Below are 60859 nucleotides of genomic sequence, written 5' to 3'. Positions count from 1 at the left end.
TACTGACAAGTGCAGGGTGCTGCACTTAGGCATTAGAAATCAGCAGCACCTTTATAGAATGGGAAACACCCTTCTTGAGAGCACGGAGGCGGAAAGGGATCTTGGAGTCATTATTGACTCCAAGATGAACATGGGCTGACAATGCGAGGTCACAGTTGGCAGGGCTAACCAGACCTTGTTGTGCATCCACAGATGCATCTCAAGTAGAGCCAAGGAGGTGATCCTCCCCCTCTATGCAACGCTGGTCAGACCACAGCTGGAGTACTGCGTCCAGTTCTGTGCACCCCATTTCAGGAGGGATGTGGACAACATTGAAAGGGTCCAGAGGAGGGCCACTCGCATGATCCAGGGACAACAGGTCAGACCCTACAATGAAAGACTGTGGGACCTAAACCTGTTCAGCTTTCACAAGAGAAGGCTGAGGGGGGACCTGGTGACTGTCTATAAACTCACTAGGGGAGGCCAGAAGGGTTTGGGGGAGACACTGTTTCCCCTAGCACCCCTGGCATAACAAGGAATAATGGACACAAATTTTTGGAGAGTAGATTTAGATTAGAAATCCACAAGAACTACTTCACAGTTAGGGCAGATAGGAGCTGGAACCAACTTCCAAGGGAAGTGGTGCTGGGTCCTACCCTGAGGGTCTTTAAGAAGAGGATTGATGCCTACCTGGCTGGACTCATTTGAGTCCAGTTTTTCTCCCGCCCAGGTGGTGAGTCAGACTTGAAGATCTACAAGGTCCCTTCAGACCCTACTTCTATGATTCTATGAATAGGATGCCTTCACAGGAAAGGATCACAATGGGCCTGTCTATACATGTATTGACGTATGCCTAAACATAACGCACCCTTACTTAAGGCACATTAAGGCAATTTAAGCGTGAGTCTGTGTGTCTACACATGGGCATACTAATGCTTATTAAGGCACATTAAATTTAGATTCAAATAGCTAAGTCTCATTAGAACATGTGCAGATGCACTAATACACATGAACGCAGTGTGTATCCATTGACACACACCGTGCTAATGTGCATTAGCATGTCTACACATGTGCTAATGTGACTTAGCTATACATTTGATACCTGCTTTATGCAGGTATAAAATTTAGGCTTACATAGACACATGCCTTTAATTCACCTTAAAATGATGATTTTAAGCTAAGCCCACTTAAAAGAGGCATGTGTAGACATGCCCAATAATATTTTCCTGAAAAATCTTGCAGAAGGTGCAGATGGTTCTAGCTTTATTGCAACCTTCACAGTGAATATTGCTCAAGGGTTGTATTGAACTTGATAGCATTTTTGTTTGATGTTCTGTTTCCACCCAATTTGTTGGCTGCACTGACCATCAAAGAGCCTTACAAAAGAGGAGATATTGTAGATGGCTTCTGCTGCTTTTGTCACATACCTCAATCTTTCCCAAAACATGTAGCCTCAATTGTTCCAGTGGGATACAGAGTGAATTGAATATATCTATTAGATATAATTTGTTCTTTCTTTAGTGCCGTTTATATCTTTGCATGCAATTTTTGACTGACAGTATGCTCAGATGACTAGTTGTTGTAGACATGGTTTTTTCTTCCTGGAACTGAAATAAGTTCTCTGAAACTATTGTCAGCAAGAGAGTATGGCAATGAATCCAATCCAATTATCTGTGAATAATTAGGGCAGTCATCCCCTGTAGCCTGATGAAAGCTTGCATAGTAACTTCTCCTCTGTAATTCTCTTAGTAGTGGCAATTCAAAAATTACCAGTGTTTTTTGTCTAAAAACAGTACATTCACTGGCAAAAGACAAAGATATACACTATATGTGTGTGTGTGTTTAACAAAAAACAGTGCTTGAATAACTAAAAGAAAAAAATGTCCTTTCCCTGCCAAGCAATTGCTCTTTGATGGGTTAGATGATATTAAATTACTAGGAGTTTATGTATTTGTTTTTGGTAATTGAATGACTGCATGTGTTCACCATACTGTTCAAATGTTCAGACAGTATAAAATAACCAGAAACCTCTTGCTGAAATAGATATTTCCTTTACAAAATTCTAGCTGGATTATATTTGAGTTATTCTTCCTTGATAACATTATAAGGGCCAGTGATTTATAAGGTACATGTTCATTTGTTCTCTGGAATACAGGAATGGCTGTAGCCAGTAGCAAAATTATCTCTCTGGCTTCATAACTTAACAACAAGAAAATTGTTTCACACATATTAAAGTCTAATTACAAATGTTAAAGAAACAACACTAAAAACAATAGAGAAAACACAGTCTTAAAAATATTGTTAGTATGGGGAATGAAATCTGTGTAATTTAATATATGAAATAATACAAAAACTGAACCATACTATAATATTCTATTATGAAGAGCGTAATAAAGTAGATAAGGTGGTAAGTTGTATGAGGAGAGGAAAGACAAATGAAATAATTTATATATTTAAAAAACTTAATACCATCATGCTAGAGGCTAAAAAGGAGATTAAGAAAGAATTGATTTCCCATTTCAAATCATTATATAGCTCCCAGCATCTTAATAACAGCCAAGCACAGGAGCAGCTTAAAATCAAAAATTACCTAAATTGCCTCAGAACAATGCAATGATTTCAATAGCAGCATAATAACAGTAGTAGAAATAATTAATGGTATAAAATATATACTAGTGGGTAAAGCTCCTATTCCGGATGGATTCATGGAAGCAACCAAACAGTCATTAACTTCCAAATTGTCCATTTTTCTAGAGATGGTACTTAATGGTATTTGGAAGTACATTCTTCCATTTGTGATGTTGATGTGACTTGCTCATGAAAAGGGTTATGTAACTGATGAACAGGCCACCTAAATCTTATGATTTGATTTTTGTATAGAATCTTTCCTAAAATTTTGGCACTTGGATCAAAAGGGTTATTTTCTATCCCTACATACAGTCACAAATCCACTCAGTGGATATTGTAGACAACAGGGAGGACATGATCTGTTTGGGATGGTCCTCTGTTAGTCATTGTAAAATTGTCTCAGTTGATACAGAGAAAAGCATTTGACTGAATGGAGTGAAACAATTTATTACAGGTACTATTAGCTATGAATTTTGACAAATTATTTAAAGTAGATTTGAGTCCTGTTCTGTCTCAAAGAAAGGAATTAATGGAGATAAAACACCTACCAAATTTTTCTGATTATAAGTCAAGCTCCAATATTAGATGAGGCCATATTTTCAGTTTTACTTTTAGGAAAATGGCTTTTTTTCCCCCTGAATGTAAGTCAATAACTAGACATAAAGTCCTCAATCTGCTATTGCCCTTACAAAATTATACAGGAGAGTCAAATAAACTGGGAAAGAACTCAAAGTGTTAAATTCATTAAAATACTAAAATGAGAACTATGCTGAAGAAAAAAATTCTGAAATGACATTTTCACTACAAGCATAAAAATGTTACAACAAGTAAAAAAGTCAAGGTTGTAGGGGGCCCAATTACAGACTGACCTCATGTAGAAGCTGAGTGCAGTTGGTATGGTTCTTGAAAAAAAAAATTTTATAATCAGAATGCAGTTGTTTATGTCACATCATGACATTAGAACAAGAGCCAGGCAAGTCAGTCCCTTGAGATAAGGATAGAAGTCTTCCATTAAACACGGAAACCATCAGTGATTCCATAGATGGCTGAGGATGGCAGTTCTGGAGCAAATCCTGGTGATGTTGGGTCACAGGTCTTTCTCTTTGTCGGTCTCATCTGTATGGCTCCGTAGTGAGGCAAGTTTGCTTAAAATGACTGATGCCTTGTTGTACATAATAGTGCCACTAGTGCTTGAGTCTCTCAGATATTGATATTTTTTAAAGGTGTTCTTTAATCTTTTATTTTGCCTACCCTTATAACAGTAGCTGTTGGTGTATTGAGAGTATAAGGTATGTTTTGTGAGCCAATTGTCAGGCATCTTTTATGACATGTCCTGTCCAACCGACCTGTACCATATGGCTTCAATGCTGGTGGTTTTGTTTGAGGTAGAATGTTGGCATTCGTTCTTCTGCCCTTCTAAATGCTATGGAGCCTTTTGTGAAGACTTTGCTGATGGTAACGTTCGAAAGCTTTCAGGTATTTCTGATATGTCATTCAGGTTTAACACCCATATAACAGGGTGGGAATGACAACAGCTTCACAGGTAAGAAGTTTGGTTTGGGTCCTGATGTCATGATCATCGAAGATGCAATTTCAGAGATGTCCAAAGACACCACTGACAGGTTTTATTTGGTATTGAATATAGTTATGTGTTTACTTGATTTTGGGTGGGTTGGTAAAGGATCTTGGTTTTCGTTAAGATGACACTGAGTCCAAGCACCACAAATGCTTCACCATTGAGAAAGTGGAATTTGGAATATAACTGCTTGATGTTAAAGAAAGTCCCGCCCATGCACTGCTAGATCCTGACTCTATATGGAAGTCTGTCATGAATGAAATGAGGAATAGGTGTGATATAAATGGAAAAAAGTGTTGCTTATAATTTGATTTTGATGTATAGACTCTTTCCTAAAATTTTGGGACCTAGAGGATTTTAGGCCTGGGTTTTAACCTTTCCGCTTAGCTTAAGTTTTATGTTTAGTGTGAATTGTGCCAGTTTATGTAAGTTATGTAAGGTTAAAGGTGCCATTTATTTGGTAAATGGCATTTACAGGGTGTGAGTGTGTGTATTCCATAAACTTGGTGAATTTTTTTGTATATTTTTCTTACTTTCCAGAAAATCCCATTAGTATTTAAATGTAACATATAATGGTACTTTGCCGGGTTGTGTTTGGAAAACCTCATTAACTAAATGGTCTGAAAAAAATAAAGAAGCTGAGGGTTGGATCCCATCTGGAATCCATCCAAACAACACTTCAGGTTAAAATCAGGCTAATTATGAACCCAGAATGTAGTGCTGTGTGGACAGCAGTATCATATTGAAAACCAAATTAGCCTCTTATGAGTGAAGTGACTAAATAATTTACTAGATACAATGTGGCTAAATACTGGAGGGAAACCCCACTGTTTTGTCATAATCCATCTGGAAAGGTACATAAATTCTATGGCAAGCATCAAAGAAAAAAAATAGTGGTATAATTGTTCATTTGGGGACAGGACCACAATGAACATTTTTATTTAATGTTTTTCTTTATAATCAATGTGTCTTGTAACATTTTATAGAATACTATTTTGTGCTAAACAACCCAGGGCTCATCTACACATGCTTTTACTCTGGCCTAAATTTACTCTGGTGTAAACTAATCTGGTGTAAACCCTTTCAGGCAGGCATCTACATATGCTGGGATTAGAGAGCAGATTTTCACCCACCATCCTGCAGCCCTACAATGGATCCCTGCCACCACTGAGGGGAGCTCCAAGCTCTCCTGGGTGTTCACCCAGGGGCTAGCAGGAAGCATTGGTCCAGGAGACAGGTTTCTCTTGGCCCTGGGGGGCTGCCTGATGCTGGGGTGGGGACAATGCCCTCCTGCCCCAGGCAGTGGGGAGCTCCTGGCCCTGGCTTCTTCATCAGGGGCACAGCACTTGGGAAGAGTTGCAGGGGAGAGGCAGGTTTCAGACCCCTGTCCCAAGCCACTGGTGGGGAGGCTAGCAGTGAGCTGCCCCACTGGTGGATTGAGCAGAGGGCTGGGGCCTACCCCACCTCTGTAGTTCTTTCCAATCCCCATCAATCACCAAATTGGGACATGGGGCTGGGACCTGCCTCTGACTGGGACAGTTCCTGGCCAATCCCAGCTCCATGATTGCAGAGCAGAGGCTGGAAACAAGCTCCCAGCCCTTGCCATTCAATTTTGATTGCCAAATGGGAGCTGGAAACTCCCTGCTGCTGGACCAGGGGAACACTGTCCCCACCAGGGCATTTAGTGTGGGGACCAACCAGGGTCAGGATGGATGAACAGATTTAGGGGTAGACCCAGATCAGGAAGCCTGGGTTTCCATCTGAAAGTAGGGTCTAGGAAGAGCTGAGTAAGGAAGCCACCAGATTAAACTGAGAATGAAGTCCAGAAATAAGGTGGTTTAAGAAGTTAGGAAATCAAACAGAGAGGAGCTGAGTAGCTAGCCAAAGTGATATTGGATTAGGTTGACCCTTGACCAGGCTGGGTGACTAACCACAGGTCAGAAGGACTGAATGGGTAGCAATGCTGAAGAAAAGACCACAGGTTTTAGGCCTGACAACCCATCCTGACATTTCTTTGTGGAGAACTCTAGATATTCTTCCCACACCATGTGGAGGCTCTCATGGTGGTCCATGGTGTCACGATCATCTGGGATGACAGAGGTTCTCACTGAGGCACTGCTGGAGATGGTCACTTTTAGCAGGGTCTTTCAAGCACTCAATAGTGAACTTCTTCCTTGCTTGCTTCTTTTGTTATATAAATTTGGCATAATAAAAATGGACATGATGAAACATATCAAGCAATGATCCATCCAGCAGTCATCTGTGCTGAACATAGTTCTGGTGATAGAGATGTTGTCATGGTTCTGAGCACATACAATATGACATAGTCAGTTGCTAGTGTTTTAAGCAGGGCTACATCTATTTATTGCTTGATAGAATGAGGAGTTCATGATGAGATTAAGTTATGAACACTTGCTCTGGAGAAAAATTCCATTTAAATTGCATTTCTCTACCCTATCTTTTTCAAGTGTTTCTTTCCATAGCTGGGAATCCTTATTCACTTGAGTACTGAAATCACCAGGAAAAATTATCTTATCTTCTTTGGAAACAAATGGCAGGACAATTTTGGCTGAGTTTTGAATATAATTATTCTTTTGTTTCTTCATTTGTATCAAGGGTCAAGGAACATACACTGATGAATTGCATGTTGTTTATTGGTCATTGATGCCAAACAGACATTCTTGTACCTCAGTTACAATCTTGATAGCAAAATCAATATCACAGAAGTATCTTTTTTTTCAGATTTCCCTTTCCAAAAAAAGGTGTAGTCCTCACTATGTTCTGTGAACTGCCCCTTTTCTATGCTTCTGGTTTCACTACATGCAGCAATGTCAATATCAAATCATGCAAGTTATCTGCTCTGGCCGTGAATGCTGACCTTTACTCAGGTCAGTCGCTATTAAGGTTCACTGTTAGGCTCCATCAGGGTTCAGATGGACCAGGTTACAAACTTCATTACTTGATTTGGATCACGCATAGAGTGATCCCACTAGACATAGTTTTCCAGTCCGGTGAAATGAAACAGACTATGTTTAGGGCACCTTTTCTATCCCCTTCCCCATATGGGGTGAGCAGAATGGATCCTAAATAGGCCTTCTTAGTAATGACTGAAGTTGCCAAATTGCAAACCTGTCTCAGTTCCAAGTAAGAAAGAACCAATCAGTGCCCCTATGTAGGTCTGTAACTAGGATCTTCTGGTAATCACAAGCACCTGCCCTTGTTACCACTCATCCATCACCATAGGATTTGCTGTTAAAGGAAGACAACTTCATGTGCCTCTAGTAATGTGGGGAGGACATTGTGCAAGGAAATATATCTGGTGGGGAAAATATATCTGGTTTCTCTATCCACTTGTTTTGATTTTGGCTTCTACAAAAAATTGTGGTCTATGTTTGTACATTCCATTAATAAAAATAAATGGAACAGCTTCTGCTACCCAGTTTTTTTTTTTTCATTTTTCTTCTATGACTGCATTGAAATACCTCCTTGAACTTTTACAAAAATATCTGTAATCATTTGATTTTCATGATTTAAAATTTTAATTGGAAGAGAGAAATACTGATTGTTATTTTGATACATTTATTTCAGTACTTGCCCAAAAAATATCAGTGCTATAACCCCAATACCCAAAGCCCACAAGAACATGCTTGCACTGAAAATGGATAAGACACATAGGTGAGAAGGCCTCTTCTTATACATTATTTAGAAAAGGGGCTTCCCAAAGAAATAAGATGTAAAGACATAGACCCATATTAAAAACCTAAATAGATAAGTAGTGGATGTGTTCAGCAACTCTAAAAAAGAAAAAAAACACATTAAAATTGTCAGGATAATTTTTTTCCCTAACTTTAGCTTTAAGTTTTTTCTAACTCTAGTATGAACAATTTGTTTCATTTGTTTCATTTCTTTTATTTTCAGAAGGTCTTGTTCCTAAACTACTTGTGAGACAGGCACGCATGCATATTGCCGAGTAAGACTTATTAATACTCTGTAAAGGAAGGTGTTTTTATTTGAATAACTTTACAACTGATGTAATATAAAATTTACCCAGATATACTGATAATTTTCTCTTTTATTGTTTTCTTAAATTTAAACTAGTTAACAAAATGTCCCAATGCTGTTTTGCTGAATCATTTCTGGAAGGTGATAGTTGGCATTTGTCAACAGTCTCATATGTATTTTTATAAATTGAAAATAAAAAGAAACCCAGAAGTCTATCCCAGAAGACATGTATTTCCTCAATGCAACCTCAAAGGTAGAAGCAAAATGCTTGTACTTTCCACAACACAAATACACAAATCTGAGGTGGAGATATGTGTCACCGGGCACTAAGGTGCCCTGCTCCTAGAAGAGCAGGAACTGCCTGGGGAGAGCCCAAAGAGCCAGGCAGGAGCCCAGGTGGAGGTTGCCTTGATGACCGGCTAAGGAGGAAATTAGTCAGCACCTGTACCTGGTCAGCTGGCAGGAAGGGGCAGGGCTTTGGGCCCATATAAACCCCCAGCTGAAACTAAGGGAGGCAGTTCTCTGCTGGCGGCTGAAGGGAAAGGAGCCCTCTGAGAATGAAAAGGGAAAGAGGCCCGACTAACCTCTGTTCTGAGTAAGGGTAAACAGAGCACACCTTTGCTAGCTTGTGTTAAGGTATAGTGCAGGGGAATTATGTTTTGTTTCTAATTTTATAACACCGGTGGTTTGGGTGAGGCTACTTGGGGAAGAAGGAGGCCTCATTGGGGGCCCACTGAAGTGTGGGGACCATGGTGCCAGAGAGGGTGCAGCTTTTCAGGGCACAGAGACCCCAGCACCAGAGAGGGTGCGGCATTTGGGGTGCAGAGACCCCAGCACCAGAGCAGGTGCATTATTTGGTGGAGTCCAGACCCTGGTGCCAGAGAGGTCATGGCATTTGGGGTGCAGAGACCCTGGCATCACAGAGGGCACAGGGACAGGGCTGCGGAGAGCCCAGTGAGGACAAGGGGCTGAATTACAATGAAGCCAAGGTAAGATGATCCCAGTACCATCTGCAAGGCTTGGGGCATGCTAAGCCATAAGGCTAGGGTGCCCCTGAAAAACTCATTGCAAAGCAAGACCTACAAGGCATCCAGGTATCCCACAGGGTTCAGTAAGTCCATCAAACCATGTCCAAGAGGACTTAAAGGCAGCATCCCTATTTTCATATTTGTCATCAAAGACATGGTGGGTGAGAACTGAGCGTGCTCATCAGGCCCAAATTGGCATGGTCAAGGGGCCTTAGGAGAACACAGCCAGCCTTAAGGACCCCATCCCATGACAATATTGATGACATTTAATATTGGCCTTCCTTCCTAGTAGGTCAGTTCTTTGTACAGCCAGTGTTCAGAACATTCATGTAAGCGCACAGTTCAAAGAATTGTAGGTACATGATCAGGATGCATTGATCCCTCCTTGTTTCAAGGTAAAATAAACATACCTGATTCCCTGTATCTGTACACTTCCTACTTTTTAAGAATGCAGGACTTGTTTCTTGCTTATGATACATTATGCTGTACTAGTGATACGAGTTGTGATACCACTATTTAAAAAAAAAAAAAAAGCTCAAGAAAAAAACAAATGGGGATATATTCTTTTTGCAGGGAATCAGCTGGGGACATTCATTGTCTGTATAATTCAAAATATTCAAGAAGGAATATATCTATTTCAGCCCGGTCTCTTAAGTGTCTTGTTTTATTTTGTATTATCTTTACCTTATTTTGTTTTCCTTTCTTGTCAGCTGAAATGTACCTTGAAGTACAGTAGACTAGACTAATAGATTTTCCTTCCCTGCATTGTCAGTTTTTGTGTTACATTAGTGAGACGGAGATAAGCGACTTAGTGACGCTGACAGGAGCAAACACCACTTGTGTGTGGGTATGCTGTCTGATTATTTTAAAAAAATGTTTTGCCAACTTCTTGTGAGAGTTCTAAAACACAGAGAAAGACGTAGAGAAAGGGATTAAAACTCAAGTGTTGATAGTAAAGAGTGAAACCAATCACTTAGTGTGTGCGTATTCATATGTTTTCTTTTATATGCTTTAGAGTACAGCTACTTGATGAGCAGGAATCCTGGTTTTCTCAATTTTAAAAAATCTTAAATTATCTAATTAAAAAACCCCATATCCATGTTTTCCCATGATGAAAATGAAGCATCACTACCACTCTCCATATAGGTATCAGTTGAACATAAATGTTATTGATTTATTTACAGTATTAAAGCAATTTGGAGGCCTACAAGTGCTTCAATCAATATAATAAATTCTAAATACCTATACATTTTGGCTTTTTTTTTAATTATTACTGAAAATTAGAGCTCCCCCTGACTCATCTCCTCATAGGACATGGGTCCAGTTGTAGCTTTCCCCCTTACTGCTTTGTAGTGATGAGCAGCCCATGCTGTTGCCCCTCACTCCCAACCCACAGCCCCCTGGCATGCCAGTGCCCTTTATTCCTGACTCACAGCCTGGCAACCCCTCAGGTGCCACTCACTCCTGACTCACAGCCCCTGGTCCTTGCCAGTGCCCCTGACTCCTGACCCACATTCCCCAACTTCCCCAGCACTCCTGGTGCAATGCACTCCCAACCTGGAGGCCCCTGCACATGAACTTTCCTGTAGGGGTGGCCCAGCTGCCAGAGCTATGGGACCAGGGACAGAGCCCACATCCCCCTGCCTCCCAACAGTGCCTGAGCCTTGGCAGCCAGAGCAGAGTGTGGAGCCCAGCCTCCTCCCCCAACATACACACACACCCTGCAGGGAGTGGAGCCAGCTGGAGGTCATGGGGCAAGGGGGAAGATGTGGTTTGCTTGCTGAAGACTCAGGGCCCCCCACCCTGATGCCCTCCCACTAGGGGCCACCATGGCCCAGCGTGGCCCTTCATGGTCTAGTGTAGGAGGGTGGGGAGGCTTGGTGCTGCCACTGTCATTGCCACCACCAAGAGCCCCACCCCACCTGCACCACCATAGTGTGACATTCTCTGCCCACCCAGCAACATAAGGAGGAACAATCCTGCACCACCACCACTGCTGGTGCTGGATGGGCAAGGAGAACCTCACCATGGTGGTGCAGCAAGCACAGGATTCCCAGTAGCAGCAGCACTGAGCCTCCCCACTCTTCTACCCCTGCTTCTGCCTGCTGGGTCATGGAGGCCTCAGGGGGAGAACAGCAGGGGGGAGAATCCCCATGACCACAATGGGAAGCCCACATCCTCTCCTGCCCCATGCACAAATCTGGGGTGGGAGGTGGAACACATACACTCCCATGTCCTCCTCCCCAGGAATGCACATGGTGTTGGGGAGCCAGCCAAGGATGAGTCCACTGGCCTTGAAGCCTGGCCCTGGCCATCAGGCACCATCCTGGCTGGGCAAACCCTGACACACTTCTCTCATCATCGAGGCCTCAATCTGACCCACCATAGATTTACCTGCAGGCATCTGCAAGAGCTGCTTTCCAAGATGCCTAGGTGCATTCCTAGCCATGTGTATGTGTGCATCTGCATAAATGCACATGGTACCCCCTGCATCCCCCCACCCCAGCCTCAACTAGTCCCTTCCAGGCTTGAACTCCACCAGCCTGCAATAGGAAACCTGCTGTTTTCTGTGTTTTTCTCCTTCAAAGGAGAAAATTTGTGATTTTCTCCTTTAAAAGAGAGAAGCTGTGTTTTTCTACTTTAAAGGAGAAAATCTGCATTTTTCTGTGGTGAATGGAAAACCCATATCCCTGTTGATGTGTTACCCCAGGTAAGGTGGGAATGTCTGTGAAATTCACCAGAGACTGTGTGTGAGAGAGGCTCATAACTGTTCAGCACTGCAAGGATTTAGGCAGTTTTGTGCATGTCCAGTAACAGAATGTTAAGCTTTTCAGGCAACCAATGGCTAGAAAGCAGAAAGTTTACAAAGAAAATGTTTGGATTGCTTAACTGTTGGATTTATACTACTGAAGAGTTTTTAGCTACTGGAGTCCTTTATGTGACTGTCTCTACAAGCATAATGAAAATACTCTGCCATGGCCCTGGCCCTTTGGGTTTGCGGTCCATTTTGCTCAGTTGCAAAAGGAGGTAAGGACAATTCATTAGGTTTCCAATCAAATGGGGCACAGCTTGATTATCTGGTGACCAATCTGGCTAGCAGAATCGCTTTTGAATAGAAGAGGGAGAAACATGAAATGAAGGAAAGTAGGAAATACTGCAGATAAGGAGAGATGGAAGCTACATAAATATTTTTTTCTAGTTCTTCCGTACTAATGAATTGTAAATATTATTTCTGATATATTCCCCCCCCCTTTTTTGTTTTTGTTTTTAGCCTGAACTTTTAGATTGAACTTTAGTATGAGTTTTTAATTTTCAAGCTCTGGACTCAAATAATGTTTTCATTAGGATGTATTGTAATTAAATCAGAATCCATGAATCTAGCTCTCAAAGGAATCACACTCTTTGACTTTTGCAAATTGGTAATTATATCTTGACTGTCAGGTTTATCCTATAGTCAAAATGATGCTATAAAAACACAAAAAGAATATTTCTGGGATATCCAGGCATTAAAGCTTACAACTCTGAAATGATCTAAAACTGCATTTGATCTGAATGAGACAACAGAAAATTAGAAAAATTAAAGGTTTTTTAAAATACCTTAAACTCCACCATTACTCAGTAGGTATGCAATGCAGATCCCAAAATGTGACCCATAAATACTCCATTAAACACGTGAGCTTGTCAGTTTGTAGTAATTTTCGCTTCTAAATTGATTTTAGCATGCAGAAATTATTGTACTGACCCACTGATGGATAATCTCTTATAAGACCTCTGATAAATTCAATCCTGCTACCAGGTTTATCTGGTTTAATAAACTTGAATTTTGGCCACCATGCTCTCAATCTGCTTTTGCCACAACCTGGAGATTTAGCCTTTTTTCTTAACAAGAAAAATCAAAGAGGTAATGAGCAGTGATCTCAAGTAAGGATAAAATAATATTTAAATACCTTGCCCTTCCCTCAGGAAATTCTACTGGAGTCTGGATCTATGATGTAACAAAATGAATGGATTGTTCACTCATTTACCCTAGACCATGGGTGTCAAACTCAGGTGCCAAATCCAGACATAATGGCAATGTTTGGGTGAGAGGTGGGACAGGGGTTAATGCAGCCATTGCTTACCCTCCTATTGCTGACATAAATCCCCAATAGGGTTCTATAGCTGGGAATTTGGCACTAGACTCCATCCCCGCTTGGCTTGGCCTTGAATTTCTAGCCCCTTTGGGTGAAATGGCTTGACATCTCTGCCCTAGACAATTATAACTAAATGTGTGCACTTGCTATTTTACCCTAATATTACACTGCATCCCTGGAGAGGTTGAAGTGGAATGGAATGTTTATCAGAACATGGATTGTTTTTTGCTGACCAAACTAATGTACAAATAGACACTTCATTAGGTAAGGTATCATTCTACAGAAAAAGTTGAGAAAGAAAATAAATAATTTGTACAGTAGTTATTTTAGTAGTTGGCACATTATGTCATGCAAAAAATAGACAGTGCTAGTCATTCTCTTTTATGTACTAAATTTAGAGCATTCACCTGAGATTAGGAAATCTGTTTCAAAAACCCTACTGTCTCAGGGGACTTGAACCCACATCTTCAGCCCAGCAGTTGAATGTTCTGACCAACAAGCAAATAGCTATTCAGGTAGATAAAAGGTTTCTCTAGCCCCTCCATTTACTCTGTTCTAGTTTATATAAAATATTCATTGCAGCAAGGTATGGAATCACTTCTCCCAAGTGAGTAACTTTATTAAGCTCTATTATCAGATTAACCTTCACTCTTTTTCTGGATCAATGGGGATTCAATTATTCCACACAAAATGGAGCAGTATCATTAGAAGGACTTGAGATAAGCCCCGTACCAGAATACCATATATCCTGGTAGCTTGGGAATCCATATGATAAATATGAGTTCAGATCTTCTAAGGTAGAGAACTTCAAAGGTTTCACCTACATCTCAGGTGAGCACTATAAGGCTATTGAGTAAAAGAGACATTACAGCTTTCTACTTCCCATCTTATAATATATGCTCCTTGGTTTGCCAAAGATGTTAAGCTCCATGTTTAAGTTAGGGTTCATAGCTGCAAATCCCATATGGAGATAGTGGCTCATTCCATCCTGGTGTTAGGTTCCAAAATCAGTGAGAGAAAATTTAAATCATCACTGGCTGATTCTGCTTCTCCCCTCTGGTACTTATGGGTGTTTATAGATATCCTCTGGGAGTGTGTGTGGGAGGGGGCGGGTGTTGATTGGAATGGTTCTGAAAGTGTGCAGTGTCATGCTTATCAGTATCCTCATACTAAAAAACGGCAGTGGAGGAACTTTAACTAAACCTCACTGAACACTGAATGAGCTTTAGTCAAAACGCCCCTGCCACCATTTTGCAGCACAGGGACACAGGTACATGTGACGCTGGCTGCTCGGGCATGGTAGTTGCCATACTCCAGCAGACTTGATTAATTACAGTGCATTGGAGAAGCCTCGTGGCCTATCTATTAAGTGCCCTATATGTCTATGTGGTGGTATGTGTCATTGTGCTGTGATGACAAAGGGAAAATTTTCCCAGGTTTTAAACTGTGTATGGTCAAAATAAAGAGTTTATGATATTCCCAGGCTCCATAAATCCTAGTCTATAAGAATCAGAGGCAAGAAGGGTATATATCACATTACTGTGCTGACGGTTAACCCAGGAGTACTTTAACTTCTGGTAGAGACAGTTCAGTGTGTACAGTAGTTCAGAATCCAAGGGCAGAAAAGCCACTTTAGTTCTTCATTCATCCTTGGATTGCATGCATTGATATACCTTCAAAAGGTATAGCACAGAATCCCAGTCATAGTATCTGTGACATTTCTAATCTGGTTATTATATTTTGTATCTTAGAAGAGGTAGTATTGATAAAATATTGATAACTTTTTTTCTGCGAAGTAGTACTAAAACTATTGAACCATCAAAGACAGATAGGATGGACTGTGGTCTAATGCCTCTGGCTGAGAAGTAAGAATTATATCAAATGCATTATAGTAACCATTTATACCTGTGCCTTCTATTATGTGAATTTTAAATAGCAAACCAGAAGAGTTTAGAGAAATAGAATTTATCTCAAGTGTATAGACAACCCTTCCTCACCCCCTCTCAAACTTGTTATCTTAAATACCAGGTGCTTGTAAGAGTTGTGTTCCCATTTGTCCGACTGCACGGATCCTGTAGTTGTGTTATAACAGCTATTTCCAAAAACGTTTCTATGCCAGTCTGATGGAAGGACGTATTTATTTTTTTTTATAATGGAAATAACTCCTTATTAGTTTTATGGCATAAAAGTTTGTCATAGGTCAACATCACTCATGGGAGCAGTTTCATGTCATTTTTCTATTTGCATATGTTTGCAGCATTCCAGTGTTTTATTATGATTTTGTTCTTTACTGTTATCTAATCCATTGCTGGAAAGTCCAGTGGGTCAATGATTTCTTACTTTTGCATTAATTTTATAGACAGGAGGTGTCTTTTCTTTAATTAATTATGCAAATCCTACTCTTGATTATTCAATTTCAAGTAATATACTCTGAAGTAACTTTGAAATGCTACATTTTATGTGACATTAAGTCACTAATATTCCTAGAGGAATGAAAATATTGATGGAAAGATGTCTTCTATTCTCAGGAATATTTAATATCCAAAATGAATTTACTATTATGAAATAGTGAAATAATGGGTCAGATTTCCAGCAGGATATTATTTGTTACCTGCAAAAGTGGTTTGAAATAGGCCTTATGACTAAGTGCCTGATCTACTCTGATTTAATCAATTTAAATTCCTATAGCTATCAGTGAGTATAGGACTGGGCCCTAAAAGTATGAATTATCTTAGCATCTGATAATATTTACTTGTATGGTTAAATATCACAGTTATAGGTTTGATATTGAGACAATGGAACTGTAGCTGCCCATGCTTATATATAGGCTAAAGAAAACCAAATCAGACAAAAGAGCAAACTTTACCTGTTTATTTCAACATAGTTTCCATTTTGCTTGGAAACTAGTGATAGTAAGTAAAATTTTGTAATGCAAAAAAAATACAGATGTGCTTATTCTGCAACATTTCAAATTTTCCCCTGTTGTTCATCATTGGTCGCAGTAAGTGGAAGAAGTACATTAATGGGGATATTTTCAAAGACACAAATGGCAGATATGTGATTTCTCATTGATTCTAGGCCCTTGACAATCTCCACTTCACTATAATTTTAAACTTCATTTTTTTATAGGTGTAGACATATTTATAAAATAACCTAAAGAAATGTGGCTGTCAGAACAGGTGCCACTCTGCTGTTTCTTCCTGGCTTGGAGCTCGAAGTTCTTGCACAAAGTTCACCTCTGTTCTAATGCCAGCCACATGTTTTAATTCCTAGTAGATGATAATTTGAGAGAGGAGGCTGCTTACAGTTCACAAGGTTGTTAATATGGAGTTCAGTTGTCTCTCAAATCTTTGTTTTCTTATCTTCCAATCTGGACAACAGAACTTAGGCTTCTCTGTCTCCTGTGCTCTTGGTTGTTTTACCAGGACCTTGGTGCATGCTGCATCTCCCAGGGCTCAATCTAGCTCAATTGCCCACTGGGCTTTTTCAGGCCCTTTTACTCTATGTTACTCTACTTTCTGTCCTTCATGTTCTGTCACTTCCTTACTTTGCATTTGAGCCCTCCTGGACTCTTATGGGGTACTCCTCTTCACCCCTTTTCTAGTGCCCCCTTCCAGTTGTCTGGACTAACTAGACAAAATCAAGCCACATCGGTACTCACAACCAATTAAAATACATTCCCCTTCCCCCGGGTAACTGACATGCTGTATCTTTAAGCCCTGTGCTAGGTTTTGGTGTCCACCTCTTTAAGACTTCCCTACCTTTCATGGATCCTCCAGCTTTAGGGTAACACCTTAAGCCTCTTCCTGCTAGAATCCTAGCTGCTCCCTCACCACAGGAGGGACACCCCTTTTCTGACAGTAATCTTCTCCACACTCCAGAGCTTTCCCCCTCCCTACTTCTGAGTTCTGGTGTCTGCCTTTTTTGGCCTGGCACAGGCTGCTAATTACTCTGCCCACCTTGGGTAGGTCCTCCCTCCAGCCTGTTAGTTCCCATAGCAACTGGGCAAGTGGACTTGCTTTCAGGGCTATGTTTCAGGGCTCTGTCCTGCATTCCCTGCCCCCAGCCAGAGTGGCTTATAGTGAATACAAAAACATCACATAAATTGGGCATAATGAAAGTCACCTCCATGGAAATAGATAAGAGACGCCCTACAAAGAGTGCTTAAGCTATACGTCAGTTACTACACATCACGGCAAGGTCCTGATCCTACAGACAATAGTAAATTGGATTACTCATATCTTAAGTTTGAACCACAGTCATAAGTCTTTGTAGGATGCAGGACTGATAAGCTATAACCCATCCAATTACAGAAATTTGTAGCACTTTATAATCAGCATGTTCTATAGCAGCAAAAAGAATTAACTTTTATTTCTATTCCTAAAAATATTAGATACATTTAACACACTGAGCTTTGAGAAAATTTACAGAACTCTGAGGCTGGATCCACATGAGCAGGGACATGCATTTGCAGCAGTACAAATAGTAGTGGTACAAATTTGTCCTGTTACTTTGTGCCTTAGCACATTCCCCTGCCCACCCAATCTCCTCCCCTCCAACCCCCCAGACATGGAGGGAAACAGCCCCCGCACAACTCAGGCAGGCTCCAGAGTGGGGGGAAAAAAAAAGTTCAGGGTCTCCACTTTTTTTTCCCTTCAGTACAGCCCGCCTGCACAGGCTCCTGCTGGGTCCCATAGCCCCTGAATTGCACAAGGCCCACCAAGCCCCGAGCATGTCAGCTTCCAGCATCCCATGCACTGTTGCACTTTGTTAGATAGCAAACTAAAATACCTCAGAGGTGTTTTATCTTGCTCTGTACCAAAGTCATTTAAAGTAGAATATTCTGCAAAGCATGCAAACAGAAATTCCATTAAAATGGAATACGCTGCTGAGCATGCAGACAGCAATGCCATTAAAGCGGTGCAAAAGGACATTTAAGCTGCTTTAAAGGCCAATTTTGTGGTGTTTACAAAGGCCCAGTAACAGGAAATGGAAGAGTGGGAGTGGCAGAAATAAAGTGTTGTGGACCAAATAAAGAATCCAGAGTCCTCCACCCCATGTCTGAGCTGTAGTAGAGTTTGTTGATACTTGATAGGCCTCATCTTGGACACACAGGGAGTATCTATATATGTGCATTTTCTGCATAGTAGCTGAAATTACTGTGCAGTACATTAACACATATACACATGGATGCCTATACCATGCAGTAAATATGGTGTCTTACACTGACGTGAGCAATAAATTTGATACCTTGCATTATGCAGGTATCAGATTTATGCCTGATTAGTTACTGCACAGTAACACACATATAAGTGCCTTACTGCACAGTAATACTGTGTGTGTGAACTGACTTGGGACTAAGTTTAATGTTAATGCACTTTAACACTTGCATGTGTAGACACCAGCCTATTCCCATTTACTGCGCAGTAAATTTAAGCCAGCATAAATGCATGTGTAGACACACTAACAGATAAGAATCATGGAAGACATCATCCTTGACTCTGAGGGATTGCTGTAGAAGAGAAGGCCTCTCAATACTAATATTGCTATTTTCTCACAATTGTGCTGTCATCATTAGGAAGATCTTCACAGTTGGTTAACTTAACATAAGGAATCCTATTTAGTTCAGTATGTCTACTTACATATATAAAGTTAAGCCTGCATTCAAGTCTGAAAACCAGGGCTTTTGTAATTATAAATAAGTGTTGATAATGTGATGAAAAGACAGGATAAGATGTTCTATTTCAATGTTATTGCTCTGGGAATGAAATGTAGTATTTATTGTATTTTCCAACATAATGCCTGTTACATTAAAAAAAAAAGACAAAAAAAGCAAGATTGGATAAGCAACTGCTGATCTCTGGTTATCAAGCACCATGGTTTTCTCACTGACAGTCAATTCAGTTTTATCTGCTTGTAGGTTGGCTGGATCAGTAATCTATACATTAGTAAAGTGATGAATCAGATTGCTAGACAGATCAATTTGTTGTCCTTGCTATTTGATCCATCTCAATTACTGATGAACAAGCTTCACTCTGTGTTGTGGAGGACAAATTAGTGAGTTACAACATAAATTGCTAAAGGAACACAGCCACAATACATCCCACTTGGTGTTTCCCCCCACATTAAAGTTTGGAGAAGGGTGAGTCAGAGGAGATTGAAACAGATACCAAAAGAATTAACTGGAAGGAAGTAATCCAAAATATAATATTAGTTTTGGGGTTCTAGACCTGAAATATAACTAGGTGTGGTTTATCTTAATTCTGTCAGGCTCTACACATTGCAGAATCAAAGCCATTGTCAGCAGCCTTCTATTATGGAATATTATAATATTGTTCCTATTTTACTTAAATATTTAGGGAGTTTCCTACAACTGCGTTTAATGCAGTATATGTCTATACTTAGAATAAGCCACAAAAAATGGCCTATACACACAAAGAAGAGCAGGGAATGAATTAAAATCATACATATGTTTCACAAATACAAAATATGAATAAAATAACACAAATTGTGGTTATTAATAACTGTATTGCTATAAAAAGGGGAGAAACTAATAAATGAGTAGCTAAGAAATCAGAACTCAGAAATGTTGTCACTTTCATCATAATTTATTTTGAAGCTGGAAACCAGATAAATTATTAAAATTATAGCACTACTTTTCTTTACTTTTCATCTATAATATTTTCCTTTCCCCTCTCCCACTCATTGTAAAATGCAAGTAATGTATTTATTTTTTGTTAAAATCCTGGACCTTGTCTATGGGTGCATCTGCACATGCATTTACTCCAACATAGATTTACTATGCAGTAAGCTACTGCACACCAAGGGTTTTTAGCTACCTACACATGTGACGATTAGGGAAAATATTTGCTCCCAGTTCCCTGCAACCCTACAGTGTACCCTTGTGGCCACTGAGGGGAACTCCAATCTCCGCAGGTGCTAGCCCAGAGGCTGGCAGGGAGCACTGGCGGGGTGGGGAGTGTGCCTGCTGCTAGAGCAAGAGCAATGTCCCCCTACCCTGGCAGCAGGGAGCTCCTGTCCCAATCTGTTGATGGGGTAGCTAGCAGCCAGCTCCAGGCTGGGCAGGGAACTGTCCCCATGCAGGGAGCTCCCAGCCACTATGGAGTGGGGTCTGGAAATTTGTTTCCCACCCAACTCCAGGAACAGGCTGGGGAGCTTTTTCCCCCTCCAGCTCTGGTGGGTCTATGTGGGGAACAAGCTTCCAAGCCTGTTCCCTCCAGCTTCTCACTGGTGGAGATGGGTGGGGAACAAGCTCCCTAGCCCCTGCCTGCAAGGAGCTCCCAGCACTGGATCTATGACCATAGAGCTTCTGCTGGGTGACACCTATTAAGCCTGTTTGAGGCAGCTATTATTCACTTCAGATTCATATTTGCTGATTTGGAGGGCAGTGATTCGATTCAGTGATTCTAATCACTGTCCCAAATCTGTTTGGCTGAATATGATTCATAGCTTTGGCTGCTGCTGAATTGGCTGAACCTCTGAATAGGCCCTATCCCCTGACCACTCTCAATGGCTGTCCCACATGGCCCCAGCTGCCAGTTCTTTAAAAAAAAAAAAATCCCTAACTCACCGAATGCAGCATCTCAGATCTCAGGTAGCCAAACTGTCAGAGAGCTCTTCTTTCCTTTCAGGTAGGAGCTGGTTCTTCTCTAGCATGTCTGTTAAAGTGTGCTTTCACTGGGCTTTCACTATGTGTGTCTGTGTGTGTGTGTACTTGTGTTCAGGTGCACCCTTATTGACACTGGACCCTCTGCACAACACGGCAGTGTGCCCCAGTGCGGTCTCCTCCTACCCAGCAGCCTTGGGCCAGTCCACCACTGTAAACGATGGCAGGTCAAAATAACTTAGCTGGCTTAACAAGACTAGCATCAGCAGAAGCATCAAAGGTACCCACATGCAACTGTCACAAAGCCTTTCTTTTTTTAAAGGAATTGATGACAAGAAGTAAAAATGTTGTGTTGTGTTGGATATATGATGTTGCTTATGATGTGTGATGGCTTATCTTAAGTTTTTATGTCTATATATTTATTATGAAAAAAAGGAATACTTAAAATATATGGCTTAGGAAGCTTTCAGGTTGAAAATTCCTTTCTCAGGCTGAGGAAGTACCTGCATTTGGTGTGTTTCCTGCTCCTGGATGAAAGGAATAGTAAAGAAGCCAGAGGCTGGCCTGGCACACAATGCGGGCAAGAAAGCCAGTCAGTAAAAATGGAAATGGAGGTGTCGGGAGGGGAGGGACAGGCTGGGGTGGGGAGTGGGGGGGAAGGGGGATGTAGCAGTGCAGGTAAAAGTGCAGAGGTACCTGGGGAGTCAGGTGTCTGGCTGGTTGCAGTGTGTCAGAACTTCACTGTCTAATCTATATTGAGTCTATGAGTTTCTGTACCTACTACCTAGGAGGCTGATGAAGTGCAGTTCATAGGCTCGGCTGTGAAAAGTGATTTGCAATGTAGGATCAGGCCTGAGAGACTGGAGGCAGAGTGCTTTTTTGGTGAGGAATGTACCCCCAGAGGTAGTTAGGTTTTGTTGTCTTTGATAGAGTCTGGTGTGCAGTTTGTGGGGGTACTGGAGATAGTTGGCAGGTTTTGAGCTGTAGGATGTTGGCTTCATTTTTGGTGATAAGGTTAGGTGATTGTTTGAAAGTACAAACCACTTTTCAGAGCTGGGCCTATGAACTGTACTTCATCAGCCTCCTATGTATTGGATAGGGCAGGTGTTGCCGGGCAATTATGGCCAGATCCTGCCACATCTGGATGCAGCTTGCCCAGTAGGCCAAGGGGTTGCAATTCAGTGGCTCCACATCCTCAGTGAGATAGGTTGCCACTGAAGCCTTTGCGCTACCTGCCTGAGGCTGGTGTCTGGTGCATTTGGACCCCAGCATTGAAGCTATGCCCATGGCCCACATTGACAGTAGCTGGCATGGAGGAGACTGTCTGGTGCTGGTGCTGGTGCCCCTCCTCCACATCCCCTCACCTCTGCACTTTGGCCTCCCTGACTTTGTTGAGCAGCACCTGCATCCAGTGATCAAGGGTTTTGGGGCTGCCAGTGCACATGCTTGCCATCACCTTCGGGTCACACATGCCTGCCATCATGTGGACCGTACTGAATTGCAAGGGATCCAGTTGTGTCCTGATGCCCTCCTTCAGCCGCCTCACCAGTGCATGCATGTCTGGTGACAGCAGCTTGCCCTGGCTAGGAACATTGATCCCCTAGAACTTCTCCATTTGGTCCTCAAGTTCCCTCACTATGGAGATCACCTGGCTGAGGAGGGCATCACCAGCACGAAGGGTCTCGGGGGCCTCAAGGAAGGGCTTGAGAACCAGCAAGATGTGGGAGATGGTACCCCACTCAGCTCTCTTCAGGGGGCCACTGATCCTCCCAAGCAAAGCCATCTCACATATGGATTTCTGTTGCTCCACCAGCCTCTCAAGCATCAGGTATGTGGAGTTCCACCGAGTCTACACATCCTGCATGATTTTGTGCTGTGGGGTGCTCAGCTCTGCCTGTTTCTTTCGCAGCATCTTGCCCCCCCTTGATGCTGCGGTGGAAGTTGCTTGCCACCTGTCTGCATTCTGAAATCACCTGGCTTGTAGCAGTAGTGGTGGCATCACTGGCAGCTCTCTCCCTCTCCAAGGCATCCATGACTATGAGATGCAGCCTGTGTGCCACACAGCGGATGCCAACAAAGTTGTCATCACGGACAGCCTTCACCATCTTGGCCCCATTGTCATTGACCATGGGTGAGCTCAACCTGCCCAATGAGTGACCCCCGTGATGGCCCCCATGATCTCCCTTGCCATGTGGGACTTACCTAGCACCTGAGCTTGGAGAAGAGCCCATAAATGGCCTGACTGATCGCACCAGTGTCCAGTGAGGGAGAGGTAGGCATAATCGCCACCCCAACTGCTCCAGATGTCATAGATGAAGTGCAAGGCTACCTGCAACCCTTCCTTGCACAGCTCTTCCATCAAGTACTCCCTGCATGCATCATACAGGGAGGGCACCACTGTCCTGCTAAAGGTGCTGCATCGGGGCATTTTGTAAGATTGGGCAAGAAATGCTACGAGCTGCCTGAACGCTAGCCGCTCAACTAGGGAAAAGGGCTGGCTATCCAGAGCAAGCATCTCCCCAGTGGTCTGAGTGATCTTGCTCTCCTTTGCAACTCACTCCCCTCTGTCTGTAACTTTCCCCCACTGTTACAGGGTGGCCTGCATCTACTTTGGGGAGAAGGGGGCTTTGGAGTGAGTGGGGGACTTCTCCTCGGGCATACTCACACTGGTGCCAGGCTGATAAGAAAGAAGGGCAAGGGGGTTCTGCCTCCTGAGATGCAGCAGCATCGCTGTGGTGGAAAAGTGATTCATGTTTTTGCCTCGGCTGATGTGCCTTTAACAATGCTGGCAGATAGCAAACCTGGGATCATCTGCCAGCTCAAAATGCTCCCACACTATGCTACTCACCTGCTTCTGGATTGAGGGTGAGGATGCTGCCTTATCCCATTCCTCAGCAGGCTGAGGCACAACAGCCAGAGGAGCTGCTCCTGCTGAGCCACTTGTCTCTACAACCTTAACCTCCTCTGAGGTGCTACTTTCCAGAGGAGTGACATGGGTCTAGGGGAAATTTGAGGAGTGTAGAGCACAAACTCTGATTCCCCCTCAGTCCCCAGAATTGCTTGAGCCAGTGTTTTTACTTCCTCTGTGTTGCCTGTGTGCACTGGACTCTTCTTTGATTGATTTAGTAATAAGTATTCAGAACTATGTGAAAAATGTGTGCTGTCTGTGTGTCTGTCGTCTTCTCCACTGTGATGTATTTATTTACTATGAATTATGATTGTGCAGTGTAACTCTGTTGTGTACTCCCTCTGTGTTATTCCCTCTGTGTTGCATGCATGCACCAGACTCTTCTTTGATTATTAATAACTATATATGGTGTCGTCTTCTGTGATGTTCTATTAATGTGAATGTGTGACTAGTACTGTACTACTTATCCTTCTTCTGTGTTGTAATGTGTACCTAAAATAATGTATCTCCTTCTAAGACCCTGAGTTCTGCGTTAGTCCCGATATGAATCTGCCTTCTGTGTTGTCTTTAGTCTCTATGTAAATTAACTATAATAATATTAATAACTAACTACTACTATATATAATCTGGCTCTCTTCTTCTCCTATGAATATCTGATTTTTCTGCTTCTATGTGTGTATATTTTAAGTGTGTGTGTGCAATCCGTGTGCCTTCCTGCACTGTGATGGATCACACTGGCAGGGAAAACACTGAGCTTTCTTTTTTCAAAGTTTGCAACAAAAAGAAAAGAGCAAATATAAATTGAAATAAATAAATTGTATAGTATTAAGTAAAGAAATTCTAAGCTTAGCTAAGCTAAATCCTATCCAATCCTTTCTAAGAACAAAAAGGAGCAGGTAAGTTGCAACTGACTGACTATGAAGCAAGCTAAGCAGCACAGTAACTTTCTGACACTGTTACTCAGACAGAATCAGCTCACAAAAGGTACAGCAAGCCTGCACATAGAGGCTTTTATGTTGTTTCTGTGTTCCATCCCACCAGACACTGTAATTGGAAAAGCAGGCGGAGAGAAATCATGCTCACTGGCCACCTAGACATGTTTGTCTTTCCCTCCCTGCTCCCCCTTCCACTCTCTCTCCCACTTCAAAGTGTCTGTTTCCCCATGCAGACAGCCCTCCGAATCTCTGAACCTTTTCCAAATCTTTTCCAAATTGATTTGGAAGCTCCAAATTGATTTGGAAAGCCAAAAGCAGCTAGCAAATCAGAGATTTGGCCTCTGAAATGTCCGAATCTTTTCTGAATCTGAATCGTGGTCTGAAGCTTTGCACAGCTCTACTGACCAGGAGCAGATTTGACTTCTGGCCATGTGTCTACATGAGTGCTGTGGCACCATTGCTAATGTCAGGTAGATTTGCTACTTGCATTTGTAGGTGGAGAATTTACTTAGCATTAGGGAGGTTTACTGTGAAGTAAGCACCCACATGCTTACTTGCTGGTGAGCAAGAAGGTAATGGATGCCAATTTAATTTATTCATGAAAATTTCAAGAAAACAAAAGTAACCCAAACATAAACTAGCATTGGACAGTTGAGTTTGATGGGATACAGTTTTGCCATTATCTAGGGTTCTTTCAGGTTATAAATTAGGAACACATAGTCCCCAGTCTTGATTATAAATGGCATCTTACCACAATTTAGTAGCCACTGCCATCGTCTTAGGGTTACATCTAAGGCTAAGAAAACTGTGGGTATAAGAAAGAGGCTGCACATATTATAATTTTTGTGATTTATTGAGAAAGAGAATGAGGAGGGTGGATGAGCTGTGTGGGATATTCCCTGAAGCTAAGTTCTTCTTCAAAGATGATCCCTAGCATCTGGCAAATCCATCACTAGGAGCAAATTCCAGCTGGAGCGAGTTAGTAACTCAGTGGATGTTCTAATTTGTGCCACAGGCTGGCACTGGGATGAGACTAGGGGATGTTGAAAACTGGCAGAGAAGAATGTGAGCTTGGAACAGCTGAGAATCAAGTCAATTGGCTTTAAATTTGAATAATCACTTTAGGATTTGTGCAAAGGGCCAAACTTTTAATTGTCCAAATTAGCTGTTATGGATGACCTTCAACCCATTTTTCAAATGCTTTAGAGCAAGTCTTTTAATAAACTAGTTTTAACTACAATATGCTTTTCCCCACCTCTATAAGCCTTACTGGAATGCACAAATTGACCCTGATGTACCTTTGAAAATATATTGAAGTCTGTTAAATTATTTTAGTCAGTATAGTTTTATTAAAATATTACTAATGCACATTTTCATACTACATTAAGTAGAAAAGCACCATTCAAACTGGAAAGAAAAAGGTTCCTTTGACTTTACAGGGGTGAATATAATAAGTAGGTTACTGAGGAACACTATAAAATAAAACAGTACAGGTTCAGGATAAAATGGTAGATAATTCCTGTCAGAAAATCTTAGTGGTTCTAGAAACTTTGGCATTGTGTAGTTCTACAATATTAAATTTGGGTTCCAAAAATATTCCCTTGCAAATAGCAACTTTTATTTTTTCCCAAGATCACTTCGTTTTGAAAGAATACTTAATATGGTTAGAAAATTACTGATCACTATTTGCAGAGGGGAAAGAAATGGTAACTAAGATTGGTCAAAAATATCATACCAGGAACCTCTTAAAATGCCATGTAGGAACATGTCAGTTTCATTTTGTTCCAAAATTAAACTTTTTCTTAAAACCAAAACATTTTTATTTTTATTTTTCCATTAAAGAAAACTTTGAAGTTTTGATATTTCTTTTATAAAAATGTTGACTTGTATATCTCTGTGACATTACAATTTAAAACAAAGTTTTGATTGATCCAAAATGGTGTGTTTCTAAAATTACATTGTGTAGATATTATAATAGAATGGAAATACATTTTGAAATTATGGGATTTTGCACAAAACGGTGATGCCACTTCTTGTATTATTCTATCACTAATATATTTTCAGACTAGACACAGATATGCGGCATAATAGAAGTGACTATCTTTTCTCATTTCTCTCCTGCCTATACTGTGGAATTCTTGGACAGATTTCTTTCAAGGGCCATCAGTCATAGATGCTCTGGCATTCCCTTATGAACAATTAATTTAGAGTTGGTAAAAACCAAACTAAATTAGCCATGCATCATCTAGAACTCTTCTGTCTATGTCAATTTCTGCATAAGTCAGTTAAGCCTTACTTAAAATGTGCATGTAAACATGGTTTGATGGAACCCATAAAAAAGATAATTTCAGCGATACCTCAACTGCAAACATTGTTCAATGCTTATCTATACAACTTCCGCCATGCAATGTTTTATTAATTCATTTTGTCTTATGTGGTATTTATTATGTTTTATTTATTAATTTTGCTTTATTTATTAATGTTGAGAGACTGATATTTTTAATGCCACGAAGCAGGGGTGTCAAATGCTTGTAGTCTGGCCCACGGGGATCCCAAAGTGGCTGGGAATGTGGGGGTGGGGCAAAAGGGAATAGGCCCACTACTAAAACCAAGAGTATGGAGCCCTGTTGGGGATGCATGTTCATGGCAGGGGGCAAGTGATGGATGCACTGACCCTTGCAGCTGCCATCACCATTTGTCCCACTACCGCCAGCTAGAATAATCCTGTGAGCAGCTCTGTGGTCCGGATCCAGTTTGGAGGCCAAAGTAAGTTTGACCTCCCCTGGCATAAAGCACTGGAAAGTCAAAAGTAAAATTGTGGCCTGCGTAGAAGGCAAATATGGGAATTTAGCAATGTACAGACTAGTAAGAATAAAATCTCTTTGTAAAGTTTCGGCTCTAGTTCTGAAGCCTAGTTTTGAGAACATATTTAAGATCTGATCAGAAGTCTGTCTGTCTCTCTCTCTGTCACTCTTTTTTTTTTGTGAATGCACAGCATTCAAATTCAGCAAATGGGTAGCACTCAAAAGAGCTATAAGGAAAAGAAGATAAATACAATGACAAGTCCATCAGCCTGATTTCCAGAAAAAAATTCTCTTGTAAGAAGACAGCTGATATAAAGCTCACCTGGGATAAATGTCAGTGGCAAATCTAAGGCACAAATATTAATTCACCTTTAAAATTGGTAGTTGTAACCCATCCTCTCTTTTTTTTTCATTTTGCCTAGTTGAAATCTAATATTGAGGTTGAACATATTTTCATGTTCTACTTACTCTTACAGGTGGCTGGATTAAATAGCAGTGGAAGACACAAAAAGAGAAGTGGGAGATTACTCCGCAGAGATGAGAGGAGATAATGTGAATAGGTATTGGTAAGAGAGTTAAAAATGGTAATGACGTAATCCTAGTTGCAGTGAAAATGGCAGGTTCATAAGGACAGAACATGAAACCCTCTATAACCTTATGCTGGATTTCCTCCTCTTTTCTGTGAAGCTAGTTTTAAACTGAAACAATGGCAAGGAGAGAAGCCAAAGAAAATTCACCCTCCAGATAGCTTTTCATTCCCTCAGCCAAGATAATATCTCATTAGGTTCTTAACACTACTAAAAAACAAAACAAAACAATGCAGATGAATGTGACATGGAAGAAGGCTTGTCATGGGGAAAAAGTTGTTCAAATCTAAATGTAAAAATATGTAATGCCCAAAGGAAAGCGTTATCTTTTTCAAATTTTCAGTTTTCTTGTATCTTAGTGCTGTGTTGCATTATCAACGGGCTTGAACAATGTTTAAAAATACAGATTCTCTTTTTTTCAAAGAATGCCAACAGCTCAGGAAACATCAGCTGCATTTCATTGTAGAACTAGGGTTGCTGGATGTAAGAGAAGTTTGGTTTTGCTATCACATTGCAGAAACAAAGGATGAAAGGACTGGGAGAATTGTATGAGAGCTATAAGCACCTCTGATTACTGCATTTCTTTATTAAAAAGAAACTCACAGTAATTTAAAATATTGTCACATGAGTACATTATACCCAGGAAAAGAGTCTTTCCAGGACCTGCTTGTGGGGGAAGTGAACTGCTGACAAATCATTTTTATGACTTCCTCCTATAATAACCTCTCATCAGATACCAGTCTGTTTCACTGCACTTTGTTAGGTGATTAACCTAAAAACATGTATTCAATGGGATTATTTTAATTAAAGGAATTACAAATTAACAGGGTAATATACTTTCTCTGGCTTGTCTCTGCTTATTCTGTTCATTTTTCATTCTTTCTTGTATGTCTTTACTAGGGGAGAAGACCAAGCTTTGGTAATAAATAATACACAAATTAATGTGAGGGAAACCTTTAAAAACCTTTAAAAAATTATGGGCACAAAGCAAATGATGTCAACCTACTGTTTACATAAACTCAGTCTCTTAGTAACTGTTCCCTGTTTGGATTACTTTATTTTTTGATGAGCATCAAAGGCATGGAAGGTTTGTATTAGATTTCATTCCTATGCCTAGGTAGTTCAGATACAATAGTTAATTAAACTGATTCAAATCTCCTTTACTACATATTGATGCTTCTATGTTAGCGAGCTCAGTTTGCTTATGAAACCCATTGATGAGTATGTTATACGTCCATCTTTCGTGCTGAACTACAGAGGGTATGTGTAGAGATTCTTTACTCTAGCTCAAATTTTAAAGTGATATTTTTAGCTATGGCAATTCCAAATTCATGTCCTGGTTTGTCTGAGGAGAGGGTGACAATCATATTTGTTCAATTCAGATTCTGTGACAAGCTTGCTTCTAGTCCAGTCCTCTAAAGTTGGACCAGAAACCTATGGCCTGCTGGCCAAATACAGCCTGTGAAAGCACTGGGTGTAGCCCAGGGCAGCTTGTGGAAGTGGTAGCATGCTCCAGCCATGGCAGCAGAGAAGGTGTCCCCAGGGTCCTACCATCTGCTTCATTCTGAATTTCTTCTTCAGCATCTAATCACCAGCGGGTACAGTGATTTGCAGCCTGCAGTAGGAGCTAAATTGCAAACAGCAGCCCATGCTTGAACAACATTGTCAGCCCATGCCCAAAGAATGTGAAGGTGTCCTGACAGGGAGATTAGAAATCCAATGGTCCTGACAGAGAGATTAGAAATTCAAATTCAAAGATTTTAAGTGAAACAGAAAGTTCAGGATTGGGATAGGGAGTGAAAGTCAATTTGATTAAGTCAATCTTGAATGAACAGTTCCTGGTTCTGTTTTGAAATGTGGGCAGTATCTTGAGGGAAAAAAACTGGCTCACACCTCATTGTATTCTTTTTAATTCCTTGCAGAATTCAAATAATGTGTTTGTCTGATCTATATCTTTGAACGTTTTTCTCATGTTAGATTAGAGCTTTGAAAAACCACCTTGCTTTATGAATCCTGTTACAAGGTTAAGCCCTTCTAAATCATTCCCTGTTCTACTTTCTCTCCATTAACACAGCAGCAGTTTTCCTAATGTCACAAGTTGTGCTCTGCTTTTTTTGATTCCTAAATTGAGCAAATCAAATCAAGCCAGTAATTGCTTAGTTAGATTTGTGTTTAATTTATCTAGAAATGCTTATGCATTTTTCTGATTGCCTGTGTGTTCTCAGTATGAATTCCAGCGGGTGGGACTATCTTGGTTTCAATCATTCTTCTGCCATTCTTTCTGATTTGAAAATATGCCCCAGAATTTATTAAGTGTCAATTTCTAATTTATTTTGCGACTGTGTGAATATCTATATGAATATATATTTTTTGTTTTCTCCATCTTATGCTTTATTGTGCTATTTAAAAAAATTGTTCATTTTTCTTCTCAGACACTAACAGGTTGTAAATAGACACATTTCACATACCACAAATATATCCATGATAAATCACAACACAGTAAGAGAAAGGAATGCATTATACCCCTTTGCTCACCTCATCCACTCTCCGTCAATTAATCAATCCCCTCAGATTTATTCTGCCATTTCAAACTTCTGAGCAGTAACACCAATGTCATAAATAAATAAATAAACCTAGGTTCCCTTTTTTTCCCCCAAGGTATACAATTTGTTTCTCTTTCTTTCCCATACCGAAGAGTTTAACTCTGTTTTTCTGCAATGAATGCCATAACTATTTAAATGTTAGGCCTAAGGATGCTCCATAAAGGAACATCTAATAGCCTTTACTAGGATGATAAATGGACAATAGGTTGGGAAAGTCTTAAAAAAGAGAACATTTAGGGAGCTGACACACATACCTTGGCCATGCTTTAATTCATGGCACTTTGTATAAAGTACCATGAGTTAGAGCCCCTCCCCACCTCCAGCCCCGGTGCAACAGACATTTACCTGTTGTTTTGGGGCAGGAGGGCTGGAGCCTGGCTGCACTGGCCCTGGACAGCAGGCGAGGGGACTCCAGAAGCCTTCAGGGTTTTTGCTGCCTAGGGGGGTGTGGGATGGAGACACCCCACTTCATGCCCCCACCAGTTACACTGGCTGGGATACTGGGGGAAGCTGGACAGGACCCACGAGGTGAAGGGGCTCCATTCCACCCTCCAGCTCAGGCCAAGCAAGCCAGAAGCACATGCTGTTCCTTTCCCTTTTCTACTTTGCCATCCTGAGCTGGAAGGGGGAGGGTGGAATGAAGCCCCCTCACTTTGTGGGCCTGACTTGGCTCCCCCCAATGCCCCAGATGGGGTAGCTGGGTGGGGGCTGTGACTGGGGACTCTTCCTCTGACTCCAGCTCCATCCTGCTTCCTCTGCCCACTGACAGCTCCAGGGGCAGGGCTGGGCTGCATCAGCTAAGCCTGCTACATGCAAAAAATGAACACTAAGGTGCTCTACCCCACAAGTACCCTAAGGTGCTCTAAAGCTGATGACCTTCATCTAATACCTTATTCAAGAAGGGTTAATTTTTTCATGCAATCAGCCATTTTAGAAGCACTCTGCAGCCATGCATGTGTGTCACAGCATGGCTGTAGAGCACTTTTAGGGACCTCATCATGCAAAAAATGTAACTTGGGTAAGCACCCTTTGAAAACTCATAGATTCATAAATTCATAGATGCTAGGGTTGGATGGGGCCTCAACAGATCATTGAGTCCGGTGAGCAACTCATTGTTGCTCACCCAACTGTCAGTCCTCTTGCAGGCAAATTTTGTATTGCAATCAAAGAGTTTTAGTGGCTAGTTTACTCATTGCTGAATTTGTCCTTTTGAAATGTAGACAGATCTTATTGTATCCTAAAAAAAAGGCTGTATAATATAGGAAGGATGTGTAGTGGTAGTAGGTTGGGGGAGAGCAAAAATGAGAGAGAATATAATGTAAACTTGTTTTTAAACTGAATGGGGATTGACAAGTACTTCATGTCATTTGTTTGGTGGTGTTATGTCTGAATGAGATTTCTTTTTTTCCTTCTACCATTATTTACACAAGGCATTTATAAATACCATTTTAAAAGATAAACACCGTTGCCAATAGCAGGCATGCTCATTAGTACTCTCATAAAATAATTGCGTCTGTCAGTAGTTATACTCTGACTTCCCTGCTTTCATTGTTTTATAATTTGGACATAATACTTGTATCCTGTTGAAACATTGCTTCAAAATTACTGAAGGAAAGTACAAACAGTAGTCACAGCTACTCCTTTTTATGACTGTGTGTTTTCCCATTAGGGCCAGTGAGGATCACTTGGGAAATAAGATTACGCCACCCCTGGATATAGCTGCTTCCATCTCAGATTGGACTGAAAAGATATGGTCTTTCATGACTCTGTAGCATGGTCCCAATGTCTAACTGTAGTATCAATAGGATGGAAACCCATTGCCCAGAGATGTATAGGCTAACTATGGCACCTTTAGTATTTGCTCCAGAACATCAGTAGAGGTCCCCATCCAATTTGTAGTAGCATATGTTATCATCCGGGACACTTTCTCTTCTCCTTGCTATCCACAGAGGTAAAAATAGAAGTGTGGGAGCTCCCAATAGAGCCATTTTCTTTGTGCTTGGATGGGGCCCTTTGAAAGGGCCTGCCAAAATCAGAGAGATTCCCATTAAGGCATGTCAAGTTGGTATATACAATGCACACATATGAATATATGCAGCAAAGATATACCTTCATGGACAGAATGAAACATTTGGTACGTAAGGAATTTCACTCACAACTTGCATCTGTTTGTGGCAGAGGGTGGTATCATTGGGTGCATCTACACATGCAATTAGTGAGATGCAATAAACTCCAGCACAGTTTGTACTAATCAGCTGCTTCTGGGTGCAACGTCTTCACATGTGCCTGGGACCACAGCTTTTAGAGCAAGGACAGAGCAGCCCCGAGCTGGCAGGAGGTTAAGGGAGTCAGCTTCAGGCTCTGGGTAGCAGCATCAGGTGGTGAAGGGGCCGGCTGGGGCATGAGAGTGCTGAAGTGTGGATCTGGGTGCCAGGGAGCCCCCTCACTTGGACACCGTAATGCCCCAGCCAGCCCTGGTCACTGTTTGCATGAGCATTTTTACAGAGTTAATTACTCATAATATTGTACTGTCCACAATAGTACTATCTTACAGTGGCGTTAATCTACAGTATGTTAATACCAGCACCGTAGAAAGTGGTGCTTTACTATGGAGCTAATTAGTCAATTCCACAGTAATACAGAAGTGTAGATGCACTCAGTGTGCAACACAACACTAACCCCCTCGCACCCCCTGCCGCATTTCTAGAATATTGATGAACTCATTCTTTTGATGTAACATCGTAAGTGATTCTTAATATAGAAAGGAGGCAGAGTTGGTCATGGCAGTTTTTAATAAGTTAACATTTATTATTATATCCAGAGAAGATGAATTTAAAAACTGATACTTTACCCTTGCTATAGCACTAACTTCTGTTAGATCAACTAATTAAATACAGTAGTAAATGCTATACCTGGTAGTATATGTTTTGCAAATGTTTTTGTATTTCATCTTATTATATTTGTGCAGTGTGCATGTAATGCCATGCGACACCTCAGGAATACAACCCTATTGCACTGAATTAAATATACAAAGTCAAGGATTGTGAAGATATGATGATGATTTGCTACATTCCCTTCTTCAGTTAATATATGTAATATTATTTTCTTACAATATAATGCTCTCATACCCCTGCTTTGCAGTGAAAGACATTGCTACAGTGGTTCTTTTAACATTGCTGTTTGATTAACTTGCTATTTTATTTAAGCTTATTTTACAATAAAACTTTAAAAATCAATTTAATTAAAACCATCTCATCATTGCCTATATATTATGTATGATTTACATGAAGGAGCCTCTTTTAGCTAATGTGGTCATAAGGCCATGGCAGTACAGCATTTGCTTTCTGCTTCTGCATTTCAGTGGGGGGTTTTTTGAGGGGGGGAGGGGATTTGTTCAATCGCTGATCTATTGCAGAACTTCAGAGATGCCATGTCTTATTTATCTGCCAAAAAAATCTTACCAATCTTTGCAGAGGAGGCTTACATTGATAAAATACAATTGGGTAGTAGCCTTTTAAGTACTCCGTATGCTTACTAGTGCTTTCCTACTGTGTAAACATCAAAAGCCCCAACAAAAATTATGGAAATAGCTTTGCTTTCCAATGCATGGCTGTCCATGCTGTAGACTTGATGTTTGCTCAATGACTTGTAAGTAGAGAGAGGCAGCTACCTGTATTAGGCTGAAGTCCTGCCTTCTGTCAGTTGTCAGTAGGGTTCTTTTGTGATATATTTTATTGGACCAACTATATAGTTGGGAGAGAAGTTTGACACATCTTCAAGCACAAACTGCCCTTTGAAAAGTCTGTTGGGGTCATAGGAAATGTATGTCTTGCAGTCTGATCATGTCTCAAAGCAGAAATGAATATCTTCACTCTGTCCTGTCATAGAATTAGATCAGTGTGCATATGTGCCCATAAACTATTGCATCAAATGCATCCCAAAACAGCCTTCTGGAGAGTTATGTCCAGCTGCTAGATTTTACCCAGAATGATGTAGGCTCCTCTAAAGTACAAATTACTGGAGTATGAATTAACACAACACCTGGTCAGTGTATATACAAATCATATGGAGGCCCTGCTAACAGCATGAACAGAAGTAAGCCCCAGTAAATACAGAACTAAGCATATGTTATATAGCTAACACAGAAGTTCTGGAAGAATAGCTTGTGGGTTTTAGAGCTGCCTCTAAAGCTAAAAAAGAGAGAATAAATTCAAAAGACTGGCATAGAACACCAAAACAAATATCAGAATGACCAGATTCTAGCAGATTCTACTTGGTGAAAAAGGTACATTAATTGATGAAAAATAGGATTTGGATGATGTCACTTAAAGACGTTTTTTAGTAGTTGCTGAGAATAAGATGTGTATTCTGTAAACATGTTTTGGTTGGTGTATAAAAGGGGGCCTGGGAACTGTTAATACATTGTACTGACCTTAGGAGTTATGTCCATTAGGGCTCTGCAAAGTTTCGGTCGCTGATTCAATTTGGCAGAGATTCGGCCCAATTCAGCAGCTAAATCTCTGAATCTGAATTGAATCAGGAGACCCTTTAATCTCTCCAAATTGAACTGGAACCCTCCAAATCAATTTGGAAATATTTGATGATTTAGACATAGACACAGCTTTAGATGTTTTTTTCTACATACCTCAAGGTACGAGGAGGCTTGTGAATGCTGAGATGCTGGGGCAGATGGAGCATCCCATGGGAGCGTTGGAGGTGGGGTCACCAGCACACTTGGCAGTGGACTCGGAAGTGGACCAGAAGCATTTCCAGTCTACTTCTGGGTCCACTGAGGATCACGCAGGCTGGGGGGAGAGAGGGTGCAAGTGGGGGTCCCCCATACACTCAGTGGTGGACCAGGAAGTGGATTGGAAATACTTCTGGTCCACTTCTGAGTCTGCCACTGAGCACGCGGGGGACCCCACCACACTCCTGTGGGATGCTCCATCCACTCTACCATCGCAGTGCTCACGAGCCATGCCTGGTACCTCAAGGTCTGTAGAAAAAACATTTAAAGCTGTGTCTATGGCCGAATTGCTGATTCTCAAAATCACCATCAAATCTTCAGATTTGAATTCGGCTGAATTGAATTGGGACAGTGATCTGAGTCAATGAATATAATCACTGTCCCCGTTTTGGGCCAAATCCAAATCAAATATAGCTTATTTCACACGCTCCTAATGCCCATGCCTGTGCCATGCCTGCAAATAGTCTGCATACCACAAGGACTGACTGGTCATGAATATTAATGTCTAGGCTTGTTTGTAGACAACAGACTTGGCCAAATTATTTTTCACTAAGAACCAAACCTGGAGGTTTTTGTCTTATAACAATGAGGTTATTAGGGACACAACTTCACATAGGGTATCCTGACAGTTCATGCATTGACTGTAAACTGAGGAGGCTCGATATAAGTGGTAACATTTAACATGTAAACAACGCCAATGGAATCAGATCAGAGTCCACCCTGACAATGCTAGTGACTCCTTAAAGACCTCCAAATGACTTGCTTAAGTTTCAAAACTCAGACATTTCCAGGCTGATCTAAACTGTCAGGAGTGACAACGTTGCACTGGGATGTGTCCTGGCATAGCTAATCCAATTCATCAGGCAAAACAGACATCACAAGTTTTCCCACAGGGTTGAGCCATGCCAGGACACATCCCAGTGCAGCTGCTCCAGATTTTCTGGGGCCCAATCCTGTGGGAAAACAGGTGATGTCTATTTTGCCTGATGAATTGGATCAGCCATGCCAGGACACTTCCCAGTACATCTGATCCACTTCATTTGGAAACATCTGTTTATACCCATATAAGCACAGGAGCCCTCACATGCATGGATTGCTGGGAGGTAATGAAGAGCTCTGTAGCCTGAAGCAGGTGGGTATTGAAGAGGACCCTGCTCAGCAGCAGGAGAATGAAGCAGATCTCCACAGCTGGCTTAGTTATCCCAGCTGCCTTAAACTTCTTTCATAAGTTTATGGATGGGATACAGAAAGGGAAGTTTCTGTGGGGGTGTGATGTATAGAGTTAGGCTTGTTGTCCCCAGGTTGCAGGGCAGAATGGGGCGTGTTTGTTTTTTCCCATGATTTTGTTTTTTGCTGGTTGTTACTTGACGCTGGAAAGGATTATTGCACTCCTTGCCACAGGTGTCAGGTTTTTTGCGGGGGTGAGGTTCTGACTTCCTTAGAAGAATTGGATATTGGTTGCAGCCAAGACTGAGGATTTTGGGTGTGCCTGTGGTCCTGCTGAGACTAAAACCAGGGGGTTTCTGGCTATAGGTTATTGCCCCTCACTCAGGGTCATACTGATTGCCATATTTGAGATCAGGAAGGAATTTTATCCTATGGTCAGATTGGTATGGACTGTGGGAGGTTTTGCCTTCATCTGTATCAGGAAGGACTCTCTTCCTTTGACTTTAAGTGCATTTTAACACCTCTTGCAGCATCAGGATGCTTGCCCCTCTGATTTAACTGCGGCTGTTCCTTGTAGTTGTGCATTTCTGAGGATATCTCTTTTGGAAAGCCCACCTATTTTAAAAGTGATAAGTAGGGTGGGGACCACAGTCTCAGCCTTGGGATTCAACAGGGCAACTGATGTCAAGTATTGTTAAGCAAAGTCCACCACCATTAATATGAACCTATTTTCCCTCTGGGTCAAATGGGGGAATGGCCTGATTATATCCATCTCCACCCTTGTAAATGGCTCCTCAATGATTGGGAGAGGATGCGGGTGGTGGGGGTGATTGCAGAAATCTGTAGTCTTCTTCTGCCTTTCACATAAATCACAGGATTTGCAGCAATCCTTTACATCCTTCAGAATCCCTCACCAGTAAAAGCTTTTTTTTAGGTCTGTCATATGTCCTTTTTTTGTGACTTGTGTCCGGATCAGAGCCTTTTCCTTTTCCACTTTTGCATTGTATAATTTTCCTAGGTCTCTTGCTTCAAGTCAGTTACTTCACAAGCTTATTTGTATTTGTATATTGTATGCATTACTGATATTTAACTGATTAATTTGAGATACCACCTCTTTTTCTGATTCATCAGCTTAAAGTCATGTTTCATTCCTATTAACAGCAAAAGTCAAATTCACTGGATTTCTTGATTCCTTTGCAATTCTTTGCATTTTAGTATAGTTACAGGCACTCAGTTTAGCTATGTATTGCTTGCAATTTATCATGCCTATAATTTCTTCATAGTGTTTCCTGTGGAACTCAGTTTTGATTAAGTGGTTGTGAATGGAATAAAATGATCAGTGAAACTTCCCATCCGAAATCCTAATTTACTGAACACTTAAACAATACCACCATATAAGCAAACCCTCAAACAGTCTATCAAGATATTAAACAAATTTCAATGGTTCATAAAGTTATTTTTACAAAGGCCTTCTAAACACTGCATGATGACTCAGCTAGCCAGGCATTGCCATGGCATGAAGGGGTCATTGTTCTGATCAGCATGGTCCCCTCTTGCATGATGACAGGCTCTCAAACTACTTTTTCCCCCCTAGACTTTTATACCCTTTCACAGCCCTCTTCTGTATATTCCATATATGGTAATTTTCACCAATTACCCTTTACAGTGGTTATTACCTCATCAGCCTGTCACCTTCAGACTGTTTCTTTTTAACTTAATTCTCACTTACAGACATCCTTGGGCACTTTTTTTTCAGTTTCCTATACTACCTTGTATTTCTTTTTTTTACATTCTACAGCTACCTACATTTTGTTTTGCCTATAACAGTTGTTTACATTGCCTATGTGTTTGTTTTGCTTGTAGGTAATGATGTCCATTTAAAAACATGGTATCAGATATGTTAAGGCAGCTTACAGGTCTATATCTATAATTTATGGTCCTGTTTATCAGATTTAGTAGGGATTTATAATTTCAACATTTTATGTTTGATTGAAATAGTTTCTGAAACCTTGCCATTAATTCACATTGGTTTACCCCATACTTTTCTATTTCTCTTCTTTCCCAACATCTATCCCCAAGGCACTTCTTCCATCACCAATAAAAATATTTCTTTTTCTTCATTTTTTAAAATCCTTAGAGCCTCTTTGACCATCTCATTTTACTGAGTTATCAATTCTTAAAATTTCTTATCATTTTCTCACTTTTCTGTAACCTGCCTACAGCCTGAATTTTGAACCTAGGCTAGTCCTACTTGAGTTCTGCAACTAGCTGTTGCAAGATACAGTCACTGAAATCAGAATACATTACTCTATGTGCATCTGAATGGCAGCTTTTTAGGCAAATAAGTAATAGTTTTTACACTTATGCTCTGGTACTGATTCTACTTTCTTGCTGCATGGCAGTGGAAGTGGGAGTGTGCATGCATAGACTGAGTATATAGTGTCCAGACATCTATGTAGCTGTGTACATGTACATGCACTGCATATGCATCTACAACACAGAAGTGTAGCAGAAATCCATAATACATGGGTGGAGGAAAGGTACAGATAATGGATAGGTTGTTTTGGCATGTGCCCAGGGAGAAGGAGAAATGGGTTCCATCCCCTGTCCCTTGCCCCAAGAGGATTTGACTTTGTATCTCTCTTACTTCTGAGAATAGTGCTCCAACCACCACATTACAATTTATGTATTAGTTAGGTCCTTCTCCAGTGTTCCTTTTGAAGTTGGCCACCTGGACAGCCAAAAGACATGTGGGACTTGAGGATTTTTCCTTTCAATGGGGCAAAAAAAATAGACTGCTCTACATCCATTTTATCCAATAACCACAGCAAAGTTTGGTGGCTCAACTCCAAAAGGACCATTGAAAAGCCTCTAGATAACATCTAACATGTGGCATTGTGGTTAGAGCACTCTGCTCTTTCTCTGGGTGAACCTATCTCTCTTAGTTACTCAAGAAGTGCCCTACATACTCTGTTATTAGGTTTAAAACATGGTCAGGGCATTCTCCTTCCTGAGGTGGACTAATTTAGACACAATGTGCCATTTCTTAGCAGATTGAAGCCTAACAAGTGGGCATTTAAATTTAAGTAACCCTGGCATGTACCATATAACAGTTTGTTAAATTATGATGTCTCTGGTCTTTTATAACATTATGCCCTCAATTTCTGTTTCTTGAAACAATAGCTAGAAGTATAGCCATATTATTTTAATAGTTTCATAGTTTTTAGGGTCGGAAGGGCCCTGAGCAGATCATCAAGTCCAACCCGCTGCCATGGCAGAAAAAAGTACTGGGGTCAAACGACCCCAGCAAGGTGTACATCTAGCCTCCTCTTAAAGACCCCCAGGGTAGGAGCCTGCACCACTTCTCTTGGAAGCTGGTTCCAGATCCTAGCCGCCTGACAGTGAAGTAGCGCCTCCTGATGTTTAGTCTGAATCTACCCTGTGCCAGCTTATGGCCGTTATTTCTTGTCACTCCTGGCAGTGCTTAGGGGAACAGGGATTCCCCCAATGCCTGCTGGTCCCCCTGACTAGTTTGTAACAGGCCACTAGATTCCCTCAGCCTTCTCTTGTGGAATCTGAAGAGGTCCAGGTCCCATAGCCTGTCCTCAGAGGGCCTGCCCTGCTACCCCCTGATCATGCAAGCGGCCCTCCTCTGGACCCTCTCCATGTTGTCCACATCCCTCTTGAAGTGCGGCACCCAGAACTGGGCGCAGAACTCCAGCTGTGGCCTGACAGGTGTCGCATAGAGGGGGAGTATCACCTCCTTGCACCTACTTGAGATGCATCAAGGTATGGTCAGCCTTCCTGACTGTCTCCCCACACTGCTGGCCCATGTTCATCTTGGCATCAATGATGACTCAAAGATCCTTTTCTGCCTCTGCACTGATGGGAAGGGAGTTTCCCAACCTGTAGGTATGCTGCTGGTTCTTCCTCCTCAGGTGCAGTACCTTGCACTTGTCAGTGTTGAAACCCATCCTGTTCTCACCTGCCCACCCTTGTAACCTGTCTAGGTCCAATTGCAGCCTATTCCTTCCTTCTCGCATGCCCACATCCCCCCACATCTTAGTGTCATCAGCAAATTGAACAGGGTGCTTTTTACCCCGTTGTCCAAGTCTCTGATGAAGATGTTGAACAGTGCAGGCCTGAGCACCAAGCCCTGTGGGACCCCACTGCCCACATCCCTCCAAGTCAAAAATGACCCATTCACCACCACTCTCTGGGTGTGGCCCTCCAGCCAGTTAGTGACCCATTTGACTGTGTAGGTGTCAACACCACAGTATCCCAGTTTTTTAATGAGAATGGGGTGAGAGACAGTATCAAAGGGCTTCCAAAAGTCCAGAAAGACTACGTTCACTGCTACCCCTGCATCTGAGGATTTGGTGACCTGGTTGTAGAAGGCCACCAGGTTGGTCTGACAGGACCTGCCTGTAATGAACCGGTGTTGGATGCCCTTAAGCACCTCCCCCACTGGCCCCTCGTGGACATGTGCCAGGATAATGCTCTAAAAAATTCTTTCAAATCCAGTGGCTAGGCAGATACCCAGGTTGTTGGCCATGGACAGCACCAGGTCCAACAGGGCGTCTCCCCTGGTGGGGCTGTGCACCTCCTGGGTTAGTTGAAGATCCTGCATTTTGGCTAGGAACCTAAATGAGCGGTCAGACCTAGCTGACTGCTCTTCCCAGCAGATGTCTGGAAAGTTCAGGTCACCCATAATGACCATGTCTTTTGACCTAACTACCTCCATGAGCTGGCTTAAGAATTCCTGTTCTAGCTCTTCCCCTTGGTTGGGTGGTCTGTAGTAGACCCCCACCATTAAGTCCCTTTCCCCTTGACTGACTTGTATTCTAACCCAGAGCACTTTAGTGTGCCCCTCCTCTGACCCTGTGCTACTTGATGAGGATGTGTGTTCCTCCTTAAGGTAGAGCGCAACACCCTTATAATTTTAATTCCTTATAAGGTAGAGCGCCATACCTTCGTAATTTTAATTCCTTATAACTTATTAAAAGTGTCCAGATAGGTTAACCAATGCAGTCTTCCCTTTGAGAACTTTTTCTCACTTTGTAAATCAAAGTCAGCTTAGTTTATGTTTACCTAAAACAGATAGTTTTAACTAGGTATCCCATTTGTTTTTCATCATTCTAATTCCATTCAATATCTGAACAGCAAAACGGCAATAATTTGCTGTCCACATCCATTGCTGCTAGTGTGGATACAGTTTAGCCTCTTGATGCTTGACAGGACTGAAATGGTCCCTTAGGCCTGCAAGGCTTAGAGCAACTTTGACATAAGTCGGCTGAGTGTATTCATGGAGTTATGCTAGTATATGACCTACTCCCTACAGAGAAAAGGGTCTGATGCAGCTTGTTTTTCTGCAAGAGTCTGATGATAAAAATGCTTGTTATGGATAAAAGGGTTCGTTACGGTTCATTCCACCCATATCTAAAGCAAATATTTCCTGGTACCAAGAAGAGGAGAAATACAACAATTAAATGAAGACAAACCCCAAGTTGTTGATGAAAAACAGAAAAGTGACTTAATTGTTAGCTGTGTGACTAAAGGACTATAAATATTACCCACCCACACCCCTTTTCACTTCCTGTCTTTCTCCTTCTCCTTCCCTTTTCCTTCCATCGCCTTGTCCCCTTTTCTTCCCCTTACACTGTCAATGACTGAGAACTGAAGACATCTCCTCTCCCTTCAAGGAATCTTGCCCATTCTAGAAGCCTGGCCAGCTCCTGAGTCATGTATTACTAGTCATGAGGACTGGTAATATACAATTACTTACTTGCTAAGATTGCAGTTTGCTAATATTCATGAAATTGTTAAGATTATAGGTATATTCATGCTTGAAGTTAATACTGTATAATGCTCAATAAAACTGGCTTATCAAAGAGTTAACTGGGTCCCCAGTTGAGGGAAATAAGCGGTCCCTGATTAGGGGTGGCAATGGTGGTGGGGGGAATAAATAGATCCATCATTGAAGGGAATAAATAGGTTCTCTTTTGGAGAAAACTGAAGCACACTTTAAACCAATATCATTCCCACTGTTTTCTCTCTTTGTCTGTTTGGGAGAAAAAAACAGATACCCATTGGTTCTTAGACAACACTAGCTGGCCTATAAAGGTATGGGTGATATTCTCTATATAACAGATGTTTAATTTTACCTACACTTTATTGCTTTTTCCCTTTTTTGATATTCCTCACTGAGATGATACATCTGACTACCAACAAGCTTCCAGTCAGAGTGGAGCCAAAATACCAAATGGATGGTAACCTGCTTAATCTCAGCTGACTCTGAGCCAAAACGAAGACTACCCTGACCTAAATTATTGAGCTCCAGTGCACTGATGAGGTTGTAGTGTGTGCTCAATCAGAAGCAAGCTTTCAGGGAAATTTTGACATCTTTATTGAGGCATACAAGAAAAGGGCACTGATATTTAACATTCAGAAGGTTCTCCATCAACAAGCCCTTAATGAGCAGTCCTCAGCTCCAGGAATTCAGATTCTGGGTGAAACATGAATCCACATGAAGAAATCCAACATCAAGTTAAAAGTGCAAGTGTAGCCTTCAGACACTGGAGGAAATAGGTGTCTGAAGATCGCAACATCAGATACAAAATCAAACTCATGGTTTATCAAGCAGTTGTGATCCCCACTTTACTGTATGGAGCTGAGATATGGAAAATGTACAAGAGACACCTCAAGTCAGTGGAGAAGTACCATCAACACTTCCTGTAAAAGAGCTTTCAAATCCAGTGGCTAGACAGATGCACCAACATTAGCATCCTATCACATGCAAACACTATGAGCATCAAGGCAGTGATTTTCTGACATCAACTTCACTGGGCCAGCCACATCATCTGAATGTCTGACTCCACACTTCTGAAGCAAGTTTTATTATCCCAGTTCAATCAATACATATGCTTAAAAGGAGGGAAGAGAAAGCACTTCAAAGACATCCTCAAGGCCAACTTGGAAAAAAATGCAATATCAACATCAATTGGTGGGAAACTATTTCCTAGGACCACCCTAAATGGAGAAAGAATCTGTTGCAAGGATCTCAGTACTTTGAAATGTTATAATGACAACTGGATATGGAAAAATGGGGAAGACAGAATCAGCATGTTGCAGACCAAATCAAGAATCTGGAGCCACTGACCCCACAGAGAAATATGTGCCTGATTCTGTCAGTCCCAGATCAGCTTTGCCAACCATCTTCAGACCTGCAGATAAAGCAATCATGGTGACAATCATCCTTGACTGCAAGGGTTTGCCAATGATCATTTTTTCACTATCATTCAATGATTATCTATAACAGATGAAAGAGGAGGGTTGGAAAATTGTGCTTTGAGAGAGTTCTGTTTGCTATAGCAATAAGAACAAAAAAAGATTGATACACACCCTATAATTCCTGAGAAATCATAGATAACTGAAGAGCGATTTATCCAAACAGTGATTTATCCAAACCTGATAACTTCCAAAGAGTTCAGGGCCTATATAGTTTTCTTTGTGCAGTTATCCATTTATTACGTGAAAAAATGTACCTAGAAACTTTTGAGCTGCAAAGAAATATAGTCAGAAACAAATGATCCATCCTTTTGTCACCTTGAAATTGCATTACTACAACATGCAGAGCCAGACAGCCATTCATTATATATATGTGACTTAGTATGGAAGATCTGTGAGAAGAATAAACTGATGATGATGTACAATGGCACTCTGCCTTTTATGGTCTTGACCAGATTACTTTAGAAATTAGTGAAAAAATTGCTGTTGACTTCAATGAGACATCATAGAATTGTTTCCAGTCCCTGGTTCTTGGTTTTGTCAAACCCTGAAGTCTTGTTCTCCAGTATGGCTTGGAGATTGGGATATGCACTATATATATTGAACTGGGGAGACATCTGGGTTCCAATCATAATCATCCTTTGTGAGTGGCTATGTTAATTCACCAAATGGCAAGGATAATACCTCGTGATTGCCAATAGTCAGTTTGGTAGAGGAAGTGGGGATGAAATCTTTGACCATCAACACCTTTGATGTTGCACCATTGCAAACTTACTTACATGTGGTTTAATTTAATACAATGCAAACTCACTTAAACCCCACAAAACTGGTGTATGTGTAACATGTGATGCCATTAAGCTACACAAAAGGAATTTTTTGTCTTATGTACATTGTTTGGGCATCATATGTGCAAGCTCCCATAGATACCAAAAGTTTATTCCTGCTCTCTCTGGTCAAATCGAGCAGGTATCTGCTTCAGATTTACATGTTTCTTATTTGTTGAATGGCCTATGTGGGTGTCAGTATATTGCCACATGATTGATTTCCAACCCCATCTTATTTTCCTGTTTAAATCTTGAAAATTACCTGTGCAAGGCACTTAGAATAAGTCGTCATAGGTACAACTTTTTTAGATAATTGTTGAGTGCTTTCACAAAAAAACCTAGGTTTTGGGACCTGTTTTTCTTTAGAAAAATTATTTTAAGGAATCTCATTCTTTTGATGTTTTGCACACCTATATTATGCTTATACATGAAATAGGACCACTACAAGAAACTAAAATGTCTTTCAAATTCAGGAAGCAGTTTTCTTCTAGAATTTCTCTTCTACTCCATGATCAGAATGGTTTCAGTTATAAAATGGGAATTTTCATAACTGCCATCTGATGAAGTGAGAGATTTTTACAGTAGACTAAATTCTCTGTCATTGTATTTTCTAGTTTCTTCTTTTAGTCGAGCATTTTTATATCCACAAATATCACTTGTTTCAAGAATTATTTTATACTCTCTGGGCATGTCTACATGAGATGCTTAATGCACACTAGCCTAACAACACTTTTCAGTGGCATGCTGGGCAAAAACCACGGTAACATCCTACTGCATAGTAGTATTAGGCTACTGCGCAATAAGCGTCACAAAAAACCCCAAACCTATGGACCGGTGCTACTGCGCAGTAACTGTAGTGAGAATTTAGTTAGTATTTCATCAAGCAAGATGTGCCCTCTCATACTACCAAATTACCTAAAATACATTTTGAGGAACTAATAATGAGAGAAGTAAGATCTGCCATCCCTTATCACGGAAGACAGCCATTAATGCGTGTGTCTATATAACTTTTTCTTATACCCACTTTTAGTAGGTTATTCTATAACACAGTTAAATCTCATGTTTGGTTTAAATAGCCTAAAAGAGCAGTTTAACTATCATACCTTTTATTGCCTAGAGGGCAATTGTTGCATCTTACAAATGCTATGCCTGATTATTGGCTCAATAACACTGGCAATACTTTTTTTTACTTCAGTAGTGTTTTTCTTCATTCATATACAAGACAGACTCACATCTTTTATAGCTTTGGTTATATTCAGAAGTACTTCTCTTGAGGTTAGTGGAGTTAGACTGGTTTAAGAGCAGCAAAGATCAGAATCAAGTCTTGGATATAAATCACAATCTTGGAAGCTTAAAGTGAGATAATGATACGACTGATATTTTGTAATTTCAGTATAAATGATTCAGCTTTGAATAGATTAGTTTAAATTATGCCTGTAGAAACAATCCAGTTATTTAGTTCTTTTATTAACCTAGTTGAAGTTGTAAAACTCCTTAAATCTATATTTTCTGGTTGTCTAAATCAGGGTACCATTTAGAACACAGGAGAGATGGGCAATAATCAGTAAACTTTTCTTTCTTTAAAGTTGATTTTGTTTAAATAAGTTGTTTGTCCAGATGTTTTGAAAATCTGAAATTGTGAGCAATGCATTTTTGTACTGTCTATAAAAATATTTTTCACGCTTACCTCTTCAAGATGGATAAATGTGTTCATTCAGCTATAAGCATAATATTTGAATCCCATGGATGACTAAATTATGCCCAAATGGTAGTAAAGAGAATTTCTCCTGACAGAAAAAAGCACTTATCAATATAGATGTGTTCAACATCAAGTTAAGCTCATAACTTAAATGTTACATTGTAGGAAGCTTTCTGTCACTCAAGTCTAGACAGAAACAGTTATGCAAAAACAATGTTAGAAGACAACCATTCCATTTAGTGAAATAATGTTGTCTCCTCCTATGTCTTACAGACATAAAGGAGGAAACCAATTTGTTTCTTATAGAATCTAGGCTACATGTGGTCATATTGGATGTGGTTTGTAAAAACAACCTTATTTCATAAGAAAAGAACACATCCACATTTACCACACAGTAATTTAGGTTTCAGGACAGTAACGAGAAATTACTGTACAGTACAGGCACATGACTACCCATACTGTGCAATAACTTTGGTGACTTACCCACATCCCAAGTCAGTCCACACATAGCATTACTGTGCTTCAACAGCTGCACATGTAGACGCTGGGCTAAAAACCGCTTACAGCATAGTAACTTATTACGCAGTAAGTTACTGGTACAGTAAGTGGTTTTTAGCCTAGTGTCTACATGTGCAACCTTTAAAGCACAGCAAATATATGTATAGACATGCTCGTTATATTATTTTAGTGTGTGCAGAAAACAAACAAAACAAATATTTTCTTTCTACTTTGAACAAAGCTACATTTGCACTACTGTTACACTATATGCAACTGGTATACCTCAGCTGTTTGATAAAAACATATAGCAGGTCAAAATGTATTTATTAGGCCTCCTCTACACATGCTGGTAAAGGCATGATGGGATCTGATGTCTGGTTCACACAATCGTATCTGGTTCATGTTTTAGAATGCATCAGGCACATCTACACATGCTATTAATGCTATAAAAGCTTAGTGCCCAGTATAATACTGCTTAGTAAGCCTTCCTTGGGAGTCTACATGTGCTTCCTGTTGGGAGCAAATCTGCTCCCTATGGGAACAGGCCAATACAGGACTGCTTCTACTCTGCTCTGGACCCCTGTAGCACCTAGGAGGAGCTCCTGGCTCCTACAAAATGCTAGGCCGGGGGCTAGCAGGGAGCACAGGGGCTCGTCCCATTGCACGTGGAACCAAGAAATCTCTGCCAGTTGCAGTGGCAGCTATCTTCTGGTGGGCTATGCACATCAGGAGGGTTCCTGGTGTGCATAGGGCCAGGAAACATTTGTCACTACAGAGTTTTCCTGGTGCTGTACACATGGGGACAAGCCTTGTGCCCAGTGGGGTTTCCCCACACAGCCAGAAGATGGCTGGGAGCTGTCCAGCTCCTGGAGCCACTCCCTGCTAGTCCCTGGCTGCTCAGGGGTTTCCTTGGCCAGTCAGAAGCTTCTGGGGAGCTGCCTCAGAAGCAGGACAGCTCTTAACCAGTCCCTGGCTATTTGGGGAAGCAGAGAATTCCACAGTCCCAGGGTTGTTCAGCTTCTGGTTTCTGGTGGGGGATCAAGGAGCTCAGCAGTGCCAGAATGGGGGGAGTCAGGTCATATCTCACTTAAAGTAAGGTGTGTGTGCCTTTCAAAAACACCATTGACTTAATAACATGGGAAGCATGAACAGTAAGACCAGAAAGGAATCTACAAGACTGTCTTTGAAACTAATGGCAATTTCAAAATAAAACAATTTTATGTGTAGTGACTTCTCTACTGAATTGTAAATAATGGACACATTTGGCAATGCCATCATTAGTGCTCTGTGTTGCTGTTTAGCTTTTCACTTTATTGCAGACATAGAGAGTGGACAACCATATTGTCATTACTTTCTGAAAATATTTGTTTTTTTGTAAGGAACTGTATGAAAAAAGACAAAAACTTCACTTCAAAAAAGCACTTCAGTTTGTGAGTATTTTTTTTTATCGAAGAGAATACGATGGGCTTCAATTTAAGCATGCTTGAGAATGTTGCCAAACTGAGAGTTTGGGAGATTTTTTGGCTACCCTATTCTATCCTTCTACTAAACCAGAACCGCCTTTGTGAAGCATGTCTTGGCAACAACTTTCTGTTTCTAGCCTTAGAGCATACCCAAGACAGAGAACCTAAGAGTGGCACTGAGCATGGACTCAGATCAGTGTAATTCATCCATAATATTGGCTACTTATTAGAATCACATCAGGGAGGGGACTTTTGATTCTAATAACTAGTGATTTTCATAAATGGCTGCAGAGGCATAACTGGCTAGAAATGTGCCTGTGGCAGTCTCTCTCCTCTTCCCCCTGTATCATTGTGCAGGTCTCTGGCTCCAGAGGCACTGGCAATGGGCAATGCTGAGGAGCAACAGCTGAAGTTTGCTGCCACTGAGGTGACATGTCGCCTTTTCTTTTTTTTTTTTTTTTTTTTTTTTGCAAGAGACCACAAAGTGCACCCTTAAAAACACCTGTTTTGGAGGCAAAACAGTAGGGATGTGCAAAGCAGAGCCTATATGGTTCAGATTTGGATTTGGCCCAAAAAAGGGACAGTCATTCAATTAATTGATTCAGATCACTGTCCCTGATTCGATTTGGCCAAATCCAAATCTGAAGACTCAATGTTGATTCAGAGAATCAGCGATTCAGACATAGACACAGCTTTGAAAGTTTTTTCTACATACTTTGAAGTACCAGCACAGCTCATGATCGCTGAAATGCTGGTGCACATGGAGCATCCCACAGGAATGTGGGGAGGAGGTCCTTCATGTGCTTGGCAGTGAACCCAGAAGTGGACCAGAAGTACTTCCGGCTCACTTCTGGGTATGCTGGGAAGCATGCGAGGGGGCTCCCACCCCCTCCAGCTCAACAGTTGGCCACAGGAGGACCCTGGGTGCCCCCTGCCCCAGACCCAGGAGGCACCAGTCACCGAGCCAGGAGATATGGCGGGGGAGACTGTGCACTCCCTGGCAGACCTGCTTCTGATCCACTTCTGGGTCTGCTGCTGAGCATGCTGGGGAGCTCCCCGTGCTCCTGTGGGGCACTCCATGTGCCCCAGCATCACAGCATTCACAAGCTGCCTGCTACCTAGAGGTATGTAGAAAAAACATTTAAAGCTGTCTCCATGTCAGAATCTCCAAATCTTTTTGAATCTCTCCAAATTGATTCTGAGGGTTCCAGTTTGATTCAGAGAGATGAAAGGGTCCTCTGATTTGATTCAGATTTGGAGATTCAGCTGCCAAATTGGGTCGAATTTGTTGAATCAAATCAGGGACCGAAGCTTCACACAGCCCTAAAAAATAGTGTTGGTTTTCCCTTTAGCAGCAGCAAACTCAGCTGTTGCTGTCCTAAAATACCCTTTACTCGCTGACACACTCCTGTGCCACTGCTGTTTGCTGCTGGGGTTGAAGCCAGAATATTTAGGAGGAACTGGGGACAGGAAAGCGAGGCATTCCCTGCTCCATTCTGGAGCTCCCCTCTCCCTGTTAGGCTCATGCCCCACTTGCCCACCCATTCTTTCTCTACTGAATGGCTGCAAAGTAAAGTAACCTGCATGGAATCCTGTTAAGAACAGCTGTCCACTTTTGGTACCTCAATGATAATTTGGTAATTTGCTCATTGATCATGGTAGCTAGTGAGAGAGAGCTTGAATGCATGAAGTAAGGTTTAAGATTTTGATACTAATAAGTAGCTATTTCTATAAAAGCAAAATGCCAGTAAGTACTGGAGCATGCATGTAGTATAATGCTTTTAGTGTACAGTTTTGGGGATTTTTATTCTAATATGTGGCTGATTCTCTTAAGTACAATTCTAATAACTAGCAGAGACAATACATTGCCCCATCTTTGAGAGCTGGTGAATGTAGAGCTTGAACATGTGGGCGGGGTAAACTTGATAGATAGGGCACATGGGCCAGTTAGATCTGCCCTGAAAAGACTTTATGAAGGTATAGACACAGATTACCAATTCCTACTGTCTCTTATTCTTTTAAGGGACTTAAATAGAAGTCAACTGGACTCCATGGATGATTAAAGTTAACTATGTACTTATTTCTTGACCAATTAAGGTCCAAAGAACTTTCTTACACTAAAGCCAGGAAAGCTTCCTTCTTTTAGATGTTTGCATTGGGTTGTAAAAAAAGTAAAACTTAAGTCAAATTGTGAAACTAGTATATCAAAATTCATGAATTCATTTTAATGGTTTAACTACCAGTTGAAACAGAAAATGTGGTGAACAGCTTTTATATATTATTAAACCTGGATATTTTACTTCAGCAAAGGAAGTGTCAGCTGTAATGGAAAGGCAAGTCTTTTCAGTTTGTGCCTATATAAATGAGTGTTCATAATAATAATTGAAACGTAACTGTACCTCACACCATAGCACTTTGACATTTGTTTACCTTTATTATTGTCAACATTTTATGACCAGCTTGCTTCCATGACAGATAACTGATAGGTTCATCCCCAGTAATAGTTTACCTAATTTAAAATTGGAAGAAATGTTTTAAGAAATGAAGAAAACAACATTGTTGGTAATCACTTTTTTCAATTAGTCACGTGAGGTGGAACACTAAAATAGCCAGAAAGAAATATAAACATGATTATTATAAACATGAAATATAAACATAATTATGTAATCATTTTGTATTTCTGTTGATCTTATTTCATAGAACTGAAGCAAAGTTTAATTAACACAGGTAAATGACACAGAATGACAAACAGTAATTTTTTTTATTGTTTTTCTCTTGTGGTGCTAAAGAATCTTTTACTCTTTTATAGCCATAAAGTAAATAAAATATCTGAATGAAGTATCCAACTTTAAATCTTGGCAAAGCCCTTTAAATTTCACTGGGCCTGTGGTTCACTCAAGAATGTTAAAAGTGAACAGGCCTAGTTTAAAGGCATAGTTCTAAGTTTTAGTGATTTAAAGGTATAATTCTAGTCATTTAAATGTTATTGCAAGAAGTTTTTTTGGTTGGGGTATAGCTAAAATGATTTTAAAGGAAATGATGAAGCACAAATATTCAACAGAAAAACTAAAGAGACAAAGTGTCCCTGACAATTTTAAGAGCTGTGATAGAAAAAGACAAGAAGGAAAAATGTCAGACATATATAGGCTTGAAATATAAATATATAGGATAGTGCAATCACTTGCTCTTCTAATGCAATAGGTTTAGTTTAAAAGACTTAATCACACTTAATCAGGTTTTGAACTAATTTTTATACTATTTAGGATACATTTCTTCATAGTATATTGATATTCTTTATATGTTGAATTACAGGCAAGTCCAGAATACCTCAATCACATTTGAGTTGCACATGTGTAGTTAGCACATTTAATTTATGAAGTCAGATCAAGATGAGCCATGCCTTGTCTGTACCAGGAAAAAGTAATAGCAAGCTTAGGCTTTATGACCTCAGGGACTTTTTAAAGACAGTGTTGGCATTGACTAATCAGTTGCAAGTCATGCTATCATAAATTGTATTGGTTCTAGTCTAAATAAATTGATTTTGTGCCTCTTTTATGAAAAGGGGGAAAAAAGCATGGGAAGCAATGTATGAATACTACAGTATTGGATTGGAACTGTCAGTCCTGGTAGCTACAGATTGCATGCACATATCTAAATACATCTGTAGAAGTAGGCTGTAATCATGGAAGCTATGTAACCACTTATCTGAGTGGTGCTTTTTTTTTTTTTTACTTTGCAGTAATTTTAGCATTACACCTCACCCATTTTTGGATCAGAGCCATGCTTTCAAGATATTGGAAGAATGTATATATTTTATCCTCCTTTACCAGTTCTTTGAGTCAAATGAATATCTTAGCCTGCTGTTAAATACAGTACTTTCACATCAGCTTTTCAGATTTAGATTCCATCAACTTTTGGAGTATCATCCCATTGAAAGACTAGCTGTAAAAATGTGTGCAAAATTTAGTGCTAATGAGAAATAATGAGAAACTCTTGGCATTTGTTCAAACTAAATTTATGATAGATGTGAAGATTTGCTAATGCATCTTGGTCAGTGTATGGTGCAGGAAAAGATGTGCTCATCCTTAGGTACCTAGGGCAACATCTGCAAGAGAACCTATACTTAAATGCACAAAAGGACTGGAGTGCCTTGCCATGGCTTAAGCATCTTGCTCAGGACTGCAGGGCATATTTTTTTCAGCTTCAGTTTATAAACCCTTAACCTGCTAGAGTGTCAAGGACCTAATCTTTCTTTCCAACTGAGAGTTTAGTCTTTTCTTTAAAGCATTGACAGAGAAGGCAGTGCAGCTCTCTCCCTTTTATTGACTACCTTAATGGTTAGGGCATTTACATGGAATCTCCAAACTATGGGCACAATTATATCTGTTTCAAACCTACATGTCCTACCTTCCAAGAGCATATGCTAACAGGCAGGCTGTAATCTATTCTGATTTTGGAAGATTAAGTTAAGAGTTAAGATTTTCTTAACTCCCTCCTGTTGAAGCTTCTCCACTTTATTTTGAATGATTAAAGAATGACTGAGTCAGAGAAAGACTGAACATAATTCCATAATATCTGGGGGAAAAAATATTCCCCGAAGAAAGAAGAATCCTGTGTTCCAATCTTTGAAGCAATGACTTCCCCCTTCCCTCTAGTCACTAGGCTACAGTCTTGCTACTTCTCTTGCTTTCTGGCCTAATGAATAATTAAGTCTGTGCAAGGTGGAACAGATACAATAGGACAGATGTGGGTAGCCCTGTCCCAGAATACCCTATAGTCTCTCCACCATAGTAGTAGTTATGGATTTGAAAACTCCCTTGGACTGAGGAAGAAACTGAACACAGCACCTACATCCTACAGGAATGTCTTAACCTTAGACAATTGAGTAACAGGATCATTTTTATTGTCTCCTCTCCTAAGAGTCATAATGAGGGTAGGGAAAGGACTAATGGAGGTAAATGGACTCTCAGAATGCCTGCAGAGGCTGAGTCTTGTGGAAGGGAGAGCTGGAAGAAGATCCGGTTTTATGATCCTGATGGGATAGGTCACCTAGCTATTCACTGTTAAGACTTACATGGGCATACTCAAAGAAGACAATTTAAGTTCCTAAAGCACCCTCTACAAGTGCAGGTAAAGGTGCAATGGGATCTAATGTGAGATCCACACAATCACACCTCTTGCCATGCTACATATGTATAGCAAGAAACATGATTGTGAGATTGCACGTTAGATCTCATCGCACATTATTATCAGTGCAAGGGGAGCCCAATCCTGGCAAAAAGCAAGATCCAGTGGCTGGGAGCCCCCTTTGTTGAAACCCACAATAAATAAGAAACAGGGAGTGGAGAGGGAGGACTAAAAACAGGCTGAATTGTGCAGTGGCATAGCAGGAGAGAGTTGCAAGGGTGAGGTGAAGAGGTAAAATACTGCAATGACCCTTTGCTGGATGTAGGAATTTATTATGGAGGCTGTGGGAGCCTGAATCAGCAGCACAACCAAGGTAGAATAAGCAAGGCATAGGCAGATCCAGAAGGGTTGCATTAGTCCTTTCCTTATCCCAGAGGGCCATCCCTAAGTTCAGTAGATGCTACTGAATTCCTATTCAAAACTAGCTCAAGGAAATCAAATACTTATAAATCTAAGGAAGTTATTATATGTCACCTTTCATATATGTTAAGGGCTCTTAAACTAAGAGTGTTTGCATATTAAGGCAGAAAAATATGAGCTGACTACCCTCTGAGTATCTGAGAGATGGTCCTCTTCCAGCAAGAATTATCTCTAGTTTGTCTTGGGAACCTCATGTTTCAGGGATAACACAAGTTAGGAGCAGCCTTCCACCATTTCAGGATACTTTGTCTTACCCTAAAGTGACAGCAGCGAAATATGGCAGCCAGGGAAGCCCTAAAGGTAACAACTCCTTCCCCTTCCTTGTATTGCTAAAAAGCAACATGTATCATATTTACTTGAATACCAAACAAGGTTCCCTCCCCCACCCTCCGGTCAGCATGGGGAAAAAAATCCCATTGTCTTATAATTGAATTTAAAAAAATCTCATTAAATGCATTGTCTCTAATTAAACTACTGCCAAAAGCAGCATGTGCTCAGTAATGGAAACTAGCTATAAGTTGATTATATGTGCCTACACTTGGCATGATTATAAAAAATATGGCCCATATAGGGCAAGTGTACTGATAGGAACTTACCACAACAATAGGATAATTATGGATAGCCCTGTTTGGCTTTGTCACCAGGACCAGGCACCCCTATCTGTTGAGCACCACTTGTTAGGGCTGGACAGTTGACTTCCTCTCACTCTTTCTCGTAAGGCACTCCATCCAAATCTTCCATGCCTTGAATTTTAATAAAAAAATGGAGGCTCCTTAATTATTGATATTTGGGTCTCATGAGTACCTTGAATTGCTGGTCACTGGGTGTTTCTCCCCCACTTTGGCCTTGTCTAACAACGCTGACCCCTTGGCTGGCTCCAAAGCCCACTGGTAAGTCACATCCCCTTTTTCTCAGTTCTCAAGGGGGTTATCAGCCCGGGATTAATGCTTCAGCTCCTGTGGCACGGACAGGGACCCAGCCCCTGTCATGTTTCCACAGAAAAAGCCTTACAGGTATGGAAACTTACCTGACTGGGTCCAGATGCATGACGAGGCTCCAGGATTCAGAGGAACATAGCTGTTGGCAATTCTGGAAGCAATGGAACCTGCACTCTAGAGAACCAGCCCTAATTGACCTGCAGGAGGCAGTGGGCCATTTAAAGGGAGCATGCTGAGGGAAGTATGGTCTTCATTGTTCCTAGATAAAAAAAAAATACAGAGCCTGCAGAAGGGGAGGCCTAAGAAGAGAAACACTCCCTTGGACACTGGACCCTGAGGAGCTGCGGGGAACAGGACAACATTGAGGATCACCCTCCAAGAGAGGTAAGTAAACCTGAATGGGGAAAGTGATGAGGAGGGTCATCCCCATAGAAACCTGAGCTGGGATCCTGGGCAGAGAGAACCCTGTAAGCCATGTAAGCATAATGGAGCAGTTCCAGTTGTATTTGAGTTAAAGGTACACTGGACTGGTCCACCCAGGGAGGTCGGCAGCCCCAGTAAGGGAAAGATGGAGATCCCTTAAGAGGGGCTCCCCCCCACGCTAATGGGGCCCACCACCTTGATCAGCAGGACAGCTGAGGAAGAGCGGGATGACACTGGGGGACCAGAGAAGGTCTAAGACAGTGGACCCATGAGTGGGTTGCACAGAAAGCCACACCCAGACCCTTTCATTATTTTTTCTTTTCCCTGACCTCCTCTATCTTGGAGGGTGCATGGAGTGGCAACCCAAGAAAGAGCCTCTATGGGTTCAGGGCCACAGAGAAAGATTGAGACAAGATTGGGCAAGAGCCTCAGAGGAGGGGTGGTTGCAAAGGCGGAGATAATTGTATGCCCTGCAGTCAACGGGAATAGGTGAGCCAAGGAGCAGGCCAAAGATCCACCGTCCAGCAGCCTGGAAGGTTGGCACTTGGTTGGGATGCAGGGGAGATGGAGCTCCAAGAACATCTGATGGGTGATACCAAGAGTAACAAGAAAACCCTGGGAGGGAGCCTCACTATGGGAACATAGAAGACCAAACCATGGCAGGCAACTCTTAGGACTCCCCTCAGGGTGGAGCATAACCCAACATGTGAATCCCAAGGACACACCCTTCAGACGGGGTTGAGTGAATGCTCAAAGACTGCCCACAATCATCTATATGAAGCCCAATGTGGGCATGTGATGTTTCACTATGTTGCTTTATTCCCTCCCACAGAGGTTCCAATCCATCCCATTTATTGCTGGGATAAAAAGCAGGGCTGCTGTGAAGGTTCACTCTAGAGCTGACCCCAATATTAAGGAGCTGTAAATATAGCTAAAAGCTATATTCATGCTCCTCATTGACTGTAGATTGCTCTCAACCTAAAATGGAGTCAAATATGAACAACAGTATTCAAATCTATTCAAATAAAAATGCTTTAGGTGTTTAGACATATCTGTGAATTACTGTGACAAAACTGCTGTATTTCACTGGTATATGAGAACTCAGAACTGATGATGATCAGCCTATTTCCCAAACTAAATAAAACAAAGCAAAATAAAACAAAAAAGATCAGGATAAATTAATGAAAACTGATTTCAAACATAGTCTTTGGTCCTAGACATAAAACTTCAGTGAATCTTCCTGCCATAATGGTATTAGGGATTCATTAGACCTGGCTACAGTTCTCTGTTCCTCTGCAGGTGCATCAGTAAGGCTCAGGATCAACAGAACAACAAAGCATGTAATCCAGATGGAATATCAGCTAAAATTTATAAGCATGGTGGAAGAATCTCTCCACCAACTACACATTGTTATTATGAAAATCTGGAAACATGAGAGAACTCCCGGTGACCTAAGAGATGCTAGAATCATAACCATATTCAGGAAAAGAGATGGATTGGATTGTAGAAATTACCATGGCATTGCACTCCTGTCCATAGCTAGGAAGATCCTCACCTGCATTATCCTCAACATACACAATTTCCTCACTGAGGAGATTCAACCTGAGTCCCAATGTAATTTCAGGCCATTCAGAGGTTCAGTAGATATGATCTTTGGGCCCCTATACACGTGGAAGAAATCCAGTGTGTCAGAGCAGACTCAAGTAATTGGAGCACAAAAATTAATGTGCTTCAGCCCCCTTCCAAGTCATGTGTATCAGTGTTGCTACGTCTCCACACTGAAAAAATGATGCTGATTCACTTTGAAATGAAACACATTCATTGAGCTTTAGTCCAAAGTGTCCTGCCACAATTTTTTCAGTGTGAGGATGCTTGGCGATGCTTATACATGTGACACATGGGCACTTAATTAGCATGACTCACTAATTAAAGTGCCTGGTGCCATATCCTGCAGCATGTGTAAAAATTCCCTTTGTTGCTAGACAGATGCAGTAGTGCTGTGAGCAACACAGAGATCTTTATATGTCCTTCATTCACCTAACTAAGACCTCTGATTCAGTCGACACAAAGGCCCTATGGAAGATTCTAATGAAATCTTGATGTCTGCCAAAATCCGTTACCAGACTTCTTCATAATGACATGGCAGCAAACATCCTAAGCAATGGATCAGAAATGGATCCATTACCATTAGAACTAGAATCAAGTTAGGATGTGTGATTGCACCAACATTTTTTCCTACTGTATCACAGTTATTCTGCATCTCATGGCTGATAGATTTTTATCTGGAGTCAGCATTCAGTAGCACATAGACACAAATCTCTTGGTATCAGTTGGTTATGTTCCATATCCAAGATCACCACCATCTGATCTTCAGTATCCTGACAGTTGTGTCATGTGTACTCACTCAGCTGAAGAACTCCAGGTCACTCTCATCTGCTTTTGTGAAGCATACAATATGCTTGCACTCACTGGGCACATCCAGATGAGCAGGCACATGTGGTTTACAGCACCTCAAAGCTGTTTGAACTGCTGCAAACCACACACATGGTGCACATTCAATCATTTTCTGTGTTGCTAATTTGTACTGCAGCACCAAAATTTGACACTGAGAAAGCTTATTCTAACAAAGGCACAAAAACAGAAGTATGGGACACACTCCAGAAGTGTGCACCAGCAGATACAAGGCCTCAGTCCTCCATGGAGATGCTCTGGCTGCCAGAGCATCTCCCCTCCTGTAGTTGTCCCCTGGCTCTTTCAGCATGCTGGGAGCTGGGAAGAGTAGGGAAATGGCAGTTTCCCTGAGGCAGGGCATTTTGCCCCACAACAAAAACCATGTGCAAAGGCATGCACAGTGACAAAAAGCAGCAGCACAAATTTGTGCTGCTGCTATTTTTGCTACATCAAAGGCACGCCCCTGCATGTGAATGCTTGTCTGGATGTGTCTACTGAGTACACCAACATGTGAGCTTTACTGCAGTTAGCTATTTAGCTTCATAGTAAAGCTTCACTGTCTACATGTGCACCGGTATTAGGGTACAGGAAATTAAGTAACTTTGCTGTAAGATAATACTTTCAGGGGAGAGTATTGAGTATCTTACAGTGGGGTAATTAAGTGCAATGAAACGCACATGTAGATTATGACAGGGGCTGGCTGGGGCATAAGACGCTAAAGTGCTAAAGTGCAGGGGGTGCCTGCTGTATCAGTCTGCACTTTAACATTCTCATGACCCAGCTAGTTCCTCTGCTTCCTGAAGCCACTACCCAGAGCTCAGGGATGAACCCCCAAGCTTGCTGCCAGCCTGTGGCTCCTCTGATCCTGCTCAAACTTCTGCTGACCTGTGTGCATGTATAGATGCTGTGCTCAGGAGCAGCTGATGCTGGAGCAAACTCCACTGGCATTTATCACATCACATTAATTGCATGTGTAGATGCACCCACTGTCAACTTTATGAAAACCAAGATCCTTTAACAATACACCCCAAATCAAATTGCTGTTCCACTGCTTATTACATCAGGGGTCAGCAACCCCTGGCACACGTGCTGATCATGGCATGCAAGGCCATTTTGTTTGGCACGCCGCGGCCAGCCCTGGCTCTGAGAAGCTGCTACGAGTGATGGAGCCCGGGCTGCTCTGAGCAGGGCTTCCAGCATCCCAGCTGCCTGCTGGGAGCAGCCCAGGATCCCAGCTGGCAGCAGCTCCCCAGAGCTGGGGTGGCTGCAGCTAAGAGGCTCCAAACAGCTGTGTGGGACTCTGTAGGGCTGGGGGGCAGAGGCTTTGGGTACAGGCCAAGGGGCACAAGCAAGGCATCCTGCCATGTACCCCTTGCCCTCATTTTTTCTGCCATGACAGCACTCCGGCACCTTCTGAGGTAGGCATTATGGTGTTTTTCAGCATGCTGGCCAAAAAACATTGCCTACCCCTGTATTAAAATTATAGGGCAGACTGTTGGAGACTGTTGAACATTTCTTTTACCTGGGTAGTCACCTTTCTGAAAATGTAAGCATAGATGATGATAGTCAACAGCAAATAAAATCTGCCAGTGCTGTCTTTGGTTGTCTCTGAAATTGTGTCTTTAATGATCATGACTTCAGGATTCAAATCACACTTTATATACCAGATTAAGTATCTAAGTTTTGGGGGTTAGGTTTTAATAAGTTTAATGTAGTTTTTAAACAAACTTCTTGGATGACAAAACTATTTGATTTAAAAAATGTCAGGGAAATGCTTGGGTTTTTTCCCCCCCACCTCTGTGGCTGTGTCCCCATGAGTGGAAATGTGAATTTTGCAGTTTTTGAGGCACTTCAAACTGCACGTGATGCATGTGAATTGGTTTGCTGCATTGCATATTTGCAACATGTTGGCAAAATTAGATACTGTGAAAACCTGGTATCTAAAAAAAGTGCAGAGAAAAAAATGCAACATAGTATACATGGAAGCAGCAGGTGTCACCTGAAACCTGAGTCTAGCTGTCCAGATCCACACTCCACCACTGCTACCCCGGGAGGTCCCCAGGACTCCAGTCACCCAGGACCCCACCCAAAGCAATTTCCCATGTGGTAAGGTGAGCATGCAGGAGTGTTTCCCATGGACAATTAGCAGCAGCACAAATATGTGCTACTGTTATGTGTTCTGAGGAAATGCATGTGCATGCTTATGGGGACATGCCCTGTGTGTGCATGCATATGTGTGTTTTACCAAAACAATGTAGTGAACTTAATATTAACTTAGAAATGTTTTTATTGTTAAACCAACCCTGAATTTTTCAGGGGGGGAAAGTTTCAGTCAGAAGAAAAAAGAAGATGGCCTGCTGTGCATGTTTTCTCTTATAAATATTTATTTAGTCTTTTGATTGATGTTATTCTTTCCTGTGTGTAAAAAAACATATAAAAGGTCTAGTCAGACCTCTAGTCAAAACATACACACATATATTCCAGGTGTGTGCGTGTGTGTGTGGCGGGGGGTGTAGCAGCCTATTTTTTTCCTGTGTAGTTAAGGGTTTAAAGTAGTATGAAAGCCATTATACTTGGTAATTAAATGTCTCTGTAAGCATTTTTTTCTCATATACTAATACAAAAGTATTACAAAAGTATAGTGACTAACAAAATTGGAAAAGCAGCTAAGAATTTTGAGCTATTACAGAGCCATGCATGAAATAACAGCAAACTATTGGCTAAGATAAAGATGTAAATCTATAACACTTGTGTGCTGTCATCCCTGCTTTATGGTTCAGAACTCTGAATGCATGTTAGGCACAATGAGAGACTGAATAGCTTTCACATAAGATGTCTGCATAAGATCCTCAATGCACAAGCTAATTCTATTCCATCTCAGAGGAAAGGAAGCAAGAGCCTCCCCTGGCTCTCCAGGGATCTAGCAGACCTCCTGGGGCTAAAAA

The 60859-nt window shown here is 41.3% G+C and overlaps 1 long non-coding RNA gene across 1 annotated transcript; it reads right to left on the bottom strand.

Moving 5' to 3' along the window:
• Nucleotides 1–27763: 27763 nt before the first annotated feature.
• Nucleotides 27764–47559, bottom strand: LOC109305845. The gene is made up of 3 exons (XR_002099731.1): nucleotides 47456–47559; nucleotides 28095–28100; nucleotides 27764–27778 (listed from the first exon to the last, which is right to left on the bottom strand). It is a non-coding gene; the product is annotated as an uncharacterized LOC109305845 (long non-coding RNA).
• Between the last annotated feature and the right edge of the window lie 13300 nt (nucleotides 47560–60859).

This window comes from Crocodylus porosus, unplaced genomic scaffold, assembly GCF_001723895.1.
Source record: "Crocodylus porosus isolate Cpor-Errol unplaced genomic scaffold, CroPor_comp1, whole genome shotgun sequence".
NCBI classification, from domain to species: domain Eukaryota; kingdom Metazoa; phylum Chordata; order Crocodylia; family Crocodylidae; genus Crocodylus; species Crocodylus porosus.
The sequence above is the reverse complement of the archived record's forward strand: the minus strand, read 5'-3'. Positions and strand labels throughout refer to the sequence as shown.